Raw genomic sequence first — 71,384 nt, 5'->3', positions numbered from 1 at the left:
CTCTAATTCCTTCCAATTAAAGTCTAAATTGACTTTAAAATCAATTTTCTTGTAATTAAGTACTCAATAAATTAAATTAACCCTTGAAAAATTCCAATTGAATCCTTAAACATCAAATTTGAATTTTCCTCCTTAAATTTAATCTTCCTTTGCCAATAGGGCATTCATTAGTCGAAAATACATTGTCAAATTTTGTAATCTTGTATTTTTTTTATCTTTCTCAACCAGTATTCGATAATTTCCTGGGTATTCTGGTATATTCTTCTTATTGATATATTTGTGTGATTTTTTTCAGTGTTTTTTTTTTAATTTTTTGCATTTTCTCTTCGCTTTTGTTTTTGATTTTTTGGGTGTATGTGGGCCCCCCAAGAAGGGTAAGAACAATATTCCATCATCGCTCTTAAACTTTGTTCTTATTTTCACAGGGGGCTATAATTAAGCTCAAACTATCGCAATCCATTAAAATTTTTAATTAACTAGTCAAATAAGAATTCTAAACACAAATCCTTTATGTTTATTTTCTCAACAATATAAAAGTTGCCAGAGTTTATTACATTAACTGCTAATGTTCTGGCACACCGTATATTGATAATATTTTGCAGCATACACGGTCCTTGTACTCGCTTCAGTATCCGGGATACAGTTGTGGAGGCAAGCGTGGTTTTGCAAGTGCAAACAGTTGTTTTGCAAGAGCCATGCTGTCTTCTGCAATGGTAAGGTCGATGCTGGATTGGCGAGGTGGTAAACTCCAAGTAAACGCTTGAAGAAGTCTAGCAAATAGCATGGTAGTCATTGAAGTCCCAAGTGTCACGCCTATGCACCCACGTTTTCCGGTGGAAAACGAAATGAATCGCAGATTATTCTCAGTCAGCACCACCTTCTCCATTTCATTGAGGTGGCGCTCTGGCTTGAACTTGAGCGGCTCATCCCATACTTTAGGGTTTCTGCCCAGTCCTAGACGGCTAAGCAGAACATAGGAACCTTTCGGGATGAAGTAGTTGGCAACTGTTGTATCGGTGGCCGACACATGAGGAACGTTAAATGGTGCGACAGGGTGAAGCCTGAATGCTTCTCTAGCACATGCCTTCACGTAATTGAGATGCGCAAAGTCTGATTCTTGGACAAGTCTCTCCTTTCCAACCACTCTATCCAGTTCTTCAGTAGCCTTTTCAAGTATCTCAGGTTGGTTTAGCATCTCTGCGAATGCCCATTCACAAGCATTTGATGGATTGTCCACTGCTGCAACCATTATTTCCTGCAAGTGTCATCATATTTGAAAATCATTACTATGATATACAGTAGTGAAACTTGATTATTACAGTATTTGTTTTTTTTTTAAGGAAAGAGATGCAAACTTGAGACTTTCAAAGGAAGGGACACGAGTGCCAGTTAAGCTATAACTAGCTCATCACTGGTATAATTAATTAACATTAAAGACATAGATATGTGTTTCCATGTGGAATTCAAAATGTAAATGCATATAAAACTTACTGTAATTTGAGCTTTTATCTCATCTTTTGACAACAGGGGATTGCCATTAGGATCTTTCAGGGTAATTAAAATATCAAGCAAGTCCTCCGTATCCTTCTTTGCACCATCCTTCCATTGTTGAACCCTCTCATGGATTATGGGATCATGGTATTTATTGACGATCCTATGATTCTCCATCGCCACCTTCTTATGCCCATCTAAGTCAAGCCCTATCAAAGATGGCAAGAAATCCGAGATGCAAAATGCATATATATGATTGAGGCTGCTGAAAAGGGCATCCACATACTCCTCTTCCTCAAAACCAGGTCCACCATCTTCCATTCCCTTCCCAAAAAACCTCTTATTGAACAGCATCTTCCTAGTGACATTTGCACAATAGTGCTGGGAAGCAGTTCTCAAATTCACAATGCCACCTTGATGCACAGACTTCTTGCACTGGTTATACACGTAATGAACTAGGTGATCAGCTTCTTCAACTCTTTTGCTATAAAGCCACTGATGTTTTTTTGGAGAAAGTACATGAGTCATAAGAACTTTCTTCATTTTATTCAATTGGTCTCCAGAGGGAGAGACAACTGTTGTTAAGTAACCTCTCGAGATGAGATCTGTGGTCATGGTATTAGGTCTAGATGCAAAGGTATTATCTTGTGCTTTTAAGAATTCACAAGCAATATCAGGACAAAAATGACAGGAATCACATGAACATTTCCTAAAACGGATACAAGCTATTTCAGTGTTCATTTCTTTCATGAGATTGTGTATTCCATCGATACAACTGGCTTGTTTCGGAGCATTGGTAGTGGAGGCATCCAACAATAGGCCCATCGGTTTTGGACCGGAGAGGCAATGGGTGTTTCTTGACATTCTTATGGGATTGGATTGAAGTAAAAACAGTATGATTGCAAGACAAGAAGTGAAGCTGGGGAGCTTAATAGGGTTGTGAAGGAAGTTGCAGCAAGATATTCCATGATCAAACAACTCGATCTCACTAATGTTCTTGTCATGCATGGTGTTCCTTGTGTGGCTTTAATATACAAAAGATTTTCAAAAGGGAGAGTCGTGATAAACACCAGATTGCCCCCACACAGTATAAATGTGCTATTAATCTATAATGTTTTGTTCTCTACTTGTTCTTTGAAAAGGGAGAGTCCTGATCAAACTATGCCATCTACATGTCATTATCTATTGCTTCTATTGATGTTACATTTATACAACGAGGAGGTTTAATCTCCCTCGTTTTGAAAATTCTCTTAGGATCATCCAATACACAACTCGAGATAAATATGGTAAAATGAGAGAAATAAAAAAACATATTTAAATTTTATATGATTTTATTTAAATTTTTAGGTTACGTTCACACAAGCATTAAATTTTTATTAAGTAATGTTAGCATTATAATCATATTTTTTTTAATTAATAATTTTTCTTTTTAAAAATCTAAGTAAAATTCCCATATACTCTCTCACAAATATCCGATAATTTTTACGAATTCCTATCAAATAGTATCAGAGTTGCATAAACACTTCTTTCAAGTAAAGAATTGTATGACATGGTAATTATAATATATGGTGACATTATATTTGATTTTTAATTTGATAAGTAGAAATTTTCTAGGTTTTGGTTTGACACACAATTGGATAAAACGAAGTATTTTATTGAGAGTTTTTTAATTGGAAAACCAATCTTCTTCAATGATAACCTTAATCTTGTGCATATATAATCTATATAACTTTTTTTTTTTTTTTTATCACCGTAAAAATATGAAGTTTGTTTATGTTGGTTCATAGGTCACAAAGCCCTAAGACAACTCCACCTTAGACAAGAATGCATAATTATTGATTCTTGCCAATGGCTTAAAAGCCTATGTTTTCCTAATGAAACATGCCTCGAACATTATCAATGTTGATGAATTTAAAGGGATTGCAGATTGCAATGATCAAATCAAGAACTTCATTTAATTGACACGTGTTTTATGCAAACACTCATTTCCATCAGTCTACTCGAATGTAATTACCAAAACAGGATATGAGAAGCACTCATATAGATTAATTATTTCTTTAGAGATATATGCTCTAACAGGTTGCAGACACAACACATGGAGATGATTGAAATAAATATCATCCGACAATATGTAAATTTTGAGATAATATTTTTCCCTCTATTATTTTTTTTGGATTCGATGGAGATCTACAAATATATTTATCCCATTCATAATCTCAAACTGTCCTACTCGCTGTTGTAATTTACCATATATTTTTACTTGTTAATTAATTTTTGATTGAAATTCAACACTTAATTTTCGGAATAATTTCAATTTTGTCTGCCATTTTAAGTCCAGAAGGTTTGTTTTGTAGCACCTTGCAAGGGGGTGAGCTTGGATGCATGCAATGCATGCAAGCCCACAATATCATTTCTCACAAAATTCACAAATGAAGAACATGATTTTGAATTCTCATTTTTTGATTGAAAAAAGGCTGCCAGAGTCCTAGCTATTACAATGCTATTGTTACGCTAATCTCCATTGATGATTGTTTTGCAGCACACACACATTCCTCGTACTCCGGTTCAGTATCCTTGTGGAGGCAAGCGTAAGGATTTGCAAGAGCCACAAACATTAATGACATTCATCATGCTAACTCCCTTTAGGCTACACACGAAACAGTGGCAGATGACCGACCCGTATTACCTAAAAATTGATGGTCGGGTTTTGGTGGACCAACTGGGTTTAAAAAGTCCAACAATCATTTAATATTTTTATTGATATATCATGTTTTTTTTTTTTTTAATTAAGAAACACATATATATACTATTTATACATAACAAAATAAATTTAAAAACTATATGAATATATAAATTGTAAAGGAATTTTAAAATTCTATTAAATACTTAAAATGAAAGCTAATATTTCTCCGGAAAAAAAAATAACTAAGAATAAAAATATTTACCCCTATGTTTTTTATTTTATTCTTAGAGGGTTTTTTTTTTTTTTTTTTTTTCATACCAGGAAACAATATTCTTTATTTTTATAAAAATATCATCCAAATAAATTCTTTCTTTGGTTTATATTAAATAAATAAATAAATCTCTTTAAATATTATAAAAATATAAATAATTAAAAAAAATGATATTTCAATAAATTAACTAAAAGAGTTTTTAATATTTTTTTAAAAGCTAAAATATAATAGAAATCTTTTCCTAAAGTCAAATACATATGAGCATGGAAATATTTAAATATTATTTTATTTTTAAATATTGTGTTTTTTTTTTATTATTTATCTTTAGATGACTGATTTTTTTTATATATAAATTGCATCATGCAACTATAATCTATTTATATCTATATAAAAGAAAAAAAACAGAAGATAATATCTATGAAAATTAAGCACAATATAGCAAGTAACAATTTTGTATTAAAATAGTTTTTACTTGAAAGAATTATATATATATTAGAAAGTGATATAAAATTATTTTTGAAATTTTATCTAATAATTTAAGTTATTGAATTAAAGTAGTTATTTAACATGTTTAAATAATTGGGTTTTTGAATACTTTAAGAGTAACTAGTTATTCAACGTGATAGATAATTACAAAGATAAAAAAAAATTACATTTGATCCTAAACAAGATTGATAAAATATATTTTCATCTAACTCAAAAATTATTTTTAATTTTCTCTCACGTTGGTCTCTCCTCTTTATGTCTATCCCTAATATATAATCATAAAGTAATTATTGATAATTATTTCTAAAATTAACTCTAAAACTTCTCTTAATTTTTACATTATTCTTTTATAATATGATATATTATTAAGTGTCTTGGTTGTCATTATTCTCTAGCCAGCTAAATTTTAAGAAATTTGACCTAAAATAAAACGCAAATGGAAGTTTTAATTTGTTCATAGTACTATATATGAACATACACACACGACGTGTTTCTTTAAATGATGCAAGCATTTCTTTTAAATTTTGCTATCTTATTTATAAAACTATATATAGCAATATATATAATCAAAACCGAAGTCTTCTCCTTTTTTTGTGGATAAAATGAAAATCTATTTTGTTTGATCAATTTTTCACCAGTTTTGACGTTTAAAAATGCACGCATGCTGATGCACAGTCATGTGATTAATGATGAGATGATATCTAGGTATGTGGCAATTTGAAATACGAGCTGAAGTTCCACAGCCACAAATTAATCAGATAGCGTGGCGGACGGTGATAATGATATTTGTCCTGGAAAACGTTGTTCCCGTGTATCTTGCTGGTCCTCATGCATCCATGTAAGCCAGATCCGAACTTCTCCCATTTTCTTGACCAGTATGTTGATGGTCCATGCATTTTTAAAGCTGATCATGTATCATGTCATAATCCAATTTTAGGTTACTTTTAAAAATCAAAATTTCTTTTTCAAAAAAAAAATAAAAAAATAAAATAAAGGCTGGCAACATGGAAAAAGCAAATCGGGGAATCAAACTGGGCAATTTTGAAGGAAATTCAAGGCCTAATTGTACTTTATTTTCCCAAAAAAAAAAAATACAAAATCAAGGTCAAATTAAATGATTATTGGACGAATTTGCATAAAAATTAAGTCTAATGACATAATTAAATTTTTAATAGGCCAATTTGATTTAATCATGGGCCAAATCAATTTTAATTATGTATAAAAATTAATATAGATCCAATTGAAGGAATTTAATTAGTGCAAGGACTTAATTATACTTTAAATGGGTCAAATTAAATTTTATTTGGGCTTAATTGGTGAAAATTAAGTTTGGGAGCCTAATTTGGGCTTCATTGAGAATATTGGAATTTTAAGAGACCAAATTTAATTTTTACCAAGTTAATTGATTTAAAATTAGGGGCCTAATTGCATTAAATAAAAAAGGTTTAAGGTCAATTAGAGTTCAATTGAAAGAGGGAGGACTGAAATGAACTTTGACCAAAAACATAATTAATCACCATGACTACACCTACGACGACACACCATGGTTATGCCCCAAGGCAACACCCATAATATTTATGGCGACTTGTGCATGTTAAAAGGTGTCACGCGAGACTTAGAGAGCTTTCATGATACACGAAAGATTGAGTTTCCACCTACTAGACGAGCTCTATATACTTGACAAGCTTCACCTACTGGAAACTAATTTAAGGGATTGATATGAGATTCTCTTCGTTGCAATAACACTATTTTTCAAGGGATTAATATGATATCTTCCTATTATAAGTAACACCACTCTTTAAGGATTGGGTAATATGTTCTCTCTAGTGCAATAACTCCACTCTCTAAGGGATTGGATAATATTGTCTCTCTAGTGCAATACTCCACTCTCTAAAGGAATTGACTTAATCTCTATAGTGCAATAGCACCACCCTCATTGGGTTCCTCTCAACCATTTAGAAATTTTCTAAGTATAGGCTTATCCTTCTATGGGTTCCCTCTAGCAACTTAGAAATTTTCTAAGTACGATCGAGTCCCACCTTTAATGCATTTCTCCATTGAGTTTCTCTAATGAGAGTTCTTCCAAAGGGAGTTTCTCAATTGAGAGTTGCTCTAATGAGAGTTGAGTTCTTCTAATGAGTTCAACGATATGATTTTCTCTAATAGGAATTGAGTTCCTCCAATGATTTTGAGTATGAGAGTTTTTATAATGGGAGTTAAGTCTATCCAATGAGTTCAAAAATGAGAGTTCCTATAATGGGAGCTGTTTCAATAGGAGTTGAGTTCCTATAATGAGAGTTGTTTCAATAGGAGTTATAAGCTCCTACAAAGGGAGTTTCCTATAATAATTTTAAAAATGAAAGTTTCCTTCAATGAGAGTTAAAGTTTCTCCATTGAGTTCAGAGATGAGAGTTTCTCTAATGAGTTTTGGAGATGAGAGTTCCTTTAATGGCAGTTGAGTTCCTATAAAGAGAGTTTCCTCCAAATGAGTTCGGAGATGAGAGTTCCTCCAAAGGAAGTTCCTCGAGTGGGAAGTTCCTCCAATGGGAGTTAAATTCCTCTAATGAGTTTGGACATGTAAGTTCATCTAATGAGAGTTGAGTTTCTCTAATGAGTTCAGATATAGAGTTCTTTTAGTGGGAGTTGAATTCTCTCCAGTGAGTTGGAGATAAGAGTTTTTCTAATGGAAACTCTTTTAATGGGAGTTGAGTTCCTATAAAGAAAGTTTCTTTGATGGGAGCTACAGTTCTTCCAATGAGTTCAGAGATGGGAGTTCCTCCAATATGAGCTTCTTCAACGAGAGTTGAAGTTCCTATAAAAACAATTCTTTCAATAGGAGTTCCTCTAATGAGAGTTTCTTTCTACCTTAGGTTCCTCGAAATGAGTTCCTCACCTATGTGTTCTTCAATAGGTTCCTCCCATGTGTTTCCCCCTAGCCACTTTAAAAAAAAATTTTCAAAGTACGGGTTTTTACCCTCAATGGGTTCTTCTTTTGGGTTCCTCCTATCTTAAAACAAGTTCCATTTAAATTGATGTTATTAAACACTTAGTTTAGCAATGAGAAACTCTTTTAAAACATGTTCTTTTTAAAGAGAAGACACAAAATAATTTTTTGAGCTTTGTAAATGACTCCAACTTGGGGTTCTCTTCTATTACATTCCTTTATTAATGATATATAGGTCTTCAATATCTTAAATTTCATATAATTTTGAGAATATATTTTCTAAATTAATCTTAATATGATAATCTATAAACTACTGAAACCCAGATTTTCTAAAGCAAGATTTTTACAATGCATAATATATCTTTGTTTTTTTATGGCAAATGACCAAAGCATTTGTTGCACGTGTGGCGGCTTCGCGACGATTGTCCACCCTTAAATGTATGGATATATTTCTGGTAAATGTTGGGAGACAAGGAATTATATACTCAAATGTATGGATATATTTCTGGTAAATGTGGGGAGACAAGGAATTCGTTGTCTCTTAGCGGTGAAAAAAAATGAAATGGGAGTCGCCACCTAGTTTTTGGTTACTAAGAACCATAACTGGTCTTAGAGATCAGGTACGGAGACTGATTGCATAAAGAAAAGATATTAGCACCCCAAATACGTCATACCTAAGATAAGCTGCATTGTTTTATTGTCTGATAAAAAATCTAAAGGTCTTACCATGTTAGTCCGCTTATGGTTCAGAAAAGCCCTCTTCAATAAGAGGTTCTTATCTTATGGGGTAAAAATCTAACTAGTCTAATGTCTATAAAAGAACTACCTTTTTAATATCGGGGAATACGTTTTACGTATAAATTCATAATCCAAGACATTAAAACAAAAACAAAATATTTTTTTGGTTTTTTTTTTTTGAAATATTTGGCCAAGTTTCTCATCATGACTTTAATAAACTGGTTATTAAGCCAAATGCATGCTAAAAATAATATATATTTTTTGAAATTTTTTTGTTGTATAAAAATAAATATGATTTTTAGTTTTGAGAGACTTGGCCATATGCATGAAAAAAAAAAATATTTTTTTTTGTTTTATAAATTTTTGCAATGTTTTGACGAAAGCCGAGTATGTTTAACACTGCATTTGTATCTTTACAGTGTAAAATACAAACCAATATTCAAGCAAAATTCCCATAACAAAATACGCGGAAAATCATAAATTTTTTTTGAAAATATTTTTTTTTGAAAACTTTTGAAACTGGGCTGAATTCCACTACTGCATGAACAGTGGGCTTGAATTATATAATTCACACCCACTGTTCATAATGAACAGAAGGCGTGAATGTTAATTCACGCCTACTGTTTCACCAGCAGTGAACAACGCGGGGAAGAAGAGGAAGAAGAAGAAGAAGAAGAGAAAGGGGAAGGTTGACCTGCAGTGGTTCTAACGGTGGTGGATGGGGCAGCGTGGTGCAAGCAGTAGTGGTTGACGGTGGCTAGACAGGAAGAAAGAAGAAGAAGAAAATCTACAGGGGGAAAGGACCAGCGGTTGTTGTGGCTGGATGGTGGTTGTGTTGGCTTCCTATGGTGAATATGGTGGCTGAAAAGCTGAGGGTAATGACTGTCGCACCCCCCCCAAAAAAAAAAAAAAAAAAATTTTTTACTATACGCATCCATTGCGGGTTCGACTGGCGAAAATTTGTTTATTTTATTTTTATTTGATTCTTTGGAGTCGCCACCTAGTATTTTGGTCACTAGGAACCTAACTGGTCTCAGAGATCGGGTACGGAGACTGGTTGCGTAAAGGGAAGGTATTAGCACCCCAAATACGCCTTACCTAAGGTAAGCTGCATTGTTTTAAATGTCTGATAAAAAAAACTAAAGTGTTATTGTGTTTTCCTAGTTGTTGGTCTGTCTATGGTTCAAGAAAAAATCCCCCTCAGTAAGGAGGTCTTTATCTTATCGGGTAAAAATCCTAACCGTTCTAACGTCCATACCAAAATTTTACTAATAATATTTAGGAATACGTTTTACGTATAAATTGTAATCCAAATATTAAAAGAAAACAAAAAGAATTTTTTAGAATTTTTGAAATATTGGCCTAGTTCTCATGGCTTGAATAAATTGGTTATTAAAGCCAAAATGCATGTTAATACATATATTGTTTTGAAACTTTTTCTTTGTTGTGTGAAAATATGATCTTATAATATTTATATATATATATTGGAGAGACTAGGCCGTATTTTTTAAAACAAAAAAAACAATTTTTTTAGAAAATATTATTTTTTTATGCTTTGACGAAAATCGGGTATTTTAATATTGAGCTTGTATCTTTACGGTATAAAAATACAACCCAATATTAATCCGCTTTTAAAAAAATATGAAGAAAAATAAAATAACATTTTTAGGGAATTTTTAGAAATTTTTTGAAAGCAAAAACATTTTTTATTCTGAAAATCTTTGATGTTTTGACGAAAACGGTATTTATAACACTGGTTTTATATCTTTACGGTATAAAAATACAAACCAAAATTAAACCATTTTTGATAAAATATGCAGAAAAATCAACAACATTTTTAGGGACTTTTTAGAATTTTTTTTTTTTGAAAGCAAAAACATTTTTTATTCTAAATCTTTGATGTTTTGACGAAAAACCGGGTATTTATAACACTGGTTTTGTTATCTTTACATTATAAAAATACAAACCAAAATTAAAAACATTTTTGAAAAAAATATGCAGAAAAATCAACAATATTTTTTTAAGATTTTTCAAAATATCTTTTTTTTTTTATTATTATATTTTATATATATACATATATAACACACATATAATATAATATATAATATAAAAATAAATCGGGCTGGGCCGGCCAATTCTGGCCGGACTTGGCCCAGAGGAGATGGTATGGGCCAGACCTGGTCTGGCCCGTCAGATACAAGGCCGGGATCCACCTGGCCCAGCTACGTATCAACAGAGGGGGGAATTAATTCCCCCCTCCTCCCTGCATGCAGAATGTTCATTCTGCATGCAGGGGAAAAAAATGAAAAAACTAACGAGAGGGGGGAGAAGAGGTGACCTGGCGTGGAGGAGGCGGTGCTGCGGTGGCGTGGCTTCCCGGGCGGCGCTGCGGCTCCTTCTCTCTTCGGTGTTCGGTTCTCTCTCTTTCTTTGGCCTCCTCTCTCTCTCCTCCCTTCGGTTTTTTTTCTTTTTTTCGTCCTCCTCGCAGCTTCGGTTTTCTTCTCTATTTATAGGGGCCGAACCGTGGGGGACCATCGTTAGTGCGGTGCAACGGCTGGTCGCCCAATGCTAAAGGTGGTGGGGGCGAGGAGAGAGAGAGGCGCGGGAAGATTTTCGAATTTTTTCGTCTTCTGTTCTGTTAAAACGGGGGGAAGGAGGAAGATGAATAGTGTCTTTCAAAACGGCGTCGTTTTGGGTAAAACGCGCCGTTTCATTTAAATGGCTAAACTTCAAATCAGTCCCCCAAATTCGGTCCCCACCCCTCTTGTTGGCCGCCTTTTTCATTTTGGTCCTTGGCCTCTGATTTATGCAATTGAGCCCCTAATTGATCAATAAACTTCCAATTTCTTCAATTAAACCCCTGAAACAAATCCAAACACCCCCTTCTATCTTTGCGCCTTCTCCAAATTGGTCCCTGGTTTCGGATTTTCACAATTAAGTCCCTAATTGGCCCTTAAACTTCAATATTTATGCAATTGAGCCCCTGATTTGACCCAATAAATTCCTAAAAAATATATTTTGGCCCCAGAACTTAAATTTCTCCAAATTAAAGCCCAAATTGACTTAAAAATCAATTTTCTTGGAATCAAATCTTCTATAAATTCAAATAAAAATCCAATTAAGTCCATAAAAATCCAATTAAATCCATAAAAATCCAATTAAGTCCATAAACATCCAAATTTGGGCTTTTCTCCTCAAAATTCAAATTTTCCTTCTCAATAGGGCTTCCATCCTTCAAGAATATGCTGTCAAAAATTCAATCCTTGTATTAAATTCCTTGACCAATTTTCTGACTATTTTCCGAACGCTTCTGGCTCCTGGTATTTTTCTAACCTCTTTTGGCTATTTATTTTATTTTTCATGGGGACCCAAAAATGGGTTACAACAATGACAGCGGTGACCTGGACGGCAGAGAGAGAGAGTGTGAAGAGATAGACGGCAGAAAAGGAAGAATTCTGGGGAGGAAGGCTAGTTTTTTGTCTGTCTTTGGACCCAATTTTTCTCCACCCTTGAGGCATGAAGATCAAATCTATTTATAAGCGATGGAAGACGGACACTTTGTCTCTTATGGTGCAAAATCACAGCCCTTGGTTCAACCGAAAAGCATCCTAACCATTGATTCAAAGTAGCAATGATGAACTGTCAGTTTTGCAGGAAAAATAGCTAGTCGGGTTGGCCACTTTGTGGCGGTGCCACCGCTTCTGCAGCCTCGATCAACCTAAACGGCTTGCACTAGCGTGTAGTCAAGTATCACAGGATCATTTGTGTGTACGTTTCATCTAATTTGGTGACGAAATGAGGCGCCAAATGCCTTGGGAAGGTGGCCACCCAACCAGCCTCGCTAGAGAAGAAGATGAATAGTGCCTTACGATTTAGTCCTTCAATTTGTGATTTATTTCTATCTACACCCCTGATTGGCTTCAAAGTTTTAATTTTGTTCAATTTTACCCATGAAGAACTTCAATTTCAACCCTAGATTTCACCGTATTTTTTCCTTTGGTCTTTGGTTTTGGATTTATGCAATTTGACCCTTAATTGATCAATAAACTTTCAATTTCTTCAATTTGACCCTTGATTTGGTCAAATTCAGTTTGCGTATTTTCTAATATGGTCCTTAGTTTTGGATTTCTTCAATCAAGTCCCTAATTGGCCATCAAACTTCAATATTTATGCAATTAAGCCCCTGATTTGACCAAATCAACTCTAAAAAATTCTACTTTGACCCCGGAACTTTAATTTTTTTCAATTAAAGCCTAAATTGACAAAAAATCATTTTTTTCTTGTAATCAAACCCTATATAAATTCAATTAAACCTCCAATAAAATTTAATTGAGTCCATAAACATCTGATTTTGGATTTTTTTTTCTCAAATTGAATTTTTCTTTGTCAACAGGTCTCTTCATTTGTAAAACATATACAGTCAAATTTTAATCTTTGAATTTTTGAGCCTCCTCAACCAACTTCTAGCCATTTTTTGGGCGCTCTAACATCCTCTTCTTATTGTTATTGTTTTTTTTTTGGATTTTTTTTTTAGTTCGAATATTTGTTTTTGATTTTTTGTATGAGAAAAAGTGAATTTGGAGAATAACCCAAAAATGGGGGTTATAATTGGCAAACACCTTTTTTAACGTGCATGAAATGAAGGTTATCAAGTATAATTTTTTTGTTTTTTTTTCTGATAATACATATTTTTGTTGGCTATGGTACTTGTAATTTCCATTTCTCGCCACACTGAGCTTTATTTCTCCTACTAAGTTCTCTTTAGGAAAATTAGAGTTCATTTTTCCTAAAAAGAGGAATTAATTTGGGCATTCCTTCAACCTTGTCAATTTAAAAGTAGTCATTCTTCATTTACCCCTATAAAAACTCGTTGATGAAGGCTGTTGGAAGGGGATGTTCTTCGAGCTGGAATGTGTGAATTCATGTGGTATGCTGGTGTTGTTGCATCTACTTTAAGGGTTTGCTGTTATGAGTGTTTCTTCAACCTAGCTCAAATACCAATTATTGAAAAACACTAAATACACAAATAGTTTTGAGCTTCTGATCTTTTATTCATTGATATTTGTTGCACGTGTACGGGGTTGCGACGATCATCCACTCGGATCAGGATCGTCAAGAATGATGTGGGTGGAAAGGTCAAGGAATGAGATTTTCCATGTAATATTTTAATCACTAGAAATCCTAACTGGTCTTAAAGTTTGGGTAAGGGGATTGGTTGCATAAAGAGAATGTATTAACACCCCATAATATATCTTACCTGAGGTAAGTTGCATTGTTTATTTGTCTAATATGAACTAAGAAGAAGTTGTGTTTTCTAACTGATGATTTGTTTAAGGTTTAAGATTTAAGAAAAATCCTTCTCAGTCAGGTGATCTTTATCTTATAAATTTAAAAATATAACCATTCGAATGCCAACATCAAAAAATAAAATAAATTATCTTTTTGTTTAATATTAGGAATATGTCTTCCATATAAGTTTATAATCCCATATATTAAAAAAACAAAAGATCTGTTTTTTTTTTGTTTTTTGTTTTATTTTGGAAATGTAGAACAAAAATCCTTTAAAATTTTACAAACTTATTGTAAAATCTATGTAATATTAATAAAAAAAAAACATGTCAAAGTATTTTTGATTTTTTTTTTTAAAAAATGCTTAAATAACTTTAGGATTTTTAGCCATATGCAAGAAAAAAAAATTATTTTATTTTATTTTTATTGTTTTAAGGCTTTGTTCGGCAAAAATCCATTTTTCTTTAAAATAAAATTACAAAAAATAAGCTTAAGAAGTGTTTGTCAAACACACCTTTAACCCAAAAGCCTTTTAATAAAAATTATTACAAACCGAACAGGGTTTTAAATCTTTTGACTTAACCCCAGCAAAGTTGACCTGAAATTTTTTGTTCAAATATAAACTGAACAAAAAAATCTGGTTTTACCCAAAAACAATCCAAAAACAAAATAAAGCAAAATAAAATAAAATTAAACACCTAAAAAACACAAAAAAAAAAAAAATTCTTAAATAAAAAGATGAAGAACACCAAGAACTTCAATAACACTTAACATGAACCTATGAATATGGGTTCCAAAACAGACCAGATTTGGTTTAAACAAAGGTATATACATGTTGTAAATTATGCAAAGATCAATAATGTAGTATCCATTTATATTGATTATCACTAAAATGTCTCGATTTTTATTAAAATCAGCTTTGGTTCAAAACCAAAACTCTAGGATTAAAACCTATCAAAAACATGTTATTTATGCAAACAAACAATAGATTGTCTACTAATCATGTATAAAAAAGGTGTTTGTGTAAAGAAATGGACCAAACACTGTCCAAATCTAAAGGCTAAAGCAGTGTTCCTTCCAGGAACACGAAAAATATGCTAAAAAAACCCAAAAAATCTCTAGTTAAGGCAGCTTTTGGCAAACCTAGAAATGGGTATTTTTGGCTCTTAAAACATGCTTTTTTTGTCCTAACAAGTTACAATATCATACACAAACATGTTTGATCCAAAAAACTAATAAAAAACCATCAAAGCATGAAAATCAAACAAGAGATACCAAATCAAAAAAATTAATAACTTAAAAACAACCTATATATGCATGCAACATGTATTCAAAATTAATTTTCTGAATCTATTTTATGCATGAACATGCCTAACAAATTCAGGGTAAACATCATTGCTTTAACATGCATAGCTCTAAACAAAAACTAAAACAACATTGTTTATCAAAAAACAAACTTATACAACAACTTTAATGCATCAAAAAAAAAAAAAAAAAAAAACTTCAATATAACTTAATTAAATAAAAATCATAGCAATAAAAAGGTGAATGGAACATCATTTGTAAAACATTCAAAACCTCTTTTCTATGCTTGCAAACATAACTATAAAACAAAAAACAAATAAAAAACACCTTAAGTAGGCCACAAGGGCCTGTTTTTGGATTAGATAGTATACGTATAACAACTACTCTCTTTCTTTTCTTTGGAAAATTTAGCCTTTCACAAACTTACTAAGTTTAGGAAACTTGAGAAAACCTTGTGTGAGCCTCTCAAATCTTCACACTTAGCTTTTTCATCAATATTTTTTTTTTTCTTTTTTTTTCCTACCCTTTTTTTTAAAAAAATCTTGAAGGGGGTATTTATAGGATTTTGGGAGGTCTTGAATCCATTTCTAACCTCTTGATCTTGAGAGAAGTATTGTGAACCCTTGATAAGAACCTATTGTGGAGCCATATGAAAACCAAATCATTTTTTGCATGATGGTTACACTATCAAAGCTGACTGAGTTGCCTACTTTTGAGATCTTGTCGGAGCAGTTCTGAAGTTGTCATCGCTGGAGACCACCTAAATTTGGTAAAGAGGGTATACTCCATTCATTTGGATCCAACATTGCTTAATTTAGAGGTTTGTAACTCCACACTCATACGTTTGAAGTTGTCAACTACATCAGCTGAAACTGTTAAAACAAATATGCAAGCTGATGAACGACGTGCCATTTACTTTCTTTTCATTAAATCTGAATGACATGTCATTTAAGGTTCTTAATTCGAGATTTGAAAAATTTCAATTGAGTCCCTACTCTTTCCATTACTTTTAATTATACCAGTAATTGCCCCTAAATTTTTAATTTCATGTAATTTCATCGTTGTTAAACTCAATTATCAGCTCCAAAGTTGACCGCCATTTTCAATTTAGTCCTTATTTCTAAATTTATGCATTTCGACCTTAAATTAATCAATAAACTTTTAATTTTTTCAATTTGACCCGTGATTTGGTCAATTTCAGCCTTTACAATGACACATCCTTTTCAATTTGGTGCTTAATTTTAGATTTCTTCAATCAAGTCTTTAATTGCCTATTAAACTTCAATATTTGAAAATTTTCAATTGAGTACCTACTCTTTCCATTACTTTTAATTATACTAGTAATTGCCCCTAAATTTTTTATTTCATGTAATTTCATCGTTGCTAAACTCAATTATCAGCTCCAAAGTTGACCGCCATTTTCAATTTAGTCCTTATTTCTAAATTTATGCATTTCGACCTTAAATTGATCAATAAACTTTTAATTTTTTCAATTTGACCGTGATTTGGTCAATTTCAGCCTTTACAATGACACATCCTTTTCAGTTTGGTGCTTAATTTTAGATTTCTTCAATCAAGTCTTTAATTGCCTATTAAAACTTCAATATTTATATAATTAAGCCTTTGAATGAACCAAATTAATTCTTAAAAATTACAATTCGACCATAGACTTTAATTTCTTCTAATTAAAGTCTAAATTGACTTAAAAAAATTAAATTTTCTTGCAATTAAGTCCTTGAAAAATTCAATTAAGCCTTGAAAAATTCCAATTGAATACTTAAACATTCAATTTAAATTTTCCTCCTTAAATGTAATCTTCCTTTACCAATGAAGCCTTCATTAGTCGAAAAATACACTATTAAATTTTTTAATCTCGTATAGTTTGATCTTCCTGATTAGTACTTAAAAGTTGATATTTATCAAAATTTTATATCATCATTTTGCACTTAAAGTATCAATAACTCCTTAACTAAAGCACGTTTTATAATAACAAGTCTAATACTATAAAATGACCTAATATATGGTAAATGTTCATCTTAAATGCAGGGCTATCACATAAATCAAAGGATTCATTAATGAATTCAACTACTGAAATTTGTGAAGATAAAGAGAGGGTGAAACTTAGAAAAGAGATGTTAGTGCAGTCCAAACTAGAACATTATTCGGTAATTGGGTCATATCTCGAGTTCTAGATGTCTCAATGACCTCAAATTTTTACAAAGATTCAGTAAGACATAGGCCTACAACTTTTATGTTTTCATCAAGATCTAAGAAGGCCGTTTTCAAGTCCAAATTATAGCAAGAACGGAGAAGTCCGAATATGTCCTGCAACCCGAATACTATTTAGTGTTTGGCTCATATCTGGAGTTCTAGAAGTCCAAATGACCTCCATTTTTTTTCCTGAAAAGCTGAGTCAATTTCCTACAACTTTCATGTTTTCTAGTGGACCCAGTTCGGATGGTAGCATTTTTTTTTTTTATTCAGACAAGAAGATAAGGATTTTCACCAAGTCAAAAGTTGGCCACCCACTCAACAATTAGTCATCAAATCAATAATTCCGAATTTTGGCCTATAAAAGGAGGCAAGCGCCATGCATTTGGAGGCTTGGTTGTTCAGATCAAGTTTATGCTCTTTATTTCTCTCTTTATATTTTTTGTAATTTTTAAGTTTTGCTTTCATTAATATCTTGTTTATGCTTTTCATTTCCTTTCCTTTCTTTAGTTAACTTGTATCTTATTTATGTTCTTGTTTTTTTTATTTATGTTTCTCTTCTTCATTATTTTTAGCTAAGTTTATTATGTCAAGGTGAAAAGGTTACACTAATGGTGTAAGAATAAGTATAGTGTAAACTCAACATGGACCTTAATGTTTAATATTAACATGTCTTATCTTTTTATCTTACTAATTCTTAATACCTTGCTTGTTAAATGGTTAATTTAGATTTGTGTTGTATAACATTTGGTACAACAAATGCTTGACACTCTCATAGCCCAACCGTATGGTATTACCTACACCTGGGCTATGAAAGGAACTTGATTTGTTATTAACATCAGTTAACATCATGAATTCCTGATAATATTTAAAATTTTGGTGTTATGTAAATAAGATAATTAATATGATCATGTTAATAATTTATAATGAACTATTAATGACAAATTATCCAATTGGAACTTCCTCCGTGTGAGGTTTTCAAATTGAGTAATAAGAGTTTTATACTATACTTGTTTGAAATACCATTGGTGGATCCTCTAACCTTGACATTTGTTTTTTATTATTGTTTAATCCTTACATTAATCTTCCATCTCAAAGTTCTCATTAATTTCTTCCTCCTCTTCTTTTTATTGTTAATTATTATTATTATTATTATTACTACTTATTTTATTATTATTATTATTATTTACATTCTTGTTATATTTTATATACGTTAAGTATGCTTTGTATTTGATCAAGGATCCTAATATTGTTGGTCTTACCTTGTTCATTCGCATCAGAAATCTATTTATATTATATAATATATCTCTTTGATCTTTTCATAAACTCAGTATATAGGCTGGAAACCTGTGACCCGATCTTTTAAATCATTCTCAGGTATAACAACGCCACGTACTGAGTATTATTATTATTATTACTATTAATATTATTATTACTATTACTATTATTGTTATTATTATTGTTGCTATTGTTGTTGTTATTTTTGTTATTGTTGTTGTTGTTGTTGTCTTGTTATTTATAATTTATACAATTAACCTCTCTGTGGTTCGACCCCGATCTTACCGGGTTATTTATTACTTCGACACTCCTGCACTTGGGAGAAGACATCAATCTTTTGGTCGTGTCACTTTCTCAACCAATATTCAATAATTTTTTGGGTATTCTAGTATATTCTTCTTACTGAAATATTTGTGTGATTTTCTTTCTGTATTTTTTTAATTTTTTGCATTTTCTCTTTGCTTTTTTCTTTTAGTGTATGTGGGGCCTCCAACAAATGTAAGAACAATATTCGATCAACGCTCTTAAATTATGTTATTTTCACGGGGGGTTATAATTAAGCTCAAACTATCGCAATCCATTAAAATTTTTAATTAACTAGTTAAATAAGAATTCTAAACACAAATCCTGTATGTTTCTTTTCTCAATAATATAAAAGTTGCCAGAGTTTATTACATTAACTGCTAATGTTCTGGCACACCGTCTATTGATAATATTTTGCAGCATACACAGTCCTTGCACTCGCTTCAGTATCCGGGATACAGGTGTGGAGGCAAGCGTGGTTTTGCAATTGCAAACAGTGGTTTCACAAGAGCCATGCTGTCTTCAGCAATGGTAAGGTCGATGCTGGATTGGCGAGGTGGTAAACTCCAAGTAAACGCTTGAAGAAGTCTAGCAAATAGCATGGTAGTCATTGAGGTCCCAAGTGTCACACCAATGCACCCACGTTTTCCAGTGGAAAACGAAATGAATCGCAGATTATTCTCAGTCAGCACCACCTTCTCCATTTCATTGAGGTGGCGCTCTGGCTTGAACTTGAGCGGCTCATCCCATACTTTAGGGTTTCTGCCCAGTCCTAGACGGCTGAGCAGAACATAGGAACCTTTCGGGATGAAGTAGTTGGCAACTGTTGTATCGGCGGCCGACACATGAGGAACGTTAAATGGTGCGACAGGGTGAAGCCTGAATGCTTCTCTAGCACATGCCTTCACGTAATTGAGATGCGCAAAGTCTGATTCTTGGACAAGTCTCTCATTTCCAACCACTCTATCCAGTTCTTCTGTAGCCTTTTCAAGTATCTCAGGTTGGTTTAGCATCTCTGCGAATGCCCATTCACAAGCATTTGATGGATTGTCCACTGCTGCAACCATTATTTCCTGCAAGTGTCATCATGTTTGAAAATCACTACTATGATATACAGTAGTGAAACTTAATTATTACAGTTTTTTTTTTTTTTTAAGGAAAGAGATGCAAACTTGAGACTTTCAAAGGAAAGGACACGAGTGCCAGTTAAGCTATAATTAGCTCATCACTGGTATAATTAATTAACATTAAAGACATAGTTATGTGTTTCCATGCGGAATTCAAAATGTAAATGCATATAAAACTTACTGTAATTTGAGCTTTTATCTCATCTTTTGACAACAGGGGATTGCCATTAGGATCTTTCAGGGTAATTAAAATATCAAGCAAGTCCTCCGTATCCTTCTTTGCACCATCCTTCCATTGTTGAACCCTCTCATGGATTATGGGATCATGGTATTTATTGACGATCCTATGATTCTCCATCGCCACCTTCTCATGCCCATCTAAGTCAAGCCCTATCAAAGATGGCAAGAAATCCGAGATGCAAAATGCATATATATGATTGAGGCTGCTGAAAAGGGCATCCACATACTCCTCTTCCTCAAAACCAGGTCCACCATCTTCCATTCCCTTCCCAAAAAACCTCTTATTGAACAGCATCTTCCTAGTGACATTTGCACAATAGTGCTGGGCAGCAGTTCTCAAATTCACAATGCCACCTTGATGCACAGACTTCTTGCACTGGTTATACACGTAATGAACAAGGTGATCAGCTTCTTCAACTCTTTTGCTATAAAGCCACTGATGTTTTTTTGGAGAAAGTACATGAGTCATAAGAACTTTCTTCATTTTATTCCATTGGTCTCCAGAGGGAGTGAGAATTGTTGTTAAGTACCCTCTCGAGATGAGATCTGTGGTCATGGTATGAGGTCTAGATGCAAAGGTATTATCTTGTGCTTTTAAGAATTCACAAGCAATATCAGGACAAATGACAGGAATCACATGAACATTTCCTAAACGGATACAAGCTATTTCAGTGTTCATTTCTTTCATGAGATTGCGTATCCATCGATACACTGGCTTGTTTCGGAGCATGGTAGGGAGGCGTCCAACAATAGGCCATGGTTTTGGACCGGGAGGCAATGGGTGTTTCTTGAAATTCTTATGGGATTGGATGAAGTAAAACAGTATGATTGCTAAGACAAGAAGTGAAGCTGGGGAGCTTAATAGGGCTGTGAAGGAAGTTGCAGCAAGATATTCCATGATCAAACAACTCGATCTACTAATGTTCTTGACATGCATGGTGTTCCTTGTGTGGCTTTATATAACAAAAGATTTTCAAAAGGGAGAGTCGTGATAAACACCAGATTGCCCCCACACACTATAAATGTGTTATTAATCTATAATGTTTTGTTCTCTACTTGTCTTTGAAAAGGGAGAGTCCTAATCAAAATCTCCCTCGTTTTGAAAATTCTCCTAGGTTCATCCAATACATAACTCGAGAAAAATATGGTAGAATGAAAAAATAAAACATATAAAAATTTATATGGTTTATTTAAATTTAGTTACGTTCACACAAGTATTAAAAGATTTTATTAAGTAATGGGAGGATAATAATAATATTTTTTTTATTAATAATTTCTTTTTGAAAATCTAAGTAAAATTCCCATGTACTCTCTCACAAATATCTGATAATTTTACAAATTCCTATCAAATAGTATCAGAGTTGCATAAACACTTCTTTCAAGTAAAGAATTGTATGACATGGTATTGTAGTATGGTGACATTATATTTGATTTTCAATTTGGTAAGTAGAAATTTTCTGGTTTTGGTGTGATACACAATTGGATAAAATGAAGTATTTTATGAGAGTTTTTTTATTGGAAAACCAATCTTCTCCATCATAACCTTAATCTTGTGCATATATAATCTATATAATTTATTTATTTTTATCACCGTAAAAAATATGAAGTTTGTTTATGTTAGTTCATAGGTCACAAAGCCCTAAACCAACTCCACCTTAGACAAGAATGCATAATTATTAATCTGCCAATGGCTTAAAAGCCTGTGTTTTTCTAATGAACATGCCTCGAACATATCAAGGTTGATGAATTTGAAGGATTGCAGATTGCATGAAATCAAGAATCATAACTGCCACGTGTTTATACAAACACTCATTCCATTAGTCTACTCGAATGTATTACCAAACAGGATATGAGAAGCTATCATATAGATTAGTTATTTCTTTAGAGATATATGCTCAATAAGTGAAGCTGGGGAGCTTAATAGGGTTGTGAAGGAAGTTGCAACAAGATATTCCATGATCAAACAACTTGATCTACTAATGTTCTTGACATGCATGGTGTTCCTTGTGTGGCTTTATATAACAAAAGATTTTCAAAAAGGAGAGTCGTGATAAACACGAGATTGCCCCACACACTACAAATGTGTTATTAATTAATCAATAATTTTTTTTTCTCTACGTGTCTTCAAAAAGGGAGAGTCCTGATCAACTATGTCATCTACGTGTCGTTATCTATTGCTTCTATTGATGTTACATTTTTACAAGGAGGAGGTTTAATCTCCCTCGTTTTGAAAATTCTCTTAGGATCATCCCATACACAACTTAAGATAAATATGGTAAAATAAGAAATAAAACATATTAAAATTTATATGATTTTATTTAAATTTAGTTATGTTCACACAAGAATTAAAAAAAAAATTATCAAGGAATGTGAAAATTATAATCATATTTTTTTATTAATAAAATAAAATTGAAAATCTAAGTAAAATTCCCTTGTACTCTCTCACATATATCCAATAATTTTATGAATTCCTATCAAATGGTATCGAAGTTGCACAAACACTTCTTTCAAGTGAAGAATTATATGACATGGTATTGGAGTATGATGATATTATGTTTCAATTTTGATTTTCAATCTAATAAGTAGAAATTTCCTTGTTTTGGTTTGATCTACAATTGGGTAAAGCAAAGTATTTTATGAGAGTTTTCTTATTGGAAGATCAATCTCCTTTATCATAACTTTGATGTTGTACACATTGAAAAAAATGTTTTTGATAACATTTTCATCACTGTTATGGACGTGAAAGGAAAGACAAATGACAAAATCAATGATAGAATGGATATAACATCTCTCTTTTTTTTTTCTTTTTTTTTTTTTGTCATTGTAAAAATTAAGCCTGTGTTTTCTTGAAAGATATACCTCGAACATATCAAGATTGGTGAATTTGAAGGATTGCATGTTGCATTGAATAAATAGTCATAATTGTCATATGTTTATGCAAACACTCATTGCATTAGTTTACCAGGATGTATTACCAAAGAGGATATAAGATGCACTCACATAGATTAGTCACTTCTTTGGAGATATATGCTCCAACAAGTTGCAGACTTAACACATATAGAGGCTTGAAATGAATATCATCCGGACAATATGCAACCTTGAGATAATATTTCCTCCATTGTTTTTCGATTTGATAGGGCATTTACCCATACATTTACCATTTGAGACAAAATGAAGGCCCAGTCCAATATAGATGGATGTATCCATTCAAGAGGTTATAGATTACATATGCTTTATAATTAAAATTTTATTGTCCTTCTTTGCACATTTCAAAACATTCATTTAATTATATGCAAGTATTTATTCAACCTTAAAAGTAAAAAACAAGGCTCATGTTGAGGCTTTGTGTAACAGCCCAGCCCAACATACTGAATATTATCCGCTTTGGGCCTTACCGCCCTCACGGTTTTGTTCCTGATGACGCGAGCCCACTACTGAGTCTGACGCCCCAAAACGCGTTCGACATGTTAGCACCAACACTACTAATAAGGCCAGCAACACACCTCTCACCCGCCGATGTGGGATCTTACAATCCACCCCTCTTAAGGAGCCCGATGACCCTATCGGCACAACCGGACAGCCAGTGAGGTCGGCTCTGATACCAAATGTAACGACCCGGCCTTTTCAATGCCAAAGTCACTGGATTTTTTTTTTATGTCGCTGCCGATTCCGAAATTGGCAGCCTCAAACTGTGTTGTTGTTGATTCAGGAATCGGCAGCCAAACTGCATCGCTGCCAATTCAGAAATCGACAACCCGAAACTGCATCGCTGTCGATTCAGAAATCGGCAGCCACACTGCATCGCTGCTGTCGCACGTCGGAAAATCCGAGCGGCATCGGCTGGCAATTTTTCTCGTTATTGCGTTTGCTTTGATTGGTTCGTTGGAGTTGCCACCTAGTAATTGATTACAGGCTACTAGGAAATCGGATGTACTAGTCTTGTCAGAGATTCGCGGGTAAGGGACTGATTGTGGTTAGGGAAGGTATTAGCACCCCTAACGCCCCCTACCTGAGGTAAGCTGCTTTGTGATCTTGATGTGCTAAAGAAGTTTTAAAATTTTATCTTTTTATCGGATATTAGAAATACAACTTACGTATAAGTTTATAATTCTCGACCGTGATCCAATCAAAATATTAAATTCTTCTTTAATCTTTGTAATTTTATCATAAAAAAATAAAACATTCATAAAACAAATACAAACACACACATACACTTTCACTATTTTTGTTTCTTTTTTTTTGTATATCCACATTACAAATTACAAATTAAAAAAAAAACTCAAAACTAAACAAATATTACATTAAACACATTAAAATTACAAAATAAACCCTCAAAAATCCATAACAATGCTAGGAAGTCCTTCTGGAACGGCATGAACAGTGGCGATGCGTCTTCCCACACTTCACCTTCAGCCCACGCGCCGCCACTGGAAACTCAAAAAAACAGGGGATCTGGAATGTCTTCTTCCCCTCTATCTTCCCACGCCGGTGGTGGGAGTCACCGTCACCTTCAAAGACCCAAAGATACACACAAGGCAGTTGATTTTAAGCTTTTTCTTCCTTGTATTCGGATATGCCTCATCTCTCTCTCTCTCTCTCTCTCTCTCTCTCTCTCTCTCTCTCTCTCTTCTCCTTTAGATTTGCTTCACTGCAGATCTGTTCTACAATGGGCTTTCTCGTCCTCCCCTTTGCTATGGGTAGTTGGTTGGAGGAAGGATGGCTGCTGATCTGCAGGTGCCGCTGTGTTCAGGTGGCCGGTGGTGGAGGCGTCTGCTGCTGTGTGGCTTGGTGGAGATGACGAAATGTTGCCCCGGCGCTGCTGTTCGGCCGCCGCTGGGGGAGGAAACCAAAAGGGAACTAGTCGGTCGGTTCAGGAGAGAAGGAAGGATAGATCGGGGGAAGAGAAGGAAATGCAAAGGCTTGGACACTGCTGGTTTGCCCAAAGGCTGGGTGGCTGGAGTGGTTGAGGTTGGGGAGAGGAAGAAGAAAAAAATATTTTGATGAAGGGGGAGGAGTCGGCTGCCTCTTGGTCAAGGGAAGGGGAGGCAGCTCTGGTTTTCCTTGGCAGAGAACAATTATAGGAGCAGATGGTGGAACTAGCCGGGAGGGAAGAGAGAAAAAATCAATCCCAATAAGGGCGGCGGCCTTCGGGTTAGGGAGCAGAAAAGTTAGGTTTTTTTTAGGGTTTTTTCTCTTTTGTGTTGCCTTCCCTTAAATTGCAAAATTGCCCCCCCTCTCCTTTGAGTTTTCAACCCATATTTATAGGGAAAATGTTGCCCGGGTATCAAAATTGGTCCCTCAACTTCTTCTTTTTTGTAAAATTTTGATTTTTCTTAATTTTTTTGTATTTTTTGAACACGAGCAATATCAACATCGACTCAATGAGAAAAATAAATGATTTTAAAAATGACAAGTGAAAAGTCGAACGCGTTCCAAAAACCTTTGAAAATTTAAATTCTTGTTAGACGACATTGAAAATGCTAAAAACGCTGCAAATATATTAAAAACATAATTTTTTTGGATTTTTGTTGTTTTTTCACTATTTTTGGATTTTCCAAAAATTTTATCAAAAAGGTGGGTCAAAAATTGGGTAACAACAGCTGTCTATTCAGAAATCAAAAATCAGCAGCCTAAAACTGTGTTATTGCCGATTCAGAAATTGGCAGTGATGGTGGAGTCATTTCGGTTCCGCTTCTTGTTTTTTTTTTTTTTGGTTTTTACATTCTCCCCTCTTAATATAAATTTCATCCTCGAAATTAAAGGGACTCGTATTGCTAGTGCCTCCAGATTCTTAGAGAAAATGCCATAGGAATCGACCCTAGGTCAGGTCTCAAGTAATTCTGTACATAAGTATTTAACTGTTTTGACACATAAGCGATAAATTCCCCATGTGACGTCAATCACGCCCAAGTTGCATAATGTTTACTTCTGTTCCGTACCCTATTTCTTATTGGAGTATCCTAATACAACCTCTCTTTCCATTTTGTTGTCAACTTCTCCTAGTGCTCAATAAGTGGGAGCACTCAATCCAACAACACAAGTACATTAAAGTTATTCATTAAGAGTGTACTTGTCACCACATCGGATGCAACCGTAATTTCTTCCTACATCAGGTGAAATACTCTTTTTAAAGTCCGATCATTTTGTGCCCCTACCTCCCTTGGCTGGAGTTTGCTCTAGATTGAAAAACCCCGTCGGCCTATCCACTGTGATGGACTATCGCTAACTTTGAACTCGGCTACCACATCCTCAATCCTTGCCCAATGTTCTGTTAAGGCATTCCTTCTTTATTATGGCATCAACATATATAGTTCTGTAATCCACATTCCCATAATATGGATACTCATCAGGTCTAAGAACCCAATCATCCAAGAGGTCCTCATCTAGTGAAGATTGGGCGCGTATATATATATATATATATATTGGCCTTTACTCCTCCTTTCTATGAAAGGTGGCTTGGTTTATGCCCCTCATCAAGTGTGCATCATCCGGAGATAGATCACAAAAACTTTAGTATCATTGATCCTTAGGATCCAAACCAGGTGCTCTGATACCAACTATAACGACCCAGCCTTTTCAAGGCCAAAGCCACTGGATTTTTTTTTTATGTCGCTTCCGATTCCAAAATCAGCAGCCTCAAACTGCGTCATTGCCGATTCAGGAATCGGCAGCCAAACTGCATCGCTGCCGATTCAGAAATCGACAGCTCGAAATTGCATCGCTGCCTATTCAAAAATCGGCGGCCACACTGTGTTGCTGCCGATTCAAAAATCGATAGCCACACTACGTCACTGCCGATTCAAAAATCTACAGACGCACTGCGTTGCTATTGATTTAGAAATCGGCAGCCCGAAACTGCATCACTGCCGATTCAGAAATCGACAGCTCAAAACTGCGTCGCTGCCGATTTAGAAATTGGCAGTGATGGTGGAGTCATTTCGGTTCCACTTCTTGCTTTTTTTTTTTTCTTTTTTTGGTTTTTACACTTTGATATGCAAGGCCTATATTATTGAAGAGATCTCAATAGCTATATTGTATTATTTCGAGCTTCAATTAAGAAAAAGAATAAACCACATTTCAAGATATGATAGACGAAGCTTCATCTTTTTCTCTCTTCTTCTCTCACGAAGTTGTTTCCATCTCTTTCTTTTCTCTTCTCTCTCTTTCTTCTCTTCTCTCTCTTCTTCTCAGTCAAAATCAAGCATCCTCTTCTCTTCCCATCCTCATTTATGTTGTCTTTTTTCATTTTTTATTTTTATTTTTTTGGGTTTATTAACAATCTCTTTTCTTTTCTTTTAGTTTTCATTTTTTTTTAATTATCAATCAAAATTAAGCACGCCATTAAAGTAATAACTTTTCATTCCTTTTTCTTCTTTTTTTGTATTTTTTGCATCATTTTTTTATTTTTGTCATTATTTTTGTTGAATTTTGTGTTCTTAATAATTTTATGAATTAATAAATGTGTTGAATCTTAGTTGTTATTGAAATAGTTTTTGTATTATTTTTTTGAATTTTTTTTTAATGTTTTGTTCAACTTCAATTAAATGTGTAGGATTAGTTTTAATTATTATTTTGTATTTATTCTATTTACAATAATTTTTTTAAAAAAATTAGGATTAAAAATATTATCACTTAGAAATAATTGTGTTGAATTTTAGTTGTTTAATTGAATAAGTTTTGCATTATTTTATTGAATTTTAGTATAAAAAATCAATATAATTAAAATCAAAGTCGGTTACCTTTTTTTATCAAATGAAAATCAATTAAAATTATTGTTTGTGTTTGAATGTTTAACAACCATTTATTTGATCAAATACCCGTCCAATTTATTAGCCTAGTACTTGATAAAGATGAACTCCTTTTCGGCCATTTATTGCACGCAAAATCACTTGTTGATTGACGAGAAATAGCTGAAAACTAAACAAACAAATAATTTTCAGCTTCTCTTTTTTTAATCCAGAGGATTACAAGCTAAATCTATCATAATACAAATAATTTTTTAGTTTAAAAAATTATTCTAATTTAAAAGACATGATGAATAGACTTGTTTTTTCACTTTTATAATAGATAATCTCAATTCTTCCATCCTCCTTTATGAGATTTCACTTATATATATATATAAGTGAGAGAGAGAGAGAGATCCTCCTTGTCTCCTAAAGTGATAAGTGTATCAGACATGGAAATAATTAAAACCAGTTGAATAGTTTTGTTGTGGAAAACGTTTGCCCCTTTTGTTCGTCTATCACCGACTCCATTAATTCTTGGCCACATAGATGCATGTTTCATCTTTTCCTGCTGATCAATATTTATCACGCTTTATGATTGTATTTTAAAATATTTTTTATTTAAAATTATATTAAAATAATATTTTAAAAAATATCAGTAAATTAAAATAATCTAAAAATATAAAAAATAATTAATTTAAAACAAAAAAAATAAATTTTTAAAAAATATTTTTAAAATAACACCATAAAAAACAATTAGGGCTAAGAGTGGTGGGGTGTGATTGTTTTTCTTTTAATATACAATTAATTACAGAAATATACCATAAAAAATCAGGTTTTCTTGCTTTTTTGTGTGGATCCCATTATATACAAAAAGTTACTCTTTTTAGCCACATGGTAGTAGTTAGATCTCGTGTTGTTGTTTGCTATTATTATTTAAAAAAAAAAAAACAAACAAAGAAAGAAAGTGGTGAATAGCATGTTATTCATCACTTTTAAAAAGAAAAAAAAAATTAAACATGGCCTAGGCTCGTTGTGTTTGCTTTATGCCTGTGCAACCAGGCTTTTTTGTTTTTGACCATATGTGTTTTTTTAGTTTTTTTATTTTTTTCAAAAAAATAAAAAAAAAATAATGATAATAACAAAAAGTTTCAGTCACATGTAAACAGGTTTAATAATAATGTAAAAAAAATTCATATGTTCCCTATAATATTATTTTACATTAACCAAAAAAGGATTCACCATCAGGGTAGCGCAAGAAGTAACCTCTTTGTGTATATATATGGGATGTTTTAAACTTATGAACTCTAGCGTGAAGAATTTAAAACAATGCGGGTTATATATACATAACAGGGTTTATCTTAATCACCATGCATTAATTAATTAATTAGTCAAGCCAGCATTGAATCCTTTAATTTTATTTATCAACATATCTTTCATTAGATTTATCTTTCATTAATTATTTTCTAGTAACAAAAAAGATGGAAAAATAATAGAGATAAAAAAGACATGTTTTTTTTATCCTTTTTATTTTAAATTGATAAAGATTTATTTCAAAATTATTATAAAAACCGTCAAGTTAAACATGTTTGTGCCCTATTATTATCTATACGCAATACAAAGAGTATTGAACCAAAAAGATATTAACTTCTTGGCTCCAAGCTTGTCAAACACGACCTTTGAAAATTAAACACAGAAAATATATACACTAACCAATATTGTCATCATTCTTCTCGCCCAAATCAAGCTGCCGACGCTGCTTAATAATTACAACAACATAATGACAGAAGGAATTGTGTGAGCGCAGGAATGGGAGAGATGACAGAAGGAAGAAAATGCATGGAGTGTTTAGGAAGAAAGTTCGGCCAAAGGTAACCATTTCTAAGCACATTTCCTTCAAACTTATCTTAATTAAGAATTTTATTTATCAACATATCTTTCATTAGATTTATATATATGTCATTAATTACTGCAGTTAAATCTTTTTTCTAATTAAGAAAATTCTCTGTCATTCATCAGAAAATAGAAAAATCATTTTCTTGAACAAGCAGAATGGGAGTAACTAGTCTTCACCATGTATAACTGTTTATGAAGTAGTAAATCAAGATTATTAATTTAAGAAGATTCTGAAAATGATTAAGCATCTGAACGTGGATATTTTAGAGTAGGTCACAATAAGAACAAATGGTCAAGCTCATCTCCCAATAACAACAACACATTGGGAGTGGAATTCCTCCTGCCGTCCTAATTAATAAATTAAATTTAGTCTACCGAGGCAAAAGAATATGACATCTTGCACGATTCGTTAAGTTGCGGGTCAAAATTATATCGTTAATGGACGGCCTCAGTCTTTTTTTTTTTCAATATTTTATGCGTGTGTTTCGATTTTGTTATTGTTTTTGACAAAGATGAGACTGGGAGCAAGAGTACCACTGTATCAAATTCTAACATTTCGTCTGCTTGCTGTGGATTTGAGTAATGTTATTTAAATAGGTACATAAAAGAGCAGGAATAGTAGGGTGCTGTTCAGGGTCTCCTAGTGTTGTTAATTAGGCAGAGCTCAAGTGGGCTGAGAAGGGGCCAAGAAAGGCAGGAGAAAGAGCATTTGGTCATAGCACCATGACCTCAACATCAAGAAGCCCTCTGATTCCAAGGACCCGGCCCAAGAACCCTAAATAAGGCAGCTGGTGTTAGCATGAGCCAAGATCTACCTTCTTTTGTTACAAGCGCACCTTATTCTCCTTATAGCACTCCTAAACATCACCACCTGCCCTTGTAGGAAGGGTCTTAATTCCACTTCCAAATTTCATTTCGGTCTAAGATCAGTTTCTTAATGTGTTTGTTTTAGTCATTTACATTGTTGTTCTTTCAAAAAAAATTTGGTTAAAATCAAAATCTTTAAGGTTTCAGCATGTGAGCAGATTAGGATGCTTTATGTTTGATAGTTCTTGTACTTGATATATTTTATTTACTAATAATTTGTGATTTAAATGCTGGATCATTTTTCTAAATTTAGGTGTACTATCTGTAAAATAATTATAAATTGGAGTAATAGTGTGACTTTTTGGAAAAGATGATAAGGCAGCCACCAAGGCCTGCCACTGCCACCGCCAGAAAAATCATCAATTAGCAAGTTACCAAGGCCATGAGAAGGAGAGGAACACAGTACACAAGAAGAGCTTGAATATTTACTCCCAATTTTTCCATGAAGTTTGCTCTGATGTTTCCATGCATGGCGTAATGTGTGTATAAGAGAGCAATGCCAAGCATGGTCACGGAGCAGATTGATATCAGCAATGAGAGCACCATGAGGCTGCGCAGAAATTTGAAATAGCAGAGGAAACATGGAACGTGCTCCAAACTTCTCTGGCTTTCCAACAATCACGAAGAGCGTGGAGAATTGATTCATGCCCCAGATGACACCGGGTACTGATGCAGCCGAACCTAATTAGATTAGGAATCAAAGAAAAAAAAAAAGACAAATTCTGGAAAAGGGTCAATAACAAGAACCCTAGACATATTATTATTTCTCAATATTATTCTGCCAAAAATCCTCCTCTAAATAAAGAGTTACATCAATTTAAATACGTCCATAACCAAACCTTAATTAAAAAAGAAAAAAAAAACCCAAATTAGATAGAAAAATAAAAAATGAAAAATGAAATTAAAGAGGAAAAATACTAAAACTAAAAAAACATGTTATCAACTTAATTTGAACGCCTTCCAAACCTTGGCTAATTACATCAAGCAGTCCAGATATAGAACTAGGCTTACTGAATTTCCTTACTAAATTTGAGCACCATTATCTAGCTATTTGATTTATATTTAAGGCCACAGTAAAGGATACATGTCCAAAATCCATGGCCAGCAAAGAACTTGGTAATGAAAAAAAATGGTTGGTTCAGATTTAATGTGTTTGTTCATTTGATCAACAGTTTAGGCTCATCAAATCATTGTAGAACCTGCATGAATTATCATATTGTTGTCAAGAGCAAAAAATGTGCACAGCCCCCGCTCTAACCATGAGTCTTACCTATACGCTGATGGCTTGATCTATTTAGAGTTCAGAATTTTGGCAAACAAATCAGAAAGCTTTTACGATAAATAAAAAAAAAAGAAAAAAAAAGTATATGAAACATTCCGAAAACTGGAAAACTTTTGAATATGTTGACATATAAAAACATTTTTTTAACATATATGTTACCACACATTTTTTATAAGTATAGTAACAGTTGTAACAAAAGCTGACCCTTACACATCCTAAATATATATATCCTAACTAATAACTATAATGATACAAAGATCCATAGAACCAAGACTTGACTTCATCATAGAAACTTTGGTGCCAACAACCAGCTCACAGCTCCATTATTAAGTTTGACCGTCTCTTTACAGCCCTGAGTTATTCACAGGCCCATTTTCTGGCGCCCGGACTCTCTTATTCGCCTCTTCTACGACAGTACTAATGCTTGTCGGCATAAGGGGCATGATGAGTGCAACAATAACCATTTGTCTATACACTTAACATGGAAACCATGGCTACATTGTGGTAGAACTCTTACCTTTTCGCCTTCCGAAAATTCTCCAAGACAAATCGGACAATCAGTACTGACCTGAATATTTAGTCCTGATTTATATGGCACCACCGGAATCTGCCCCAACGCACTCTTCTTCAGTTCTGTATTAGTAGCTGCAGCTAGGCGTGAAGTAGCCTGTTGTGGAGTCTCAAAGCCAATTCTATACCCATTTCTTGTGGCACAACGTGCTATGGAATTTATTCCAAACGCACATACTAATGCAAATAGCAAAGCTACCAAAACCATCACCACTTTGCCATCAAAATTTGCACCAGTTCCGAGGATGTAATCGCTAGAATTCCTGTCTCCTTGGTTATAAGGTGGCATTGCTGAATCCGTATCCAGAAATAGGCGGTGTGTATGGTATACTACTGAAGTCTCCATGGCTAGCTTGCCTGTTTGATCGGTCGCGGCGGCCTCAAGAAAAGCATATACTTAGTCAGAAAGATAGAGAGAGGGGTAGCAAAGAGTGTTTGGAATTATAATTATCCTCAACTAGGACAATAGAAAGCTATAATGCACCAAATTGATCAGAAATGGTCCTCTCTAGCCACATTCAAATACTTTGCGAGAGGAAAGATAGCAGAGGAATATAGAGCTTGTCTTACCTAATAACTGGTCATTGAATTACATGTGAAGAGATATTCCAAAGAGAGAAACAGAAAAGACATGCTAGATATTTTTCAGTCGAGTGTGTGGTGGTGCATGCTTTAAGTTAAATAAAGGACACAGTGTGGTTCCATGATGTTGAAATATTATTCCCTATCTTGAAGATTGATTTTTGGGCCTTATCAAATCTGCTATAGCTTCATATCCTTTCAAAATCAATCTGGTTAAGATTAGGAACCTTTCTTTTAGCTAATCAATTGTTATGAAAATTTTGCAGTATTTATTGAAGAATGTTGCAATAAAAAATAAACTAGAAAGTTTAGCAATATGCTTATATCCACAAGAGCGAAAAGCTTTTTTATTTTCATTATATTAAAATAGAATTACATAATATATATTTACAGTATGCTCTAAACCGCCCAAGATATCCTAGCCGCTCAATAAATATTAATAATTTTTCTATAATACCCCAGTACTATATTGCGAGGGTGATGCCCCCACACCCCATGCATAATTAATTGTCCCCGGTAACAAAACAAAAAATAAATCCCAATATGAGCTACAAAACACAACAATCTCCATCTTGTCGAATATCCACCACTTAGAAGAAATAGGTAAGGAAACAATAGGTTAGAACATCTCCCGTCTAGCATATGAAAAAAATATATTAATCAAGTTCAAGAAATGCTTGAACTTATCTATGGTAATATGGTTTGTCAATATATCTACTACATTCTCAAAAGTGTGTACTTTCTCAAGTAACAGTTTACTAGAAGAAACCAATTTGGTGATCCTATAAAACCTCGTATATATGTGTTTGGTCATTGCATGATACACCTAGTTTTTTTGCTAAGTAAATGACACTCTAATTGTTACAATATAACTGAACTCCATATTTCTCGATACCCTACTTTTTAACCAAACTTGTAAGCTACAATGCTTTCTTGGCAGCCTCGATCATATATTCTGACATAGTAGTAGATAGTATAACTAGAGACTAAACCATAGACTTCCAACAAATAAGCCCTCCTACCAAAGTAATTACATATATAACTTGTGATATACCTTTTCTCATCCAAGTCCTTGCATCTACATATCCCACAGCTGAAGGATTACCTTGTTGTATATTAAACATGATATCATAGTCTGTAGTACCCCTCAAATATTTGAATATCCACTTGACAGCATCCCAATGATGTCGTCCTAAATTCAATAGAAACTTGCTTATCACACTGACTATGTGTGTCAAATATGGTCTTACACAGACCATACCATACATTAAACACCCCACTACACTAACATAAGGTATTTTTAACATGTTTTTCACTTCATCATATGTCTTCGGGCACTGTACATTAAATAATCTGAAATGATTTGCTAAGAGTATACTCATTGGTTTTGCATTATCCATGTTGAACCTTCATGCTCTTTGCAGTGTTCAAGTCCTTCATGTCAAATTCATTACTCAACAAAATCTTCAACTTGTTGACCTCACTTATACTCTCTGTAACAATCAATATATCATCCATATAGAACAACAAAAAATTAAAAGAATCATCATCAAGACTCTTTACATAAAAACAATAGTTATACTAACAACTTTTGTAGCCAATATTGATCAAGTAGGAGTCAAATCACTTATACCATTGTCTCAGATACTATTTCACTCCAAACAGTGATTTTCTCAATTTACAAACCAAGTGTTCCTGTTCAAATTGACTAAGCTCTTCTAGCTATACCATGTAAATTTGTTCCTTCAAATCACCATAAAGAATAGTTGTCTTGGCATCCATATACTCTAACTACATATCAAAATATGTTAGCAAGTTTAACATTACCCTAATGAAAGCATGTCCAACTATATGGAAAAATATCTCATTATAGTCAACCATTTTCTTTTGTGAGTAACCCTTTACTACTAGACGAGCCTTGAACTTCACACCTTTGCTTTCTGATATTGCTCATTTTTTCTTATATTGCTTGTTTTTTTGTTATATATTTATTTGCATCTTATAATCCTCTTCCCCTCTAGAAGTTCTATCAACTTTCATGTTTGGTTCTTATACATAGACTTCATTTCTTCTTCTATAACACTCATTCATTTATTTTTATATTGGTTGCATAATGCCTTCTGAAAAGTAGTAGGATTCCTATTACTAATAATAAGTGTATAGGAGACTAAATCTTTAAAACCATACCTAATGGGTAGCCTAATAGTTCGTCTGGACCTAGCTAAAGCTATATTGACATGTTGTTAATCTTCTAAATTAGAACTCCATGAATTGTCAATGGTTTCTTCCTTAATATGAGTATTTAGCTCCTTTTGCACCTCATGGTTATTATTGCTGCAATTTTCTAGCACTTTTTTCTTTTCTTTCTAAGAACATTGTCATAACCCAATTCTGGGTTATTCCCCAAAAATAACTTGTTTTTCAAAATAAAAATAAAAAATAAAATAAAGGCTAGCAATATGGAGAAAACAGGCTGGGAAATCAAGCTGCAATTTTTTTAGAGGAGATTCAAGGCCTAATTGTACCCCATTATGCCCAAAAATAAAAATAAAAAATGCAAATTAAATGTCAAATTAAATGATTATTGGATGAATTTGCATAAAAATTAAGTCCAAGGACATAATTAAATTTTAATAAGCCAATTTGATTTAATCATAGGCCAAATTAAATTTTAATTATGTTTGAGAATTAATTTTGATTCAATTAAAGGATTTAATTAAGTGCAAGGACTTAATTATACTTTAAATGGGTCAAATTAATTTTATTTTGGGCTTAATTAGTGAAAAATTAAGTCCAATGACATAATTAAATTTTTAATAGGCCAATTTGATTTATTCATGGGCCAAATTGAATTTTAATTATGTTTGAGAATTAATTTTGATTCAACTAAGGGATTTAATTAAGTGCAAGGACTTAATTATACTTTAAATTGGTCAAATTAATTTTATTTTGGGCTTAATTAGTGAAAAATTAAGTCCAAGGACATAATTAAATTTTTAATAGGCCAATTTGATTTAATCATGGGCCAAATTGAATTTTAATTATGTTTAAGAATTAATTTGGGTCCAATTGAAGGGTTTAATTAAGTGCAAGGACATAATTATACTTTAATTGGGTCAAATTAATTTTATTTGAGGCTTAATTGGTGGAAAATTAAGTTTGGGAGCTTAATTTGAGCTTAATTGAGAAGATTAGAATTTTAAAAGATCAAATTTAAATTTTACCAAGTTAATTGATTGAAATTAGGGGCCAAATTGCAAGAAAATTAAAGTTTTGGGGTCAATTAAGGGTTATATTAAAGAAATCTGAGACCAGGGACCAATCTGCAATAGGCGGCAAACTATAGGGGTTCAATTGACAAAAATCAAGGGTGAAATTGAAGAAATTGAAAGTTTAATGGTCAATTACGAGTTAAATTAGCAATTTCCGAGACCAAGGACCATATTGTAAAAGGCGCGTAACTTCAGGGTTCCAATTGAAGTTCATCAGGGGCTTAATTGTATTAAATCAAAAGTTTAGGGTCAATTAGAGTTTCAATTAAAAGTTATTGGAAGCTTGAGGACTAAAAGCCCTAATTTAACATGAAACGGCGTCGTTTTGTATGTAAAAAAAAAAAAAAACAAACAAACAACGCGTCGTCTGGCACTGTTCATTATCTTCCCCAATTTTGCCCGTGAAGGCTGCCCAGGCGGCTACTTTTCAAGCGCATTTAATGCTTCTTTTCTCCATCAAATATAACAAAAAGTTGGCCGAAAACCAGCCTTCCCTGCCCAGTTTTCCTACAATCAGCCCTTTCTCTTCTGTCTCTCTCCGTCGTGGCCTTCAGCCGCCACCACAACCATCACTCGTCTTCTCACCGTCATCTCCACCTCAAACAGCCATTAAAACGTCACAAGCGGTGGTTACACCATCTCTCTCTCTCTCCTTTGCAAAAATTTTCTCCTCTGCCACCGAGACCCCAGCAGTAGCAGCAGCAGAAGAAACCACCTCGCCCAGAAGCTTTTGCCCCTCCCAAAGGCCGCCAGGACAACAACTCTTCCCTCAGCCGCTCCAACGGTTCCAACCGTGAGCTCCCCTTCTCCTTCGCAAACGTCTTCTTCTTCTTCTGCCAACTACGGCCACAGCCGACCGCCGGACTCATCATCTCCAGTCGCACTGCAAGCCACCAGTAACGCCGCCAGCTCCCTCAACACCAGGCAAGCTTCCCTCCTCTCTTCTTCTTCCTCCCTTCTCTGCTAGTTGCACATGAACAGTGCAACGTGAATTATAATTCATGTTGCACTGTTGCAAGCAAATTAGTCACTGGGTTGTGCTAGTGACTAAATTGCTTTGGGCTGGGCTTGTCTTAGCCCAGCCCGTCCCCAAAATGCAGGAAGAAGAATATGTTGGGCCGAGTCCAACCCAACCATTTTGGGCCTAGGATTAACCCACTTGTTTCTGGGCCTATGTTGGGCCTAGCTCACATACTTTGATATATTACTTAATATAAAAATAAATTAAAATAAACAAAAAAATTTTCAAAAAATCCTTTCAAAAAATTTGTAATTTTCTCAAATATTTTTCTACCAATTTTGTTCAATAGTGGATTGTATACTTACACTGTAAGATACAAATCCGGTATGAAAATACCAGATTTTCTTCGAAATATTAAAAAAAAAAGGAAAAAAAGGGAAAAAAAAATATTTTATTGCATACTACCAAATCCTAAATTTTTTCCAAACATATTTTTCATAAAAAAAAAACATGGATATTATAATCGGTTTATGATTATCCATTAGGATTTGACCAACATGTCAAAAATCTTTTTTCAATTTTTTTTAGGATCCAGATGTAGACTTTAATATTTGTAGGGTGTAAAATTACACGATAAAGTACACCCTCGGGTATTAAAGATACAAAGTGTAAAAATGTAGACTTTAGAACGGTTAGGATTTAACCCAATAAGGTAGAGACTCTTTCATGAATAGAGATCTGTCTTGAACCTTAAAAAAGACCAATCCAACCTAGAAAAAGCAATCAAACAACAATGCAGCTTACCTTAGATAGGGTGCACTGGAGGTGATGTGTCTTCTCCTTGCATAACCAGTCTCTTACCTAGACTCCCGCAGACCATATGTTCCTAGTAACCATAATACTAGGTGGCGACTCCTAAAAATTAATCATAATTTTATGATTAAATCCAAAAATTTTTCCCAACATACAAAACCTCACATAGGAGGCATAATAAAGTGTCCGCCGTTGCCAGACAACGTCATGTCGGCACGCCCCCGCGACAAACATTACAACGTGATTTTATTTTTTATTAAAAACCATATCCTTATTGACCACCAACTTGTTTGCCTTCGGATCCTAGATCTTGAAACCTTTTATCCCTTTTTATACCCTAAAAAGATATATTATATAGACATCACATCAAACTTTAACCTTTTTATCACTAAAAACATATAAATAGGCTGGACATTCAAACACTCTCAAATAAAAGTAGTCTACAGGATTGTTTGGCCATATTGTTTCTACTACTTTCCTGTCTAGTACTGCCTTGGATGATTTGCTAATCAAGAAACATGTCATATTCACTATTTATGCCCAGAAGTTCTTAGCAAGCCCTGCATTCTCGCCTTTTCAAGAAAGGATTATAAGCCGTATTGCTTGGTTTTGTTGTAAAGTCCAAAAACAACAATGAAATCAATCCCTTTGAAGCTTGTAATTATGATTTGTGAGGTTATGATTTGTGAGGCCCTGGCTACTCTTGTAATTAAGAATTATGGGCTAACTTTACAATTTTAATCATCCAATATAATGTTTAAAGTCACTGCACAAGATATGAAATCAATGTGGGGTTTTTTAGTTGTCATTTATTATGGTTAAGTTGAGAAAAAAAAGTTTGGGAACCCATTCAAAATAATGGTTTTAAAAACCTAGTACACTTAAAACTATGATTTTGATAAAGTTAAGAGATTATTTAGTAATGTGGTAGTTTTTGTTTTTTTCACAACAATAAAAAAAATATTCGGTTGACCAAACAGTTTTTACTTTTTGTGTTGAATCTTACACATAATTGAGTTTCAAATTTTGATTTTATAGAAACTAAAATGACTTACTTTTCATTTATAAAAACATGTTTTTCATTTACTTTGTATGTAAAAAAATTTCTCACAACAGCCTTAACGAAATAACTTATTTTTTAAAATCTAATTTTTGAAAACCGCAACTAAAATTGTTTTTTTACAAAAACACATAAATTTTATGTTTTTTTTAAATATATATAGTTTTAGATGTAAACCATAGTTCTTTCACGGGAATCTTTAAAAGGAGACAAATATAATCATTCTTTTAAGTTATTAAAAGTTTTTAGGTGAAATTCTATTCTTACCCTTTTTCTTTCCTTCTCTTTCCATGTTTGTGTTTTTCATAGGTTTTATTATTATTTCTCTTTCATATTTAACTTGTTTAACTTAGATTTTATATTTCCAAATTAAAGACATCATAATAATAAAAAAAAAAATGAAAGGAAGAAATCATGAGAAATATATACATTGAGAGAGAAAGAGAGAGGATGTTCGTGTTGCCAATAGGTTTTGTTAATGAAAAAGGTTTTTAATACACGATCAATCATAATTAAATAAAAAAAAGTAATTCATTCATACAAAAGCTAAAAATTCTTAAACTTGATGAAAATTTACTCTCTTTTTTTTTTATGAAATTCTTAAGTTTTTTACTTGATTAAATCTCAAGGAATTCACAAAATTAATCTTCATATTAAACACCTATTCCCCACATTATTGTGCATTTTGCTAAACTAACTCATGAAATTACTTCCTCATGTTTTATTAACAAATGAGTATATATCTTGATTAAAAACATTTGGATCTCTTTATAGAAAAACTCCTAGATTAATCAAGAAAAATTATTGACATGATAATTGATAATTAATATGTTGGTTTATTATAATATTTACAATGCAACATGCTAATAATTGTTAGATCCTATTCAAAAACTAACCTAGAAAGAACCTAAATTATCAGTATCAAGTTAATTATTTTTATTAAAATAGTAGCATTTTGCTTTTTTAGAAGATATTGATCCCATTGAGTTTGGAATATTTTTAACATGGTTAATGTCAAGTAAATTTCTTATATAATTTAACTAAAATTTCCTTCTATCTCAAGTTTTGAATTCAAATTAAATCCATTAAGCCTGACCAAACTTAATAATTATAAATATTCCGCTACCATACCATATATATCAACTAGTAACAGAAATTTTATACTTGTACAAAAATAACTAATTAATCATATGGCCTTACCGCGTAGCCTAGCTGGATTGGAGTTAAAAAAATATTAAAATAATTAATTTTTTAAATAAATTTAAATTAATTTTTATAAAAAAAAAAATTAATTTTTTTAGATTTTTAAATAATTTTAATATATTGATATATAAAAAAATAAAAATATTGCCAATGTTAATAAACAAACATAAGTACTTGTTTATTTTTTTGTTTTTAAAAATATTTTTAAAAAAAAATTAATTTTTTTTTATTTTAAATTATTTTATTTATTTTTTAAATTATTTTTATTATATATAAAAAAATAAATTTTAAAAATAAAAAATATTATTTTAATATATTAAAAAAGAACATTTTTAAGAGTAATCTTAACCGGAACCGCCCTTACAAGACAAAAGGCAGATGAAACCTTATTTACTCCGACCAAAATCATTAAAATCTCAGAACAGAAAAAGGCTTCGACAGACGACACAACACTACACTTCACACTAATAATTAATTATTACACATCTCCACCAAAGAAAAATAAAAAATCAAAACCTTGCCTTTTTCTTTCTTTTTCTCCTTTTTCGCTTCTCAACCATTTCTTCTTCAATGGAAACTCGAGATCCACTATCTAAACCACCACAAAATTCAGATCTACCAAAACCCTACAACCCCAACCCTAACCCCACTGTATCAACTTCTTCTTCTTCATCTTCTTCTTCAATGTTCAACAACATTCGAGGTGGAGCCCACCATCGGAGGGCACATTCAGAGATGAGTTTTAGATTACCAGAAGACATGACAACGATGATGATGGATCTCCATCCCTCAGATCAAATTAATGGCGGTAATGGTAATGGTAATGGTATTGGTAATGGTAATGGTAATGGTAATGGTAATGGTGGGTCTTCAACTGGAAGCTTAGAAGAGATCGGATCAGAGGATGATTTGTTCTCTACCTACATCGATGTTGATAAGCTAACTGGAGGCAATAATGGGAATGAAACTGGAGTGGGAAATCAGAATGACAATGATAATACCATAAATGGAGAGAAAGGTGGGGTTTCGGGTTCGGGTCGGGTCCCGGTTCCGGTACTTCTAGGCCTAAGCATAGGCATAGTTATTCGGTGGATGGGAGTGTCTTTGGTGGGGGAGAGGTGATGGAGGCTAAGAAAGCAATGCCGCCTGATAAGTTAGCCGAGCTTTGGTCTATTGATCCTAAAAGAGCTAAAAGGTGCGAACTTTTTTGTTTTCTGATTATGGGTTTTGCTTAACGTTTTGACTTTTATAGGTTTTTGTGGGAAAAGGGTGTGCGTTTGTTTTCCATTTGAGATAGTGTAATGTTTTTCGTTTTATGGTTTAATTGTTGTTGATTTTGGGTGTGGAAGATGGGGAAAGTGTGATGCGTGCTGGATTTAAAAATTTTGTTTTTGGGTTTAGAATCTTGGTTTTGATTTGTCAAACTTTGTCACAATCTGTCACATTACTGTTAAATTGTCAATGTTTTGACCTTCCTGTTGAATTGTTGGATCGTGGGATTTAAGAGTTTTTTGCCACTGTCTGATATTGAATAGTGATGAATTGTATAGTATTGGTGGCACATGGATACTCTAGTATATAATTGAACCCTACGAAGAATTTAAGAAACCGGGTTACCGTCTGATATAGGTTTTGATTGGCTTGTGAGCTTTAGTGGTTTTCTTCATCTTATACTGACATGCCATTCACCGACCACTTTATCATACCTGGGATTTAAGTTATGTTGGAATACGGTGGGATTTAAGAAATGTTAGTGAGTGTTCTGCTTTAGGTGATTTGATCTACCATTTAACATTGGGAATTTTAAAGGGCATTTAAATGTTTAAAAGTATAGCCACCTCAAACATACTTTTCATAGTTTTCTTTTAATGATGATTTTGAATGTATAAACGAAGACAAGCAAAGACATGCATACTCGTCTCTGGATTTATTTTTCTTCAAAAAATCTGTCAGCTCTTTTGCTTATCCTGACAGCATAGTTGTTGGTTCACAGGATACTGGCAAATAGGCAGTCTGCTGCTCGCTCTAAAGAGAGGAAGGCCCGGTACATACTAGAACTCGAGCGCAAAGTTCAAACCCTCCAAACAGAAGCAACCACTCTTTCTGCACAACTATCTCTATTTCAGGTTTGTGCTTGTAAGTTGAAATTTCAGCATGGATTTTTTCTACCCTGGTTATATTTGTATAACCTATCTATACCTCATCTGTCTACTGCAAGGATGGCTCTCGTTAATATATGATCCATGTTCATTGGATGGATGATCATGTTAATGCCTAGACAAACAAAAATATTTTGTTTATGATATAGTAAATGATTTTGTTATTGGATGGTGATGAAACTTTGTTTAGCTAATAATCGGATCACAAAACCTTCCTCTCCAAGAAAGCTCTTTCACAAGGCAAGCTTGAAGATGCAAAAAGATTGCAAGTAAAGATTTACTTTGTCCACATCTCTTGCATTATCATTGAATTTTCAGTACTTCTAATTAAGAACACCATTTCTTTTTTCTATCAGTTTCATCTTATCACGTCACTTCATTGTCTGCCACAGTGCTTAGTCCAATTTTAGTTCTCTGCTACTTTTGGATTTTGGTCAGGATGATGATCCTGTTTCTCTTCTTTCTCATATAGAGGGACACTACTGGTCTAAGCACAGAAAACACAGAGCTTAAGCTTCGGTTACAAGCTATGGAGCAACAGGCCCAATTGCGTGATGGTAAGTGGGATGCCTGCTTTCTCCTTATATCACGTGTACTACCTGATACGTGCTCTTTGCTTTTCTTTGGTCATTTCTTCTTTTCAATTTGTTATTTAATGCTAGGACATCATATTTGGTTGAAATAGTGGTAGATCTTATTTTGTTTTTTATTATTCTGTAGCTCTGAATGAAGCACTGAAGAAGGAAGTAGAGAGGCTCAAGATTGCCACTGGGGAAATGTTAAGCCCTTCCGATTCATACAACTTGGGAATGCACCAAATGCCCTTCACCCGGTCCAACTTTTTCCCACTTCCTTTGCAACCAGGACCTGCTGGTCACCCAAACATGCAATTACCTTCATTTACTCATTCTCCATCTAGTATGTCCACCCGCCATATACATCAGGTTGATTCTCAGAGCCTCTCAGACTATATGCAGAATGACCCTCTCGGACGGTTGCAGGGGCTTGATATCAGTAACAAAGGATCAAATATTGTAAAGTCAGAAGGCCCCTCGCTTTCTGCAAGTGAAAGTAGCACCACATTTTGATGTAAACTGGCTGCTGACTAGCTGACTTGTCCATGGTGTGCCTGTGTGGTAGATTGTTTATAGACTGACATCCAGTCACTTAGAGAAGGTTTCTATTTTGATTTCATTATTCATTCCATTCATGATGTGGGGTCAATTCCTAATTATTTATTCATAGGGTTCTCCAGAAAGGGAAGCACCCTGGTTTTGATGCAATTTGTAAGGGTCCTTTGTTTAACATGGGATTTTGTGGTGATATAGAACTTAATGGAATGTAAAGGTCATTCCAATTGGATGTCAAGATATCATGGGATATTATAATGTTGTTCGATTCTTTGTATCTCATTTCATTTGATACCGTGTGGACAGTCATATTACTCTTGAACCATTTCCTGGATTGATTGAAATGAACTCCATTTCCTCCCTCTCTCCTCACTCGTGTGTGGGTGTTTTTTTTTTTTTTTTTTTTTTCGCCTTCACACTGGATGTTTCCGGCGCTTATGCCAACTGTGGCCCCATAATTTTCTCCAGGAAATTTAGCATTTTTTTTTTTTATGAAGTGAAGAGCTAAAGAACTCCATTGTTTTCTCTGTGGAGGAAATTGCCATAGGAAAAACCAAGCTGTTTCGATTGCTGTAAGTAAATTGGGTGCTTTAACATGGGACATAACTAAAGTCACATTTACCATCTGTCTAGGGGTTGCCGGCTTGGAGAATACTCTTGACTAATTATAGGAGAGGCTGAGGAATGTTTCTTTTAATGCAAATTCACAAGACCACTGAAGGACGCATGAGGTTTGGCAGTAGATGGTGTGACTAGATGTCAGTCTATAAACAACATCAAAAATTAAAATTGAAAAATATAAGAGTTTATATTGAAAATTCATTTTTTTCAAGACTCCATGTTATGAAAAATATGAAAGTTCCAAGTTTTTTTTCTAACTCCAATTTTTTAGAAGATTAAAATATTACTCTATTTATCAACTCTCGGTTACATTCCTCGAAACTTGTAGAATTGGAAACTTGAGAATCTATCAGTTCTCTATATTCGGGATAGATAACAAATTCTCTTAGTGCATTCCTCAAGAAATCTCTCAATGGACTTAACTTGGCAAATTACCTTTCAAGCTGTGAAATCCCGAATTCAACAGGGAGTGGATTCATTCCAAGCTCTTTCAAATATTTTGTCAAATATCCTGCCAATGAGCTAGAGGGCCCTATCCCCTACATCAAAGCCTCCTGCACAGCTCCAATTGGGCCTCATTTGCCTGCACCTTTATGAGTTGTTTGAACATAATTAAAATTATTTCATTTTTGGCTTTCCTCATAAATTAAGCTACTAGTCATCTTTTCTAATGTCTTCTGCGTTAATGAAGACGGAGGTATACAGCTCTTTAATTTTGATAAATATTTCTTCAATCCGGAAACAATTTTACATATGAAATGACATTATGTAAGCAACAAACGAACGAAAAGATTGAAATAAACACAATGAGACAATTTCAACTTGCCCATTCAATGAAACAAGGCAACGCACATTCGATATCGAGCTAGTTATTAACTTTTCTGCAATTCATTCTGATCTCTCCATTAGTTCCAACGAGGGGCTTCATATTTCCCATCTTGATCATGGAAGCAGAGAAGTCAGTCAGAAATCTGTCTGGATTAATGTAACCATAATACTTCACTAGCGGATCGCTACCACTACCATCACCCTTAAACAGCTCTTGGTCAGAATGTAGGAGACCTTTTTTGGCAAGCAAATCCCTGAAATATTGTGAATCAAATCTTGTTGTGGTTGAATCAAGAGGGTTCGTGTTATTGTCCCCTCCAGTTCTTGGGCAGCGAATTTTCAAGGAAGCAGCAAAATTGTAGTTTATATTGGTGTCGTTATAAATCCTGTTGCGGAAAGTGGTGCACCGAGCAAGTCCAATGGTGTGGCCTGCTGAGAGGACAACTAGGTCCGTCAGGTTTAGCCCATGAGATTGGAAGTTAGAGAGAAGTTGTGAGAAGTTAAAAAATGGGGGAGGAAGATTGGTGTTTGCATCGTTTTTGCTTGCAGTTCTTGAATCTCTTCTGCCTAGTAACACCTTGTACGCAGGACCTCCCAGCTGCAGCACAAAAACAAGCTTGATTCATTAATATATGATTCTTGCAGAAAAATAAAGATCATAATGAAATGAAAACTCTTAGAAGAGGAAAATAAAAAACAGTTGGATTTATGCTATAAAAAAATCAATGCCTGCTTACAAGGTTCACAGAGTCACGAGCTGCAACAGCTAAAATGTCTGCGCATGAGACCACATTGGCATAGCAAGCTCTGTTAACAGCTGATTTAATTTGGTCAACCACCTCAAAGCCCCTAAGTGAATTCAAATTGGGCAGGGCAGTCTTCTCGCCGGTGAAGTTGGCTGTGTCGTCTAGAAGCACTGATCCATCACAACCCTGAAGCCAAAGCAACATTAAACATCTACGTCTGCTATATTGAGCAATAGAAAAGTGAAGAAGTTTAAGCTTGAAGTAAACTTACATTGACAAAGCAGTCATGAAAATGCATTCGAAGCAGCGAAGCTCCCATACGTGGCTCACGCAGGATTGCCTGCTTAGTAATATATCTAATGATTGGCAGGGCCTGAGGGCACACTTTGTCGTAGAAGTCAGGTGTCAACTGTGCACTTACAGGGATCAAAATAGCCACTAATGTTGCAAAATACAAGAAAGATTGTAGAGCAGCCATAGTTATTAAGCTCAGAAAGTTTATATAAAATTGCAGTGCAAGTGCTAGAACGAAGAAGCATGTCTATTTATAGGCAGAAACGATGACAATATCACTTCTGTTTGTTCTATCTGTATATTATAATATTTTAGTTAGTAGCAACTGGTGCATTTACATTCATCAATTGTACGCTTTCATGGCCCAGAGATTACCAGATGTTCCACTCTATCAAATAAGAAGCTGACATTCTGGAGCTTCCTTCTTCCAACAGGATTGTTTGACCACATATTAACATTTCAGGTTCACTGCATTTACAAAGTAAGTGTCCTGCACGTTGCCATATTTGATTTGGTTTTTTAATATATAACCTGCCTCTTACATTCATAGGCGGTACCTAGGACGATGCATCTATTGCATGGTAGGTGTGAGTTTCTTTGTATAATTGAGGGCTGCAACATGCCTTGTTCTTCTATCAAATTATCATGAGAGAGCCGATGATGAACTGTTGCTCAGCTGGCTCTAGTATCCTTTCTCTTCTAAGAGATCTGATCTCTTCTCTTCTAAGAGATCTCGAGATCAAAACCTCTTCTGTATAACAAGAAAGAATCCCTCCATTAGGGGATTGTATGATTATTAAAAAGATTTTTTCTTGTTTGGTTATATTATATATGAAGGAAATAGATGGTGTGATGGAACATTTTGAATTAACTTAACCAGCTGGTTTAAACTAGACAAGCCTTCTTCTCAGCTAAGTGTTTGGGCTAGAAACCAGTTCCCACAATGTGTGCTTGGTGGATGAGAAACAGACTAAAAGCTTCCTCAAGATATCAATATGTTGAATTTCAGTGTGATATGAAACTGAATAAAGGTTAATAAAGAACATATTAATTAGTGCATAGAAATTATTGTGAAGAATTATTAATACATAGAATCATTCTGGTGAATATCCTGGACTGCTGCAATGATGACTTGTAAATCAAACTTTATGTAGATGAACATGGTTGTTTACTTGCAAACTACTTTATTCAGTTAGAAGACTGAATTAAACTACTTGTTTGCCATGATGGGGGCCATGGCACCCCATTCACAAAAGACCTATCATTCAAACTTGCAAACAATCCGCCATTCACTTGTAGATAATGAAGCATTCACTTCACAAATCATTCACACTTCATAAATGATCCATGGTTCAGCCATTGCAAAAGACTCCACCTTTCAGTATTTGCAAATGAGCTGTTCTTCATTTGTCTTGCTTCTGTGCTCCTCCACACAAGTCATTTCTGTAATGAATTTATATAAACAACCTGGAAGAAAAAAAGATAAAAAGATATGGTACAAACAGTGGCACATTGATTGGATGGCAGATGAGGAACATAGCTTAAGATTTCCATAGGACATTGGCATCGTTATAGAAAGCATTCTGAGGAGTTCTCCATTAATTTGGATTCAAAGGATCTGACTTTGCACTCCAGCTAATGACAAACACATGCACTCACATAAGCAGCAAATCCACACATCAGTTGGGCACGTAGAATTGCAAAGAATTGTTTTATTAAAAAACACGACAATAGTACATGAATACAATAAAGAACTATTAAAGCAAACATGATGAAGTTTACAGTAAACACAAACTTGTGGTAACTGATCTGTCTGAGGCAGAAATTTCTCCATTCAGTGAAATATAGTAAAAAACATACTTTTCAACTCTAAGTTCATTCTTTGTGAATGTTGTGTATCGCAGTGGTTATGCTTTTACAGTCATACTCCATTGTCTTCATCCAGTTCTCAAAGTCCCCAATCTCCTATAGCACAGCATGAAAAAGAAAAAAGAAAACACTTTGAGTTGAAACTTAAAACAGCAACAAAAGAATTAGTACTACTCACTCCATCAATATTCCTTAACCAAATCATTCCTTCTTACTTAGTACATATAGTTGTCCATGAAAACACAAAATTGACACGTCTAAGCATCAAGGTGAGGTCCACAAGCAGGATTCCTAACCCGCATGTGGGGCGACTTCAAAATCAATCCATAATAACCCCCTTTTTTTTTTCCAAATGAGCAATGCTAAATGCAGTCGCGACTGCAATCATCCAAGAAGTAAACGAACCCACATGTATCTGCGAGGTTCACTGCTCATGGAGGCCACACACAGCCCTAGATGAGCACGTTTGCAACTAAACACTTAGCATGGACATGGTTCTTCACCTTCCTTGATTGCAAAATCACACTTGAATTCTTTAATCCACAATTCAATTATAAATTTAAAATCCCAATAATTAAAAAAATAAATAAGAATAATAAAGAGAAAGACAGACCTTAATAGCAGTATTAATGGAATGAGTAGCAGCAAGCCACTGATCACTCTGCTTCATAAACCTTACAATACTTGCTGCTAAACCTCTAATCTCCATCTCAATTCTCTTCTCATTAACAAACGATTCTTGCACTCCGCCATTCACTTTATCCACCAACAAATCCGCCACTCTCGCCGCTTCTTTCTTCGCTTTCTCTGTCTCAATCACTAAAACCCTAAAATTTTAAAACTCTGAAATCCGAATTCAGAGAGGGAGAAAAATTGCAACTCACCCGTGGTTTCCCGGAGAAGAAGGGAGGTGTGGTGGTGATCGGTGAAGATTTGGAGGAGAGATGACTCTAGGTCGTTGCCGGTTGGGTTCGGTTGCGGTGGCTTTTCATTCTCCGGTAAGTGCGGCCTGCGCGGACGCGCTGATAGACGCTGCGGTGAGTTCATTCGAAGTGAAATTTCTATTTTTTCTGTGTGCTGCTCACCGTTAGATTTTTTTTTGGTTTTAATTGGGCTTTAGATATTAAAATATGGTCCGGGCTGTGAAAGGATGTCTGGGCTTAAACTTTTCAAATTTTATGGGCTTACTTTTCTATCAACCATGTCCATTTCATCGGAGGACGGTGCTATCATCTCAAGTTAATACGAATTTTATAACTTCTTGAAAATCCCTTCTTTCTAATCAAATTCCAATTAATTTTCGAAATTAGTCCATCACTTGAATGGTAAATTTAACTGATCCATGGTATTTCAGTTGATGTTTCATTATGCTTTCAAAATAAAAATTTTGAATATAACAATGAATGTTTTGAGTGTCAAGAATGAGTATAACTAATTTTGTATTAGTGCTTTGTCTGAAAAGTTATTTTTTTTAATAAAAAATAAATATGCAAGCTCTTTTATTCATTTTTGGATATATAAAAAAAATATCAATTATAAATCAAAATATTTATACACATATTTAGTTAATTAAATTAATATTTAATCAACAAACAACTAAGATTAAGATATTTAATCTTGTAATACAGAACATACACTTAATTGTGTTTAAAAACTATATTTCTTAGAATATTATTTTCATTCAACGAAACATATTTTTTAGATCTTAATTAGGTGATAATAAAGCGTATAATAGATTTTTTGTATTAAACCTATTTATAAAAAGTAATGAATCATGATAGGCACACGAGGACGAGATAACAAAGGTACATCATTGACAATAAATGATTAAAATCATTTTTTTTTAGGTTTGAATTAAAAAAAAAAATAGATCATCAATAATAAAGAGTGAAGTTTAATTTTTATTTTTTAAAAAATTAAGGAACAACAAAAGCATTGAACAAAAACAAAAGAAAAATAAATAATAGCCTAGATGTTGTAGATTAAATCGTTAAACCTGTAACCTGGCTAATGAACTCAATTGGGTCAAATGATTGTTTTTATCGATTCTTTTTAAAACCAAATATAAACTAAGCAAAAACAAACAAACAAACAAATAAAAAGAGCCTCTTTGCATGGGCCTGGCATTAAAAAAACATAGCCTAGACACGTGGGCCTTCCAACCCAATTCGCGCACACCCGGGTTTATCTTTTTTTTTTTTTTTCTTAAAGGGATGGATGACATTTAAAAAAAAAAAAACAACAGACAACTCGTCATTTGCTTTTTGTAGATTTTAGTCACTAGAAAATTAAGGGTTTAGTTTTTTCTATTAAAAACTTATTTTCAATCCATTTTTAACTCAAAACACATAAAAAACACCCTGAAATAAATACCTTGATAAACCTATACATAACCACAAAAAAAAAAACAGCTCAAAAAATCAAAAAAATCAACCTAACAAAGTTTTTTAAAAAGGTTTGAAGCTAATTTTGACTAAACTAAAAAAAATTAAAAAAATCACTATTCAAATCCAAAATAATTTTTGAGATCAAGGATAAATAATGAAAAATTCTACAATGATTTCCCCACAAGGCTTAGTTTCTATTAATAGTAAAGTTACTTTTGACTACTGTCTCGAAAAAAAGAACGATAATATTAAAAAAAAATTTGTTTGGTAAAAGAAATAGAAACTGACACAACAAATTTCTTCTTTTTATCCATATAATAGTTTTTTAATAAATTTTTGTATTTTCAAAACAAAGTACATAAAGAAATGTTCTCTCTATCATACTATTTATGTATATTTTGTCTCACAACTAAACACTATATAAGATAGTTTTTTGTTATTATTTCATAACAAAATAGATAGAGATAGAGAAAACATATTCTCGTGTACTTTTTATTTTGAAAAAGTCAACAATCCCTTTAGTAAGAATTTGATTTAGATATATAGAATTTCTATATTATAAAAGAGATTGAGTTGATTTTTTTTAGTTAATTAAATTTATGATGCCTTGTCAAATAATCGTGGAAGATGGATGATGATTCTTCATTAAAATAGCATATCCCCCCATCTACTATTCCCCTAACCCTCATTTAAATTAAATAAAGTTTGGTCAATGATTCCTAACGTGTTCCAATTGTTTTCCAATGTCATGAATTTTTTTTATATATAAGATAAAACAATGCAATTGGTAAACCTAATTAAATCAAGTTGTTGGCTCGCAATAAATGCACATGGAGTTTCAAGCCCCTCTTGTCAAATTATACATTTATGTCGCATGCCATCAATTTATGGCCGTCTGGTGAGATTTCATGTATATTGATAGCGATAAGAGCCTTCCTTGCTTAAATACAAGAGGATTTCCCAAATTCGATTACCACTGTTTTAGGTATGTTTAGAAGTGTAATTATAATTGTTTTTTAAAATATTTTTTATGTTAAAATATATTAAAATAATCATTTTTTTTTATTTTTTAAAATCAACATATGACAATGATCTAAAATACAAAAAAATTAATTTTTTAACAAAAAAAAAATTAATTTTTTTTAAAACATGAATTCTCTATAATTTCCAAACACTTTCTAAATCTAAAAAAAGATTTTGTTTAATGGGTTCTTGTAGAAGGTCAAGTGAGATTTGTACAATAACCTCACATTATTTTTTGCAGGTAAATAATGCTTTTGAATACCGAGCTTGTTTGGCAATGTAATTGTGATTGTTTTTCAAATAACTTTTTGTGTTAAAATGCATGTTAATAATTTTTTTTATTTTTTAAAATTATTTTTGACATTAACACATTAAAATGATTTGAAAATACTAAAAATATATTAATTTTGAAATTAATAAAAAAATAAAATAATTTAAATTTTTTTAAAAATATTTTTAAAACATAAAAAAAAAAACAGGCTGAATTGAATTCAGATAGATGAGGTAGCATCTTGTTTTGACCATAATGTTCACAGTTTTTACCAAATCCTTAGCAGCTTTGCAAGCAATTGTACTTAAATTCCTTAACTTTGAAACAGTTCCTTGACTATTTGCAAGAAAGAGCCGCCGGCAATAATTTGAATGGTACGTTTTAACGAATTTTCTATTTGAAGCATCCAGCACTTACAATAAAGTTATTGTCAGTGAGCTTAGTCGTGATTACTATTTTGGATTTGAATTTGAATTTAAGAGAAAGTATGCAAGAAAATGTTTTACATGACATGTTTACCTAAAAATGAAATTACAAAGGGAATTTGCTGGTTTAAGGTGTTTTTTTAAAAAATATATATTAAAATAATGGTTTTTTTAGAATTTTTATTTATTTTTAATATTAATATATTAAAATTATTAAAAAATAATTTAAAAAACACTTTAACAAAGAAACTTTCCACGTGAAAACTTGTTGAATAATACCTTTATTGTTTTTTTTTTTTTCAAAAAAAGGGCCCAATTAATCATTTTCCTTGGCATGTACTCTTACTGGGTATGTAGTGAGTAGATATTTCTTGTAAGAAGGGCGTTGCCATTTCATATAAGCTCAAGGACTAATTATTATAGGTCATATTAATTTCAAAAAGTGAAATTAAATTAATATTTTTACATTGATGGGAAAAATGTTGGAATCTTAAGCAGATAATTTGTCAAGGAGTAGGTTCTGACTTTTCTTCACGTATTATACAAATCAGATTCAATTGGTAATTAAGATAAGAAAATTATATTGTATATGTAATCATAAATACTGCCATTCTTTTGGTAATTGTTATCTTTGACAAATCAAAATGTCGGCAAGTGAAAAGGATGCCTTGCATATGACATCTAGCTTGCTAGTTACCCTGATAAGGCCTGTATCATTTTTTTTTTAATATAAAAAAAAGTCACTAACAATAAATGGTGTGGCCTATATAAGCCGTTCAAATATGTCATTGAGTTACTTAGTCTACTACTATTATTGTTGATGACCTTCATATTTATAATGATATTGATGATGTTATAATTGGAGAATTTGTGTGTTTTTGAAAAAAAAATTTTCTCTCTGCTTTTTTCTTATTAAATCTTATGTCTATCAATTTTACAATTAAAAAAAATTGTAAATTATACTTGCGAATCACATATGTCATTTATGAATCTTTAAATTATATTATTTTTCTAAATATTATTTATATTGTATTATTTTATCATATAATTTTTTACTAAGATGAAAACCAAAAAATTATAGGTAATCTAATCTATCGCACATTCTTTATTGAATATAAATTAAGAAGTCTTATAATATTTTAATTTTGGTTAGAGATGTTTGATATTGTGATATATGATATTTTTTATTTAAAAATATATAAAAATAATTTTTTCAGTTTTTAATAATATATCAAAATCATAAAAAAAAATATTAAATTAATATTTTTTTTATATAAATTAAAATCACTTTAGAAAAGTAACTAAAAACATAGGAAAAACCACGTCAAAGACCTAGAATATATGTTGCCATATTGCTGGTGCCAACTGTATAAGAGTTAATTATGTCCTTGTTGGTAGTCAAAAGTTTCTATGGCTAATATTCATGTCACAGGAGTAGCAAAAGAGAAGAGAACTTCGACCTCTTTTGAAAAAGCCGAAGGGACATTAAGGTATTGTTTGTTCGGTGAAAAATATTTTTTAAAATTTTTTATATTTATTTGTTATTAAAAAAAATTAAAAAAAATTTGGTTTGATTTTTAGAAAAATATTTTTCTTTTATTTTGGTTGGAAAATATTTTTTGAAATTGTGAAAAAAATTAAAAATATTATATTATTTTAATTATATCAAATTTAGTTCTCAAAATTTTGATTGATATATATATATATATATAATTATTTTTTTTTATATATATTTTTTAATTTTATCTTTTACAATTTGATTTTTATATTAACTTTGGTTTTTTTTTTTTTATAATTGTTATTTGCTTTTCTCTTATATTTTTTAATTGAAATTTTTGATCTATCAAATTTGATCTTTATTCTTTTGGTTGTTATTTATTTTATTTGAAATAATTTATGAAATGATAATTATTATTATTTTAATTTCTTGATCTTTTCAATTTTTTTTATTTGTTAGATTTGATCTCTATTATTTTTATTATTATTTATTTTATTTGAGATAATGTATGAAATTATTTTTTTTCAATTTCATTCTCATTTAACTTTTTAATTTGTAAGATTTGTTCCTTTTTATTTTAATAAACTTGAAAAAAAAATAAAACATTAATAAGTTATTTTTCATCTTATTTTCATGACATAACAAAATATTAGAAATTATTTTTCACTACACTATCAAACATCGAAAAATAATTCATTCATTTTTTCCAACAAATAAACAGGCTAAATGATAAACTACAAAATTTTAACACCAAGTGAAAAAAAGATTCTATTTTTTTCAATAAGCCAGGTTGGGTGTCATTTTTCCTACAAGAAAGTATTTTTATCAGTCAGGTGAAAATGTTTTAAAAAAATATAAATTAAAATTACCTAGAATACAAAGATCAGTTAATTAAAGCAATGAAATTAACAAGGATATAGTACTGGAGTTTAGTTTAGACTTAAAATCAAAAGTTCAACTCTAAACACGTGCATGCTTGCCCACCTGGTAGTATGATAAAAGTGTTTTCTGTGATAATATATTTATATTGAAAAACTATTAAATTATTAATATTTCGTATTTATTTTTCGAACTTTCTCACATCTTTCATCTTATATATGTAATCATAATAACCATACTTTCCGCTCACACCACTAACGCATATAGCATTTTGTAGTGGAAGTGTAGTGTCTGTCATCGATCATGTTTTGCTTCCGAGGAGCAGCGTTCTTAATGTTGAATTGAAATAAATAAATAAATAAATAATAATTTAATGGAACACAACTACCCTCCCGGCACCAGAAAAAAAAAAAAAAAAAGGGTTAATTGTTGAAAAGGAAATTGTTTGGTACATGGTCACTAAATTGCAGATAGGGATCACACTGTATTATTGGTTTTTTTTTTTTGTATTATTTATCGAGTAAAAAATTTAAATAATTATATTATATTTATTGAATTTCAATAGTACTAGTATAGGTATTTATTGTTTAACTATTTTTATTACTTTGAAGCAGGTTTCCTTGGACTTTTTCTTTTTTCTTTTTCTATCATAGCATTTCTAGTTATCATAATATTTCTTATGGTTTTTTCATAAGAAAATACGAAATTCAAATGGATTATAGTAATGGAATATCCATGATTTGTTTTTCTTTTTGATAAAAAAAAGATTTAATGAAAATTTGAAGGTTCAAAGTTGATCAAATTAACCAAGTTTAATAAAAATACTAACTAATTCTACATGATGTGAACAATTATATATATTATGTTTTAAAAATATTTTTATTCAACTCATAGAAAGTAATTATTCCTCCAATTTCATCAACTCCTTCAAAAACTTGGGGGTAATATATCATAATTGAAATCTACAATTTTAACCTTGTCACCTTAATTGGGGATTCCGGCACAACTATTATATATATATATATATATATATCCTACCAACCAGTAAGTTTTATCCGATGACCAGTCCAAATTAATACCACCTATTCAAATATCCAGGTTATTATTTTCCACAAGCATGGCGTCCCAGCAAAACCAAGATTAGATTCCAAAGGAAACAATAATCATTAATAGTAATGGTGAATTATTAATATTTAATTAAATGTGTATGGACCCTATTTTTGACAAATATGGCGTTAGGCTGGCTGTTAGCTGCATCAACTTTTCGACTAGTTCAATTCACATGAACGTGTTCTTGGATGGAGGAGTGTCTTCTTTTTCAATCAATCAGAATCAAGGTCCTAACGAATCAATGTATTTTGTCTGCTTTTTTTTTCTAGACGTAGAAATTGTCATACCATGGCATGCATGTAGTACTAGTACTAGTCTTTTTTTTCCCGTCCTTTGATTTTTAGATTAGGTTACCTGCCTTGCCAAGAAAAGCCTCCATTAACCTCCTATATATAACCCAACCTTTCCGCCATCTTGAGCTCAACACACTCAGCTAGAAGCTTGCTTAGAAGCCATTGTAGCTAGCAAAGTAGCAAAATGGCTAGACCTAGTTCCTTTTCTTCTTGTATGGTCATCTTTACGTTAGCTTTCCTTGCGATCTTCACAAGTCACTCCTCAGCTCAACTCTCAACAAATTTTTACTCCAAGAGTTGTCCAAAAGTCTTTGGTGCAGTGAAATCTGTTGTTCAATCTGCAGTGTCAAAAGAGCGCCGGATGGGTGCTTCTCTTGTTCGCTTGTTCTTTCATGATTGTTTTGTCAAAGTAATTCTCCTTCTCTCTCTACTTAACTCTTCCTTACTTTGCTAGCTTAGGTGGTTAATTTCTTACATGGCGTTAAATCCTTTGAATTTTTTCTTTCAGAATCAACCACAACACTAACCACAAGTCTAATAGCTAGCAGACCCCTCGCTAGCTATTAATTTAATGTTTTTTCAAGATATAAAACTACTTTAAAAAACATCAAAAAGTCAAAACTATCACTCCTGGGTAATTGTTTGTTGGAATGGATTATTATATTGGCGAATAATGTGACCAACACAATTAGATCTTGAAAGGGACTGCTGTGCATAAAATATGTGTTTCTTATCATGAACAGCAAAAGTAAGAGAATTATATGGTTAAAAAACAAACTTAGTACAATTATATAGACATGCTGAAATCATGGTGATTGACACTTCTTCACTTTTCCTTCCTTGTCTCATTTGTTACATCAATTCACTTTTCCTTCTCCCTAATTCCTGAAGAGACTAGCAGTAACTTTTGTCGTCCATTACTTCGAATTATAATGACTTCTGTAAAATTTGATTTGTTTTCTTTAACTGAATCACATAAACAGTATATTTTTAGTGAAAAGAGTTAAATATATAAAAGGATTTTTATGATGATCAGAGAATAAGTACGAGTAATATATATACGTGTTAGGAACACAAAAAAACCTCTCTCTTTTTTTTTTTGAGAGTTAATTTATTTACTTGTAAGAATTAACATTCTGGGAAAATTTATTTACTTTTCTGACAGGGTTGTGATGGGTCAATACTTCTGGAGGATACTTCCTCCTTCACTGGAGAACAAACTGCTCGTCCAAATAATAATTCTGTGAGGGGATATAATGTTGTTGCCAAGATTAAGTCTCAGGTGGAGAAAGTCTGCCCAGGCATAGTTTCATGTGCTGATATCGTAGCCATTGCTGCTCGTGACTCTACTGTGATTGTAAGTAATCGAAAGTTCTTTCCATTAATTTCCTCCAAGTTTTTTTGTTCGATGTTTCGTTGAGAGTACTGTTGTTAATTTCTTGCAGCTTGGAGGTCCATTTTGGGATGTAAAACTTGGAAGAAGGGATTCCAAGACAGCTAGCCTTTCTGCTGCCAACAGTGGGGTCATCCCTCCTCCAACTTCTACGCTTAGCAACCTCATCAATCGGTTTAATAGTAAAGGCCTCTCCGTCAAGGACATGGTTGCCTTATCCGGTACACACATACACACACACACACACACACACACACACACACACACACACACACACACACACACAATCGAGTAATATGCTAATTATGCCGAATAGTCTTCCAAAAATCATTTTTCAAAATATCTCATTCATCGGATGAATGAATCCACTATAATACTAATGGATCCTATGAAATTCAATCCAGTGGTTGAGATTTTTTCCACAAGAAATATCTTCAATAAGATTACTATAATTTAGGTACGTTTGATTGCGAGCTTTTGGTTGTTTTTCTTTGCCGTTTCTTGGCTTTAAATTTGTGCTGACTAGAGACAAAAAAGAAAGAAAGAAAAAGTATAAGGTTAAAAAATTTGTTTGATTAAAGAAATAGAGATAAAAATACAGAATAAATGCTAAGCAAATATTGTTACCATTGTTAAATATCTATATATTACAGTCTTTTTTAGGACATAAATGCTTCATTCTAAAGCTGTTTAACTTTGGTACCAGGATCCCACACAATCGGGCAAGCAAGGTGCACAAGCTTTAGAGCTCGCATATACAATGAGACCAACATTGATAGTTCATTTGCTAACACGAGGCAAAAGAAATGTCCATTTCCTGGACCAAAAGGAGACAACAATTTAGCACCCTTGGATGTCCAAACTCCTACAGCATTTGACAACAATTACTACAAGAATCTCATCAGCCAAAAGGGTCTCCTTCACTCTGATCAAGTTCTGTTTAATGGTGGATCAACAGATTCTTTGGTTAGAACTTACAGCAGGAATCCTAAAACCTTCAGTTCTGACTTCGTCACAGCCATGATTAAGATGGGAGATATTGATCCCCTTACTGGATCCCAGGGTGAAATTAGGAAGATATGTAGCAAGCCAAATTAAACTAGAGTGAAGCTTGATGATCTCATTTCTATCTATTAATTAATTTCCATAAATTTGAAATAAGTTTTTTTTTTGGTTTGCTGCTAAGGTAAGACTTGATTGATTGTTTGTATGAGATATAGAATGAAAAACTAGAAATGTATTCGCAAGTGTGAAATATTATTAGAAGAATGGAGTTAAATTTGGATTGCAACAATGAATAAGAGATATTATGAAAAGAGTATTTTGATTAATTTTAAGGATGTTGATTTTTTTAAAAAAAGATTTTGTCACTATAACCTTTGATCGCACTGACCAAAACCCTCATAACTTCTGTCTAATTGAAAAAAATTAGCAAGTTAAGGAGACATGAAGATGCCGTGTAATTCCTAACATTGACTTAGAGGAGATCATTTTGGTTTTCTTTCGTGCATGGAACCCACCAATTACGTAATGTTTTGGATCCTAACGGAGCAAGATTGAGAAATTTTATTCTAATCAATCTATATTTCTTATAATCAATTATAACTAAATAAATAATTAATGAGGATAAGATATGAAAATTGTTTTTTTATCTAATGCAAATACCATGATTATTCTTAGAATCTAAAAGATATGGGTCATAAATACATGCTTCACTCTTTGTATGAATAATAAAACATTTTTTTATTTAATAATAACTATCATCTCTTTTTCTTTTTCTTTTTCTTTTTCTCAATTTTTTTCTTAGATTTTAATTATTAGTAGTGCAAATTACCTTTAAGCCGATCAAGTTAACTAGGTTGTATCAAGCAAATCTTACATGTTTTGTTTTAAAGCACGGTTAGATAAGGAGTTGAGGTGAGAGTGTCTTTTTCTTTTAATTTCATCCTCATATTTTTTTTTATTAGTCATACATTTTACTTACATTTAGGCTGATCAAGCTCAGTGATTTACGTCAAGAAAAATCTCATATATTTAATTTTAAACCCGGACTAGATAAAACATCCGGTAGATAGATTTTATTTCTTTCAATTTCAAAAAGATTTTTGAAGATACAAAATTCTCTATATGACAAGCACTTCAAGTAAGAATGTTCTCTCAAAAGCTCTCAAGTCTCCTTTATCTACGCTTAAAGTCCACACAAAAAACAAAACTAAATTGGATCAAGTCTACACACCCATAAGAATTCTTTAACAACGTTTTGAAAACAAAACATAGGTACTTTTGTTGTTATTCATTTTAGCCCCCCACATAAACAAAAAAAATCAGAAAATATTGAAAAAAAATAAAAAAAAATTCAGTTCGACCAAGTTAGGTTGGGTGAAAATAAATAAATGAATAGGTGAGTCAAAGTGTTTAATACCCTATTTGGCTTTCCATAAAAATTGTTAAAGGGTGTTTGGGTTTAAGGATGTGTTTGACAAATACCTTTTAAGCCTATTTTTATTAGTTTCATTACAAAGAAAAAATAAGTTTTTGCCAAAAAAAGCCCAAAAAATCAAAAATATTTTTTTTCTTGCATATGGCTAAAAATCCTATAGTTATTTAAGGAATTTTTTTTTTAAAACAAATCTACAATACTTTGACATATATATATATATATATATATATTAAATAAAAAGATATTTTTTTTGTTGGCATTAGAACAATTAGGTTTTTAATCTGATAAGATAATGATCTCCTTACTGAGAATAATTTTTCTTAAATCTTAGACAAACTAATGGTTAGAAAACACAATTTTTTTTTTTATATATCAAACAAATAAACAATGCATATTACCTCAAGTAAAACGTATTAGGGGTGCTAATATCTTTCTTTTACACAATCAATCGCCTTTTTCAGACTTTGAGACCACTTAGGGTTCTTAGTGATCAAAATATTAGGTGGCAATTCTCATTTTTTTTTTCTATTGATAAAAAACAAGAATTTCTTATTTTTTTCCACCTATATCATTCTCGACGATCTCAATTTAGAAGGATGATCGCTATGACGCTGCAAACATGCAATACTTTTAAAGCATTAAATAATCAAATCTTGCTCCGTAATTAACACCTAAATTCATGCTCTCGTAAAGTACAAATCCTGACTTGATTTTGCAAATAAATCAAGTTACCACATATCAAATTCAATGAAAGAACCATAAGATTGTCTTATTTTTTGGTAAGAATATTTTAAATAAAAATTATGCTAATTCATATATTTAATAAAAATCAAATATTTATATACATATACTTATTTAGTTTCAAGCTCTCAAAATTACACCTAATGTTACTTAAAATAAAAAATAAAAAATAAAAAATTGACCCTAAGCATATTACGCGTGGCTGTAAACTAGTACATCTCTAAAAACGAAAAACGGACAATCAAAGGAGGACCGGAAGAGTGTTTTTATTGATCAAAGCTTGGTAGGTGGGTACCAATATGGGTGCCTTGAGGCCTCCACTTACCAGAAAATCCTTGTTCAGGCAGTCAATTCACTGGAGATTTTTGGCGAAAGCAAGCAGTTTTTAGCTTTTACTGCTGGAAGGTTTTGAAGCTGGAGCTGGATGGGGAACTGCCGTCAAAGCTGAACTTTGGGCTGTTAAATTAGGCCTCGAAATGACATGGGAACATGGTTCAAGAGGTATCCAGGTGGAGGTCGACTCTAGAATTGTCCATTCTGAATAAGGATGATAATGATAAAAACCTGAATGTTAATCATTTATTTGTAAATGCAGTTTAAGTTTAACTCGTTTTTTTAAAAAGATTTAAATTATTTTTTTAATTTAAAATTAATATTTTTATAATATTTTTAGATAATCTTGATATTAAAAATAATTTTTATACGTGTTTAGTATATTTAAAGTAATTTAATAAATTCTTCCACCAGGAGATATTGTTTTAATAAAAATAATCTTTCATTAGATTTTATCTAAGTTTTTTTTATGTCAAATTTGCAACAAATATGTCTTCGAACAATATGAATCAGCAATCCTCCCAATTTCTTCAACTTATTTAATTAGTAAAAACAGAGAAAATCATATGATAATGCATAAGATATTAACGTGGCCTTTTCATTTTCCTCTTAACAAAAAGTTGCCTTAAATCATAATAAATTAATAATAAAACTGAAAGAAAATATAAATCCTCGATTATTATTGCAATACTGAAAGAAGAAAGACTTCGTCAAAGTTTGTCATTAGTTTTATGACACTGACACCAATTAATAATAAATCCTATCGTGAATTCCAGGCTTATTAATTATAAAAAATAAAATTTAAATAACTTGTCAAAATACCATGTCACCATAGATGACTCTTCGTTCCATAAATAAGACAAGAATTTATTTTTCATGCGCGAGTTCTCATTCGTCAAGATTCCTAACGTGAATTCCAGGTTTTTCCATGTCGTTATTGAATGATAATATCACAAAAAAATTAATTATTTGGTGAACCAAATTTAAACAAAACTTTTTTTTTGTTGCATTTAATATTTTTTTTTTTAAACCAGATCAATGGTTGTAAAACACACTTGCTTAATTTATATCAGACGCGCTTACCACGACTATAGGAGTCCCCTCCCACTGAACAGTAGGCCATCGCGGAGGTGACAGGCTGGTACTCTTGAGGATCGAACTCGGGACAGTCGCAAAGCAAATCTTGCAGTTGACCATTGAGCTAGACCCTCAAGTGTTGCCTTAATATATATATATTTTCCTTAATATTTGCTCCCAATGGTTTTAGTTTTCTAACAGTGACAGAGAACCAAACAATTTCGATCTGAAATCTTCCAACAATGGTGTTGTCCAATTGTGCGTTTACTTAGCCCCACAAACTGATCAATCGTTCTCGTATTGACAGCTGTTATACCCATGTTACTTGAGAAGACCGTCACTCATGACAATAACAGGATAAGTTTTTAATTTATTTTAAAAAATTATTTTTAATATCAATGCATTAAAATAATTAAAAAATATATAAAATAAAATAATATAAAATGAAAATATTTCATAATTCTTGAAAACTCTGGATCTTAAACACCCCTTATTGTCTGTGGAAACCCTTTTGTTAGAAATTGTTAATTATAAGCCATTTTTACTTGCTTAAATATTTCCACCATCTTAAAAGAATTATCGAATTAATCTTCGACAGGGAATTATCAAGAATAAATGAGTCAGAACTGTTAATTAAACAGATCAAAATCAAGTAATTGTATAGTGATTATGATTAGAAACATTGCACTGTCAAGGACTCGCGAAGAAGTCCAGTTGATGTTGCTTCTTCTTCTCTTGTTCTGTGGAATTGTACTGTCAAAGACTAAAGAATATATTTTTTTATCGACTTACTCTACTTTATTGCAGCATCGTATTCGGAGGTCGCGAATATGTCCAAAATATAGTTCATGCATATATGCTCCACTGATTAGCTAGGAGGCTCCCTCGTACAATTTTTCTGATTTTGTTAATTGCCCACCAAAAAAATAACTGTCTTGATTTATATCTTCTGTAAATTATGAGTTTTCGAAGGTAAATTTCCATAACTTCTATGAAAACATACAATAGATTCTTGTGTCTGATGAGTAATTAAGGGACAAATTAATCCAACGAATTTATTTTTTATTTCCTGTGACAGCTGACTCTGTTGATTATTCTTCTTCTTCTTTTTTCTCTCAAATTTGTCAGAATTTTAAGTGACAGTGCAGCTTCTTATACAATTGTCCCAAGTACATAGGTTAGCTGGACACCATATATCAATCAATTTAGTTATATTAATTGATGATATTTTGTGTTTTATTTCATTCTAAATTCTTTGTTGATGTGGGAATCTTTCTTGTTAAAAACAAAATCTTAAATTAGTCTTTTTTCTCATATTCTAAGACTATTTAGAGTTTTTAATAATCAAAATACTAAAAGGTGATTTTCATTTTTTTTTCTACTAATAAAAAAAAAAATTATTCTTTTCATTCACATGATTCTTGACTATTCTTAATAAAAATATTCTCCATTGATAATAAATCCTCAATTATTATAAAAAAGAAAGTATAAATAACTTGTCAAAATACCATGTCACCATATATGACTCTTCGTTCCATAAATAAGACAAGAATTTATTTTTCATGCGCGAGTTCTCATTCGTCAAGATTCCTAAACGTGAATTACAGGTTTTTCCATGTCGTTATTGAATGATAATATCACAAAATTAATTATTGGTGAACCAAATTTAAACCAAACTGTTGCCTTAATACGTGCTCCCAATGGTTTTAGTTTTCTAACAGTGACAAAGAGAACCAAACAATTTACAATTTCGATCTGAAATCTTCCAACAATGCTCCACTGATTAGCTACTAGGGATTATGGACATCACCTATCTTTACATTGGTATGATATTGTCCACTTTGGGCCTAAGTCCTCATGGATTTGCTCTTGGGCTATACCCCAAAAGGCCTCATACCAATAAAGATATTTGTCCATCCTTATATACTCTTGATCCTCCCTATTTCTAGCCAATGTGGGACTTTGGTCGTATACTCAACAAAAATAACTATCTTGACTTATATCTTCTGTAAATTATGAGTTTTCGAAGGTAAATTTCCATAACTTCTATGAAAACATACAATAGATTCTAGTGTCTGATAAGTAATTAAGGGACAAATTAATCCAAAGAATTTATTTTTTATTTCCTGTGACAGCTGACTCTGTTGATTATTCTTCTTCTTCTTTTCAAATTTGTCAGAATTTTAAGTGACAGTGCAGCTTCTTATACAATTGTCCCAAGGACATAGGTTAGCTGGACACCATATATTAAAATGATAAATTCGTAATGTTAATGAACCTTAAATTTGATTAGACTGGTTCAAATCACATAATTCATTATATACGTGTTTTATGGTTCCATATTTTCATCGTTATCAATCAATTTAGGTATATTAGTTGATGATATTTTGTCTGGTTTTATTTCATTCTAAATTCTTTTTTGACGTGGGAATCGTTATTGTCAAGAAAAATCCTCCATTAAACCCTACATATACCTTGATATTTCCAACAATCTTGTACTCAAGACACTCCTAGCTTACAAACGCTTCCTTAATTCATTAAAACAAAGAAGCAAAATGGCTAGAACCAGCAGTTCTAGCACTTCCTTTTCTTCTTACATGGTCACTGTTACATTAGCTTTGCTTTTGATCTACACAAGTAGCTCCTCAGCTAACCTCTCTACAGACTTTTATGATAAAAGTTGCCCACAACTCTTCGGAACAGTGAAATCTGTTGTTCAATCTGCAATAGCTGAAGAACGCCGGATGGGTGCTTCTCTTGTTCGTTTGTTCTTTCATGATTGTTTTGTCAAAGTAATTCTCTTTTCCTCCGTTTAACTCTGCTTAGATTAATTTTAACTTGGCTGTCTAGTAAAACGCACACACGAACTCTCTTTCAATATACACTTTAATTCCTCTTTGCTTGCCTCATGCGTGATATGATAACCTCCCTCCTATTCTTATACAGGGATGATACGGAGTATTTAGGGGTTAAGTTTCTTATATTAATATCATGTTTATTATTTCTTGAGTAAAAATTTAAAATATTTATATTATATCATCTATCAGTAATGTTTATTATTTCACTGTTATATCTTGAAAGGGACTGGACTACTGATAAAGAGATCATAGCAACAAAAATAAAAGAATTATCTAGCTAGGGGAGCAAACAAACTTGGAAAAGAATATATATATATATTGACAATATTCGTTTAACTGTTCCATCGTTGTCTCATTTTGGTTATATAGATAAGTCTCACTCTCACTTGAATGTGAAAGGGGAACGAACATATATATTAAGATTCCAAATCAATTTTTGATGATGTGCAATATTAAACAATTCACTCTTTTGTGTGTGTGTGTTTATGTAATTTTATTTTATTTTATGAGAGGTGTGTTTTATGTGTATCTTTTGAAGATTAATATGAATATTTATTACATGACATTTTTAACAGGGTTGTGATGCGTCTATACTTCTGGAAGACACCGCCACTTTCAAGGGAGAACAAGGTGCAGGTCCAAATAATAATTCTGTGAGGGGATACAATGTCGTCGCCAAAATCAAGTCTAAGTTGGAGAAAGTCTGTCCAGGTATAGTTTCATGTGCTGATATCGTGGTCATTGCTGCCCGTGATTCCACTGTTCTTGTAAGTCATCAACTCTTTCTAATTGTTTTACTTATGTTGTCCGTACGTAAATTTGTTCTCTATATTACCATTTGAAACTTACCTTAAGAGTTATAATTAGCCATAGTTTAGTAATTGCTCCCATCATTACTACATCTTAATTAAATATCTTTTTAAGCTCATTTTTTTCTCCACATGATTTTCACATCTTAATTAAATATCGCATAATCATAGAGTAATTGTTAATTTTAGGATGATTGTCTTTTCATGAAAACTATACCGTTAATTAATTCCATGCAGCTTGGAGGTCCATATTGGAAGGTAAAACTTGGACGGAGAGATTCAAAGACAGCTAGCATGAATGCTGCCGAAAAGAGCCTCCCTTCTGACCGTTCATCTGTTAGCCAACTCATCCAACGATTTAAATCTAAAGGCCTCTCTGCTACGGACATGGTTGCCTTATCAGGTTTTTTTTTTTTTTCCATAGATAGATAGAGACTGAAAGATCGTTAGAAATTGCAATGCATCACAGCAAAAATATGAAAATCATGTTTTTGATGCTATGCAGCCTGCGATTGCAAGTGACCATTATTATAAAGAAGCTGTCAGATTTTTTTTTTTCTGTATTATTGTTATTGTTATTAATTTGAAATTGTTTTAAACTTTGGTGGCAGGATCCCACACAATAGGGCAAACAAAGTGCAAGACTTTTAGAGATCGAATATACAACGAGACCAATATTGACAAATCATTTGCTACCATGAGGCAAAAGATGTGCCCGGTCGCTACAGGAGACGACAATTTGGCACCTCTAGATGTCCAAACTCCTAACGTCTTTGACAATAATTATTACAAAAACCTCATGAACAAAAAGGGTCTCCTCCACTCTGATCAAGTGCTGTTCAGTGGTGAATCCACGGATTCGTTGGTTAGAACTTACAGTAATAATCCTGATATCTTCTTTTCTGACTTTGCTGCAGCAATGATTAAGATGGGAGATATAGATCCCCGTACTGGATCTCACGGTGAAATTAGAAAGAAATGTAGCCGTCCAAATTAAACCTGAGTGGATCAGCTACATCTTTCCATCTCTTAGTTTGAATAATTGAAATATTTTTGTGCGTGTTTGTCTTGCTATGAGTTGGAGTAGCTAGCTTGATAAAAAATAGGAATGTCTAAGTATGTTTTTATTAGTGGTTATGCTCAAACATTGCTATCATGAATAAGAGATCCCTGCAGATCATTTTATATTGGAGTTGATAATTTTTTTCTTACATTTATTATCTTTAACAGTTAATAAATACTAACATGTGGTAGCTGGCCTAGGTAATTGTGTGTGTGTGTACCAAGAGAAATAAAATTTGATGAACTTCTGATCTAACAAGTATGAATAGTCTTTTTTTAAAGAAAAAAAACTGAATCGGAAAGGTCTTTGATTCAAACCCTTGCTTTAGAAGAACTCTACGGGTTCGGCAAAAACCAAAATCTAGTTCATGATAGCTAAGCTCAGGAGGCTTCTAGATACCATGTAACTCCAAACGTGGCCCATGGTATATATTTGTGGACATTTCGTTTATTTCCTCCCAGTTTAATACAGTTAAAATTGAGAATAATAGTAGATTTAACCTGTTAATTAGTTAATTTTTTATTTATATATATAGAGCAATATACAATATTAATGTAGAGATTGCAACAAAATAATTGTTGTTATTCATTTTAGGGCCCCACGTAAACAAAAAGAATTTGAAAAAAAAAAGATAAGAGAAAATACAAAAAAAAAAATAAAAAATGCTAGAAGAAAATCACAAAAATATACTAGTAAGAAAAATATATCAGAACGCTCAGGAAATTATCAACGACTAGTTGAAGAAGATTAAAATATACAAGATTAAAAAATTTAACAGTGTATTTTCGATCAATAAAGGTCTCATTGACAAATTAAGGAAATTTTAATGTAAGAAGAAAAATTCAAAACTGAATGTTTAAGGACTCAGTTGGATTTTCTCAAGGTTTAATTGCATTTATTGAGAGTTTAATTGTAAGAAAAATTGATTTTTGAAGTTAATTTAGGCTTTAATGTGAAGAAATTAAAGTTTAGGGGTTGAATTGTTATTTTTAAGAGTTAATTTGATCAAATCAGGGGTTTAATTGCACAGATTTTGAGGTTTGATGGGTAATTAGAAACTTGATTGAAGAAATATAAATCCAAGGACTAAACTAAAAAAACACATAAATTTAGGGGCTGAAATTCACTAAATCAGGGGTTGAATTGAAGAAATTAAAAGTTTGTTGGTTAATTGAAGGTCAAAATGCACAAATTTAGAACCAAGGACAAAAATAAAAATAGCGCACAACATTAAGGCTACCAATTGAGGTAGACAAGGATACAATTACATGAAATTAGAAGTCTGGAGACAATTATGTGTATAATTAAAATCAATTGGAAAAACATGGACTCAATTGATTTTTTTCAAATACCAAATTAAGAACCCTAAACAATGTGTCATTCAAACTTCATGAAGAGAAGGTGAATAACACGTCGTTCGTCAACTTGCACCTCTGTTTTGACAATTTTGATTAATCAAGTTGGCAACTTTAAATGTATGAATAAAGAGTTACAGACTTTCAAATTGGGTAAGGTTGGATCAAAATAAAAAGTGTGCAATCCCTTTACCAACTTTAGGTGGCTCAGTTGACGATGACGTCAGAATTGCTCTAATGAAACCTTGAAATTGAGCAACTTAGTTAGCCCCAACAGTGTAACCATCATGCAAAAAATAATTTGGTTTTCGTGTTTTCACACACAAAGGTTCCTTAATGGGTTCTTATCAAGGGTTTAAAATATTTCCTTCAAGATCAAGAGGTCACAAATGAATTCAAGACCTCTTAAAACCATAACAAAATCATATAAATACCCCTTTAAGATCAATAAAAAAAAGGTTGAAAAAAAAGGGAAAGAAATAAGGAAAAGATAAGGAAAAAAAAAAGGAAATATCAATGAAAAATATAAGGGTAAAGTTCTAAAAGCATAAACAAAATTTTTATTAAGTTTTGTAAGTTTGTGAGAGGTAAAATTTTCAAAATGAAAACTAAGATAGGTATATATTGCAAACTCAAAAGCAGGTTCTTTGTGGCTTGGTTTTGTTGTTTTTTTTTTATTATTATTATTTGTTTTGCTTTGCATTTATAGCTATAAGCATGGAAAAAAAGGTTTGAAATATTTAACAAATAATATTGCATTCACTTTTTTGTTATTGTGCTATTTTATTTAATGATATTCTTTTGAAGTTTTTTTTTTTTTTTGTGATTTTGATATATTAAAGTTAATATATAAGTTTATTTTTTTGATATATAATATTGCTTTAGTAAACAATGTATTTATCTTGGGTTTGATAAGTTTATTTATACACAAAATGAGTTTAGAAAACAATTTTGAATTTGGTTTCATGTTACTGGTTCATTTCAGATGTTCTTGGCTCAAAATATCCTCAAATTCAGTGGGTTAAATTAAATATGGATGTTGTGGCAAAGGTAATCCAGGTATTGCTGGAGTGGAAGGACTTATTCGGGACAATTTTGGCACAAGGATTAAAGGCTTCGCTATTAACATTGGATATTGTTCTTCTATTCAAACCGGCTTGTGGGCAATAATCCATGGTCTAGAGTTTCGCTAAGGTTGTGTTTGGTATTATAGATAATATTTAATATATTTTAAAATAAAAAATATTTTATAAAATAATCATTATTATAATCCAACATTCTTTAATCTCTAATCTCTAGATATTTGTAAATTGATTTTTGAGCCATACTCTGCCCTTGCAGTCGAGCTTTTAATTAAAGAGCAAATGAAAATTGATGCAAATTATGCTTTGATCCTGAAAGCTAAAACTATAATTTCAAGCTAGAAAAAGAAAAAAGTCGATGCTCCCATCATCACGTTTCTCTTTAACTTTCTTTTCTTTGTTCTGATTTCTTACTTTCGCTTTGTTTCATCAAAAGCTAGTGGGTGGACGGTGGAGCATCGCATCAAATTAATCTAACAGATGCTTGGATCTGAAGAACGATGCTCGCAGTTCCAAAGAGTGAATTGACCCTCCATCCTCTTCCTTAAGTGTGAAGTGATACCTTCCTATTTATCTTTAAATACATCCCCTCCATCCTCTTCCTTACCTATAAACACTCCCCTCCCCATTCATTTATATACAAATCGCATTCAATGGAACCACCAACCTCTCTTTCCACGATTTCCCACCAGCTTTCTGATCTCATGAAGAAATTTCTGGCTTTTGGTCCAGTGTCTGATTTCATTCACATGCTTTCAGATCTAATAAAGAAATTTATGGCTTCTGATGTAATGGTACATGTGGTCAAGTGGTTTAAAAAACAAAACGTTACTGCAGCTGTTGCAGTGGCAGTGATAGGTCTCCTGATGATTTGCTGCTGCTGCAAATGTCTTAAGAAGAGGAGGTTTAGAGGAAGGACAATGAAAGCACCAGGGCAGGATTTTCTCATTCTAAGGGATGACTTTGAAGCAAATCCTTCTGAATATTTTAGGAACTTACGCAGCCTGTAGAAGATCTCATCGATCCGTCCCGGCAAGCCTCCGATACTGGCAGCAGATCACCGACCCTTTTTTCTTCTCCTCTTCATCTTCCCTACTCTAATTTCTCCTTTTCGTGTGCTTTCAAAAACTCTGATGGTCTGTAATATATATGCTTTGGTGGGGCTAGGAGGTTGGGATATTATGCTGTATGCATGGGCTATATATATATATAGAGCTGGGGTGTGATTGTATGAACTTAAAATATTTCAATATTGAAGCAGGTTTTCTTGATCAACCCTTTTCACCTCAGATATACTACATTTGTTGCAAGAACATAAATTAAGGAAGGAAGAGATGTATAACGACAGCGTATCCCCAAGTCCATTATACCTTTCATTTAATAGAGTTTTGTTCAGGGATTGGAGGAAATCAATTGAAACTTCCCTTAAGATATGGGCATCGTCTGATATAGATTTATCACATGTTAGACATATCGATCCAGATTTGTTTACTGTCAAGTAAACAGATATATTAACGCCGCTGTAGAAACCCAAAAAAAAAATTACCAATTAAATTGCGTCATATATTATTTTTATTTTATTTTTATATAAAAAAATAAAATAGAATTGATATAAATAACATGGAAAATAATTGGTAATTTTTTGACCAGTAAAAAGTTAACACATAAGGTAAGATATTTGAGATGTCTTGTTATAAATAAAATATCTCATAAATAAAAATCAATCAATCTAAAAAAAATACTTATTTTTAGATATATAATTTTTTATTTTTAAAATAGATTCTCTTCAAAGCTTTCAGGCTTCTTTTATCAATACTTAATGTCTATAAAAAACAAAATTTTATTGGATCAAGTAAACTTCTCATAAAAATTCTTTAACAAAATATATTTTCCAATATAAGCTTTTAATAAAAACCTCTCGAGTTTTTTTCATTTATACTTTTAAGTTTATAAAGATGAAAGGGTTTAAGTATAAACTTCTATAAGAGTTATTCAATAAAATTAAGTAACTAGCAAGCCTTATGCCAATCACTTATAAAACTGTTTAAATAATAAACTAAATCAGTTTTGCTAGAAATAAAATAAATTAAAAAATAATTAAAAA

At 32.4% G+C, this 71,384-nt stretch overlaps 7 protein-coding genes and 1 pseudogene across 7 annotated transcripts; 3 read left to right on the top strand and 5 right to left on the bottom strand.

Moving 5' to 3' along the window:
- Nucleotides 1-587: 587 nt before the first annotated feature.
- Nucleotides 588-2,459, bottom strand: LOC118054027 (phenylalanine N-monooxygenase CYP79D16-like; annotated as a pseudogene).
- A 16,759-nt stretch (nucleotides 2,460-19,218) lies between these two features.
- Nucleotides 19,219-21,279, bottom strand: LOC118054026 (isoleucine N-monooxygenase 2). Its single transcript, XM_035065459.2, has 2 exons — nucleotides 20,308-21,279; nucleotides 19,219-20,072 (listed from the first exon to the last, which is right to left on the bottom strand). The coding sequence occupies exons 1-2, from the start codon at nucleotides 21,262-21,264 to the stop codon at nucleotides 19,443-19,445; spliced, it is 1,587 nt and encodes a 528-aa protein (XP_034921350.2). The 5' UTR covers nucleotides 21,265-21,279; the 3' UTR covers nucleotides 19,219-19,442.
- Nucleotides 21,280-32,221: 10,942 nt separating this feature from the next.
- Nucleotides 32,222-33,349, bottom strand: LOC118054025 (RING-H2 finger protein ATL74). Its single transcript, XM_035065458.2, has one exon. The coding sequence runs from the start codon at nucleotides 33,049-33,051 to the stop codon at nucleotides 32,542-32,544; it is 510 nt and encodes a 169-aa protein (XP_034921349.1). The 5' UTR covers nucleotides 33,052-33,349; the 3' UTR covers nucleotides 32,222-32,541.
- Nucleotides 33,350-40,994: 7,645 nt separating this feature from the next.
- On the top strand, nucleotides 40,995-44,165 carry LOC118054024 (transcription factor RF2b-like). The gene is given in 5 exon segments (XM_073403871.1): nucleotides 40,995-41,628; nucleotides 41,631-41,791; nucleotides 42,590-42,722; nucleotides 43,228-43,312; nucleotides 43,476-44,165. Coding segments are annotated over 5 exon segments (1,209 nt in total). The 5' UTR covers nucleotides 40,995-41,166; the 3' UTR covers nucleotides 43,844-44,165.
- A 1,004-nt stretch (nucleotides 44,166-45,169) lies between these two features.
- LOC118054022 (peroxidase RIP1) lies at nucleotides 45,170-48,311 on the bottom strand. Its single transcript, XM_035065456.2, has 4 exons — nucleotides 48,170-48,311; nucleotides 46,352-48,009; nucleotides 46,072-46,266; nucleotides 45,170-45,932 (listed from the first exon to the last, which is right to left on the bottom strand). The coding sequence occupies exons 2-4, from the start codon at nucleotides 46,556-46,558 to the stop codon at nucleotides 45,372-45,374; spliced, it is 963 nt and encodes a 320-aa protein (XP_034921347.1). The 5' UTR covers nucleotides 46,559-48,009; nucleotides 48,170-48,311; the 3' UTR covers nucleotides 45,170-45,371.
- On the bottom strand, nucleotides 48,072-49,334 carry LOC118054023 (biogenesis of lysosome-related organelles complex 1 subunit 1). The gene is made up of 3 exons (XM_073404003.1): nucleotides 49,128-49,334; nucleotides 48,857-49,062; nucleotides 48,072-48,339 (listed from the first exon to the last, which is right to left on the bottom strand). The coding sequence occupies exons 1-3, from the start codon at nucleotides 49,288-49,290 to the stop codon at nucleotides 48,250-48,252; spliced, it is 459 nt and encodes a 152-aa protein (XP_073260104.1). The 5' UTR covers nucleotides 49,291-49,334; the 3' UTR covers nucleotides 48,072-48,249.
- Nucleotides 49,335-56,239: 6,905 nt separating this feature from the next.
- Nucleotides 56,240-58,853, top strand: LOC118054021 (peroxidase 4). Its single transcript, XM_035065455.2, has 4 exons — nucleotides 56,240-56,538; nucleotides 57,295-57,486; nucleotides 57,575-57,743; nucleotides 58,229-58,853. The coding sequence occupies exons 1-4, from the start codon at nucleotides 56,314-56,316 to the stop codon at nucleotides 58,618-58,620; spliced, it is 978 nt and encodes a 325-aa protein (XP_034921346.1). The 5' UTR covers nucleotides 56,240-56,313; the 3' UTR covers nucleotides 58,621-58,853.
- A 5,708-nt stretch (nucleotides 58,854-64,561) lies between these two features.
- On the top strand, nucleotides 64,562-66,972 carry LOC118054020 (peroxidase P7). The gene is made up of 4 exons (XM_035065454.2): nucleotides 64,562-64,905; nucleotides 65,547-65,738; nucleotides 66,018-66,183; nucleotides 66,392-66,972. The coding sequence occupies exons 1-4, from the start codon at nucleotides 64,669-64,671 to the stop codon at nucleotides 66,775-66,777; spliced, it is 981 nt and encodes a 326-aa protein (XP_034921345.1). The 5' UTR covers nucleotides 64,562-64,668; the 3' UTR covers nucleotides 66,778-66,972.
- Nucleotides 66,973-71,384: the final 4,412 nt, after the last annotated feature.

The sequence above is a fragment of the Populus alba genome, chromosome 13, assembly GCF_005239225.2.
Source record: "Populus alba chromosome 13, ASM523922v2, whole genome shotgun sequence".
Classification (NCBI taxonomy): domain Eukaryota; kingdom Viridiplantae; phylum Streptophyta; class Magnoliopsida; order Malpighiales; family Salicaceae; genus Populus; species Populus alba.
The sequence above is the reverse complement of the archived record's forward strand: the minus strand, read 5'-3'. Positions and strand labels throughout refer to the sequence as shown.

What these genes read in the sequence shown, in the direction of transcription:
- LOC118054020 (XM_035065454.2), top strand. Translation starts at nt 64,669, where the DNA reads ATGGCTAGAACCAGCAGTTCTAGCACTTCCTTTTCTTCTTACATGGTC. An exon ending in TTCATGATTGTTTTGTCAAA is followed by an intron (nt 64,906 to 65,546) that starts GTAATTCTCTTT and finishes CATTTTTAACAG; the next exon opens with GGTTGTGATGCGTCTATACT. An exon ending in CCCGTGATTCCACTGTTCTT is followed by an intron (nt 65,739 to 66,017) that starts GTAAGTCATCAA and finishes AATTCCATGCAG; the next exon opens with CTTGGAGGTCCATATTGGAA.
- LOC118054025 (XM_035065458.2), bottom strand. Translation starts at nt 33,051, where the DNA reads ATGGAGACTTCAGTAGTATACCATACACACCGCCTATTTCTGGATACG.
- LOC118054026 (XM_035065459.2), bottom strand. Translation starts at nt 21,264, where the DNA reads ATGGAATATCTTGCTGCAACTTCCTTCACAGCCCTATTAAGCTCCCCA. An exon ending in AGATAAAAGCTCAAATTACA is followed by an intron (nt 20,073 to 20,307) that starts GTAAGTTTTATA and finishes TGACACTTGCAG; the next exon opens with GAAATAATGGTTGCAGCAGT.
- LOC118054021 (XM_035065455.2), top strand. Translation starts at nt 56,314, where the DNA reads ATGGCTAGACCTAGTTCCTTTTCTTCTTGTATGGTCATCTTTACGTTA. An exon ending in CTCGTGACTCTACTGTGATT is followed by an intron (nt 57,487 to 57,574) that starts GTAAGTAATCGA and finishes AATTTCTTGCAG; the next exon opens with CTTGGAGGTCCATTTTGGGA. An exon ending in GGACATGGTTGCCTTATCCG is followed by an intron (nt 57,744 to 58,228) that starts GTACACACATAC and finishes CTTTGGTACCAG; the next exon opens with GATCCCACACAATCGGGCAA.
- LOC118054023 (XM_073404003.1), bottom strand. Translation starts at nt 49,290, where the DNA reads ATGAACTCACCGCAGCGTCTATCAGCGCGTCCGCGCAGGCCGCACTTA. An exon ending in TCTTCTCCGGGAAACCACGG is followed by an intron (nt 49,063 to 49,127) that starts GTGAGTTGCAAT and finishes TTAGGGTTTTAG; the next exon opens with TGATTGAGACAGAGAAAGCG. An exon ending in CCATTAATACTGCTATTAAG is followed by an intron (nt 48,340 to 48,856) that starts GTCTGTCTTTCT and finishes GCTGTGCTATAG; the next exon opens with GAGATTGGGGACTTTGAGAA.
- LOC118054022 (XM_035065456.2), bottom strand. Translation starts at nt 46,558, where the DNA reads ATGGCTGCTCTACAATCTTTCTTGTATTTTGCAACATTAGTGGCTATT. An exon ending in TTCATGACTGCTTTGTCAAT is followed by an intron (nt 46,267 to 46,351) that starts GTAAGTTTACTT and finishes CTTTGGCTTCAG; the next exon opens with GGTTGTGATGGATCAGTGCT. An exon ending in CTCGTGACTCTGTGAACCTT is followed by an intron (nt 45,933 to 46,071) that starts GTAAGCAGGCAT and finishes TTTGTGCTGCAG; the next exon opens with CTGGGAGGTCCTGCGTACAA.